We start from the raw sequence: 69,879 nt of genomic DNA on the forward strand, positions 1-69,879 counted from the left end.
CCAGTGGCAAGTTCACCATAAAGCAGGATCTTAGGGAGGTGGTGGTCCCTCATCCTGGAAACGTGCCCTGCCCAACGCAGCTGCGTTCTCAGCAACATGACCTCAATACTCAAAACTGCTGCCTGTTCTAGAACAGATGTATTGGTCACATAATCTGACCAGTGGATGTTTAGGATTGTACGGAGGCAGCGTTGATGGAAGCGTTCTAGGAGACGCAGGTGGTGGCGGTAGATGACTCATGATTCGGAACCATATAAAAGAGTAGACAGCACAATGGCTCTGTACTTTTTGTACTTTTCTTCAAGTGTTTATTATGCCATACTCTTTTATGGAGTTTTCCGAAAGCACTATATGCCTTTGCTAACTTGTTGTCTATCTCTCCGTCAATCTTACCATCCGAGGAGATGAGGCTGCCTAGGTAATTAAACTGTTGGACTGATTTGAGCTCTGATTCGCCAATGGTGATATGGGGATGATGGAAGACTTCCTGAGGTGCAGGTTGATAGAGAACTTCTGTCTTCTTTAAGCTGACTTCCAGCCCAAAGAGCTCAGCAGCGTCTGCAAAGCAGGATGTTAAACGCTGCAGAGCTGCTTCTGTGTGAGCGACAAGGGCAGCGTCATCAGCATAAAGCAGCTCCCGGACAAGATGGTTTAAGGTTTTAGTGTGGGCCTTCAGTCGCCTTAGGTTGAATAGGCTTCCATCAGTACGATATCGAATGTAGGTACCGTCCTGATCATCGAGGTCTGCCGTGGCCCTTGGGAGCATCATGCTGAAAAAGATTGTGAATAGGGTTGGTGCAAGAACGCAGCCTTGTTTCACATCACTGGTAATTAGAAAGGGCTCAGAAAGTGTGTTGCCATATCTGACTTGGCCACGCTGATCCTCATGAAGTGAATGATTATTTTAAGGAACTTGGGGGGACAACCTAAACGTTCCAAAATCTGCCATTTCTGCTCACAGTATCGAAAGCCTTGGTGAGATTAGCAAAGGTCACATAGAGACCTTTATTCTGTTCCCTACACTTGTCTTGCAGTTGTCTGAGAACGAATACCATGTCTGTGGTACTCCTGTTGGCTCTCAAACCACACTGGCTTTCAGGTAGAATTCCTTCTGCTATCGCGGGTATTTGTCTGTTCAAAAGTATTCTTGCCAGGATTTAGCCAGCAATGGAGAGGAGAGTAATACCACTGTAATTTGAACAGTCTGATTTAACTTCTTTCTTCTCATACAAAGTGATGATGACTGCATCACGAAGGTCTGATGGTAGTTCGCCTAGTTCCCAACAGCGCACCACAAACTCGTGAAATTTAGCATGGAGTGCAAGGCCCCCATGTTTCCAGATTTCGGGTGGAATTCCATCAACCCCAGTTGCCTTGCCAGTTTTCACTTGCTGTATGGCCTTAAGGGTTTCTCCTAAAGTGGGAGCAATATCCAATTCATTCTTCACCGGTTGTTGTGAGATGGACTGAATTGTTGAGTCTTGAACTACATGGCTAGTACTGAAGAGAATCTGAAAGTGTTCAGATCCCCCCTCCCCCCCCTCCCTTTCCCTTCCCTCCCCTTTCCCCTCCCTCCCCTTCCCCTCCTCCCCCCTCCCTCCGCCTCCCCCTCCCCCAAATTGGACTGGCAAACTTCTGTGCGCTCCAAAGCTCCTCTCTACTCCCCTCCTCCGGGGAGGCCGCCGAGAGCCTGCCCAGCATGGCCGACATGGCCAGGGGCCACATGCACCATTAGCTACTACAAAATTGAAAGTCAGCTTAAATGGCTTAAACAGCAGCCCACAACTTAAATCTTGAGGCAAATAAAACAGTTTCAGGACTACTGTGGGGGAAAGACCAAGGGTAGATTCAGAACAGAAATTTAAACTGAGTGATTAAGAAATCACGGATTTTCTGTGATTACTTCTCTTAATAAATATCCTGCCTGTCTGATTCTTATTGCCAAACTTCTTGAGTCACCACTTACATGCAAACACTAACTGCTAAATGCACTGACTTGTACTCTTTGATTTGCTCTCTTCTATTTGAGAACCTCCTGTGGTCTCTCCTGGAATTACAAATATGGCAATAAACTGCTTTGAAGGAATGGGCAAAGGGAAAACTTGCATGGTATTATCACTACCACACCTACCTCACTACCACTTCCATTTATGCATTTATTTATTTATTATGACACAGCAAAGAAGTAATATGAGTAGAAAAAACCATGATTTAGAAATATATAGAATTTATGGGAAGCTATTGTTGCCTTAAGGTTTTTGATTTTTCTAATTTTTATAAGTTTTAGAAGTAGTTATGCAGCAAATGTAGATTTTTAGAAGCAGTTGCATTCATTCCCTCACCCTTTAACACAGTAGCAACATAGATACCCAACCCTCTTACCCCCATTCCATGTTCCCCATATCAATTCCCCCTTAAATTCCATTTGGCATATTTAGTCTTCTTTCAAGGTAGGTTTTCTTCTGTTTAAGAACATCTGCTCCCTAGCGTGAACCGCAAGATACAACTGAGATCTGGGTGACTGTGTGTACTCTGTACCCTGAAGAAGACCAAGATGGTGAAGAAAAGGGTCCCAGGATGACCCCAGACCCAATTCCCAAGGGGTGGGTTGGGGGTGGACCGGGGTAAAGGCCGGGGGGGTGGATAAAATCAGGGATTGGACAGACAGTATTGCAAAATTGTAACACTGGATCGAGGAGCTGCACGCGTCTTGTAACCCCATTGCCTTAGAGGCATCATTAAACCTTCCCTCACCTTACCTCCAAAATTAAGTTGCCTCGGAGTTTTTTTCTCCCTAAGTTTTCTTTTAGGCATCAGTATCAAGGGAAAACCTGTAGGTATTTAACTTAGCAAAAAAAAATTTAAGCACTGCTGTTACAAGAGGTTCAGGTTTGAGACCATCTAAGGAACGTGAAGGTGCACAAGTTCATGGGACCTGTTGCGATGTATCTTGTGGGTACTGAAGGAACTGGCAGAGGAAGCCTCTAAGTCACTATCCCTCATATTTGAGAAGTTGTGGCAATTTGGTTCCCAGTATCTGGAAAAAGGGAAGCATAACTCCCATTTTTTAAAAGGGAAATAAGGAAGACCTGGGGAATTACAGGTCAATAAGTCTTACCTCAGTGTCCAGAAAGATTGTAGAGTAGATCCTCCTGGAAAGTATGCTAAGGCATATGAAAAATAAGGAGGCAATTGGCATCACTAAAGACAAATCGTGTCTGACAAATTTGGTGGCCTTCTATGACAGGGTTACAGCATTGGAACAAGAGGTTCTTAAAGGCCCCTTCTAACCTAAACCATTCTATGATTTTATTTGATTACAAGAAAGCAGGAAGGGATGATTAACCCATGAGCAAGATAGGGTTGCACATTTCTAACAGCAAGAATGAAATACATACTCTGTGGTTCATGAGAAGGAAGAATTTCTGGTGCTTAGGAAGTCAAATCAAGGAAGGCCACTGGAAGAGAACATTCAAATACCAACTTTACACCATCAAAAAAGCGTTTACAGTTGTAGCTCTTAAGGAAAAGATGCAGGAATAAATCTCTCCTGTCTGGTTTTGTTTCCTTCCAATTCCACCTCTCTGGCTTTGTGCTGAGCAAAAGGTATGTTGGCTTTATGACAGGTTTCATTCAACAGCTATTTAGGTTTTTACTGGGATTTTTTCTTCCTGCTTATTAAAATGTTCATGGTGAATCAGAATGAAGAGGAAGGCAACATGACAAATATCATACAATCTCAGCAGTGACAACAAATTTTGCAGACTCCTGGCACATAAATGAATTTCATCAAAAATGAAGGCAAAATGTATCTGCCTTCCTCCATAGAAGATATGGTGAATCACAGAACATCATAGAATCATAGACAGGTTTGTAAGGGACCTTAAAGATCATCTAGTTCCATCCCCCCTGCCATGGGCAGGGATGGTACTCACTAGACCAGGTTGCTTAAAGCCCCATCCAGCCTGGCCTGGCCTTGAACACTTCCAGGGATGGTGCATCCACAACTTCTCTGGGCAACCTGTTCTGGTGCCTTACCAATCTCACAGTAAAGAACTTCCTCCTAACATTTAATCCAAATCTCTCCTCTTTCTGTTTAGAACCATTCCCCTGTGTCCTGCCAGAGGCCTTTGCAAAAAAGTCCCTCTTCATCTTTTTGCAAACACCCTTTAGGTACTGGAAGGCCACAATGAGGTCTCCCCAAAGCCTTCTCTTCTCCAGGCTGAACAACCCAGCTCCTTCAGCTTGTCTTCAAAGGAGAGGTGTTCCAGCCCTCTGATCATCTCTGTGGCCCTTTGGACTCACTGCATAGGTCCATGTTCTTTTTATGTTGTGGGCCCCAGAGCTGGATGCAGTACTCTGCACCACACTGAATGGCAGGTCACACTTCTTTTTGGCTTTCTGGAATGCAAGTGTATGTTGCTGGCTAATGTCCAGTTTTTCATCTACAAGGACCCCCAAGCACTTCTCGGCAGGGCTGCTCTCCATGACTTCTTCTCACAGTCTGTGCTTATGTCTGGAATTGTCCCGAACCAGGTGCAGCACCTTGCACTTCGACTTATTGAACCTCACTGGGTTCTTCTGGGCCCAATTCTCAAGTTTGCCCAGGTTTCGTTGGATGGCATCCCTTCCTCCTCTTGTGTCAACTGCACCACTCAGCTTGGTGTCATCTGCAAACTTGCTGAGGGTGCACTTGATCCCATTGTCTGTGTCATTGACAAACATATTAGAGAGCATCAGTCCCAAAACAAGAGTCCTGAGGGACACCACTTGTTACTGGCCTCTACCTGAATAGGGAGCCATTGACCACAACTCCCAGGCTGCATCCACCCAGATAATTCGTTTTCCACTGAGTAGTCTACCCTTCAAATCCATCTCTCTCCAAATAAACAAAAGAGCTCAGTAAAAGGAACTTACTGAGAGTAATGAAAAGAGGAATTTGTTTCTATTCATTCAAGTCTCATCTCACCAGTAAATTTAAAAACCCTATTCTTTGAAAATAACAACTAAGTGGCTCACTCCCAGCTACCAGCAGAAGACAGTGGATGGTCCTCATATCAGGTCTGGTGTACCTGAATAAGGCTGAAATTATATCACCTACCCCTATGTTATGTCATTTAAGACAATTTCGCATTTCACTACAAAAATTTGTGCATCACAAAAAGTTTTATTAGCATATTTGCTTTATTGTTAACAAGTGGCAAATTAGCATTAGGTGCTGATTTACATTTATTAATTAAAACAGAACTGACATTTTAAAATTAACAAAATATACTGAATAAAATGCAAACAAACCCAGGAATTCTGGCAAAAAAACCCCCACTGGACGGTCGGAAACACAAATATTTAATGCACTGAGGGGTAAGGCAAACATAATAAATGCAATGCTGACAAAATTAATCACCTCAAACACGTGAATGAATACATTGTTTAAAAACATAGAACATCAATAAATAAACTTACGAAGATAAACATTAAGTGTCATATGAGGGATGAACACCAAGAATTAAAGCAATCATATAAAGTAGGTGTTGTAACAGTCATAGCATACTCAGTACTCTACAAATCCCACCCAAATCCATTCATGGCTCTGCCAGAAAGCCAAACAGAAACAAAGAACTATGGTAAACCATGCACTCCTATTTAGAACTTAGGTTCAATATTCAGCTATATTAAACTGAATATTTGATTTGCTGACTCAAAGTATTATGTTCAAATTGGGGAAATGTGATTTCCCTACTGATTATTTTTGTGAAGAAAAAGCACTAATTAAGAGGAAGTCTGAAGAAGCTGTTTTCTGGCAAAATGAAGTGGAATGGGCCTAAATAGGATCCTCCAGAAATGTGCATTCCGGAATGACATAACACCAAAAAAACAAACCCAAAACAAAACAAAAAACGAACTAACGTGCAAGAGTAACCTCTTATACTGTGAACACTGTAAAGAACATATCAACCAAGTAACTACTGAATACAGTTAACAGAGTCTTTTACCTAGCACTTCTTCCAACAACACAATTAGGTCACTCAAACCTTAGTCAGCAAGTTGGAAAACAACCCCAACCAAACCAACCAGCAGCAAAATGATCACAAGTTGGAATAAGCTGTACTTCAAAGGCAATAAAAACAATTTTCACCAGAGTCACTAAAACCAATTTTACCAAAGATAAAAATTCTACCCTCTCATACAACCCCTATAATTATTCATAGCTTAGTCAAACTGGACAGAATTAAAGTTGCAAAAAGTGCTCTTACAAATCACAAATTTGTCAGCCAAGATTAAAAAACACTCGTAACAGATTTGTTCTCTGCCCATATACAAAGCCTATGTGATGGAAACTAGCACTTTTTGTGAGCTTTGCAATACATAGAGAGTACCACTTAATTTTATATGTAGACTAATTACATAGCCTACATTAGTGTGCACTGACACATACCTTGTTTATTAGCATTTAAATACTGCAGTCGCTCCTCCTTCCACTGATTTGGTAAGCACGCATCACGAAACCGCTCTCTTTGCACACACTCTCAGCTGCGATGGTGAACTCGGAGCTAGTAGTCTCTTGCAGATGACAGAGAATCTCCATGACACAAAAACTGGGTCAGGTCTTAAAATTTGGAGTTACCATCCTGAAAACCTGCGGGATGCGTGTCTGCACTCGAGCAGCTGCTGCTCTGGCACTGCGAGAGAGGCTCCATGATGGAGTACCATGGAGAGCTTCCCCCGCCGCACTACCCTCCCATCCGGGGAACCCTCAGGTGGAGCTTTACCATTTGCTCTGGGGAGTTGAAGGACTCCTGGGGAGTTCAAGGGCTCCTTAAGTCTCTTCGGCGAATTTGAAAAATTCTGCCTAAATGTTCATTTCATAGTTACAACCTGAAATGGTAGTGAAGCACCTCCCCGTGCCCACTTCCCTGCATTGCTGTGTGGGACTGATGGTATAATCATCCATATAAACACATACTTTATTGCTGTATATTTAGGGATTCCAGTTCTGAAACTACCTAGGGTGTATCATGCATAAATATAAACCTGTGTAGGACACATCATATAGAGATTAAGTCTTATGCTGTTTTTACTACTGAAGCTAGTATTTTTTGTAACTCCATTGCACTTCTATCAGCATAGTTCCAATGATCCTGCACTCCTGGCACAGAGAGGTCCCTTGTATAAGAGATAATAACAAAAGTACAATGAGAATGCAAACTCCCTCAGGTTAACCTCAAAAACAGCCTTTTCTTCATTTCTTTAAATGGAATTTTACCTTTTTTTTTTTCCTTCAATGAATGGAAGAACCTTAGTAAGCACATTAGGAAGATATAATGGCAGACAGTAAAAGAAAAGTCTGTCATAGGGTCAGACAATGATATAGGAATCATTAAAACAATCACATCAGTAAATTTCACTACAAAATAGACAGTGCATAGTTCATGTTTTTTTCCTACCATGAAAACCAAGACATAAAGGTGTGGGGAAAACTAGGGCAAGAGGACTTGGACTTAGATCACTAATAAATTAAATTTGGGAACTCTTGACATGTGTAATACACTAAAGATTCAAAATTCGAAGTCCAACTCCCTAAACATTTCTTTTTCTTTAAATATAACAAATTTGTTTCCCACATTCACTTCTGCAGGGGCATTATGAAAACAAATCTGCTGTTTTCTACAAACATTTCACTGAGATGGAATTACAATAATCTGTGCTGATAACTTGTGTAATACAGGCTAGGGTCTGTAACATCAGTGACTTCAGAAATCTATGTCATTCAGTAACAAAACCACTTGATAAACAGGAAACATACTGGGCCTCTGATAGTCTCACTATACAGTAGCCAACCGCACAGTCAAATACAATTTCATTGTCTGCTTATATTTACTGTAGATTCAAACACACACAACACATTATCCAATGTTACTATCAACAGTCAATTATGCTTCATAGACCTTCTTTTTAAGGCCAAATTAAACTATCAGTTTTAAAAATCTTTTAACACAGGTTAATCTCCTGTGTAGTCCTTATGATAAATCATAGAAGTGTAAATGAAGTAAATGATGTGCTACTCCAGTAATTTACTAAATGCTGCACTGAAAGCAAAGAATTACACAAACAACTCAAAAGGCAAAAAATACACTAACTGTACGGGGATTGATTTGAAACTAGGAAACCTGCCACCTACAATTCAAAAGAGAAACAATTTGTTTTTTCTACAGTCATATTACTCCTGGAAAAGCTGATAGGCATTAGTGCCATACTAAACATTCACTTTGTAGAAAGTGGTAAAATGCATTTTCCAGTGGAATCAACTGAAAATTCACCAAGTCAGAGTAGATTCACTAAATGATCAAATCTATTCTGGACTGGTATCTTTGCTGATGGACTCTCAGCTTGCAATAGTTCAGTCTGCAGATGTCTATGGCCCAAGCCCAGGGTAACTTTTCCAAAGCAGGCTTATCTATGCAAAGGAATGCAGAATTCCAGTTCTTCCAAGTCCAGATACGAATATGTCATAATAGAGATCCCAGAATCTAAACTACTCAGAAAATAAATTGGCCTAGTCAGTTCTAACTATCATTACAAGTCATCCATCCTACCATGCTCAACAGCCATCTTACACCAATTATAATAACACTACACTGAATTAAGGATAATTTCTAAAAATAATTTTGTATAAAAAGTGTAAGACAATCATTGAACTAATTTTAAAATATCGATAGTTTGCGGCCTACAATGTGACTACATCAAGACTCTTAAATCTCTCATTCTCCAAGACTGGTATGTGCTTTGAAGACATTTTTCTTCAATAATGTTTTCTTCTAAATTGGCCCCATTGATAACAATCACAGTTTTTGAGAATGCAAACAATGACCATAATACTATCATGGAACACTAATTCTATTTTTCATAAGCTACAAAGAAATTACATGAATTGATGTTAATGGTGTTTGTGAGTTGAAAGTATTCATTTCTAACAAAAAGAGTGTATTTACTGCAGGAAAGGCACAGTTGAGTTGTTTCAGATTGTTCTTTTACGCATTATGAAGATGGTGCAAGTACTTCAAAGCAAAACTTCACAAAACAAATTACTACATTAAGATACAAGGTAAATGATTCGGCTTGTGAACCCAAGAACTTTCAAGGTCTGACCCTTCTTCCACAAGAATTAATGTGAAGTCTGTTACTAATTTCAAGAGGCTGCTGTTCCGAGCCCAAGAATACACAAAATTGCAGTAAAACCCATGTCAGGTATTGACACATAAAGCTATGAAGCACAGCTACTCCACTATGCACTCATATGTAAGCTGTGCTATTTTCACAGGAATAAGAATAAAAATAGTCACTATTTACATCAAGTTTTACTGCTATAATAACATACATTTTTATGGAACTATTTTTTTTTGGTATTGGATACATCAAGAAGGCTGTTTTCAAAATAACAGTTCAACATTTAGGAGGATAAACATAGACTTCATCTTTCCTTCAGGAAATGAGGGAAGAGAAGAAAAATGAGCAGGACCTTTGGAAACAAGACAAAGACACGAAGCACGACACTTTTAGATATGCCAGTCGTAGTGGAGCACAGGAGGAGGAAGACAAGTATTTCTGAACAAAAGGAACTTAATAAAATGAAGATATTTGCCCTTATAAATAGATAAAAATATTAACATGTTCTTCTTGAAAAACAGAACAGGAAAAGCCAAATCTTGCCTTTCTTCTTACATGCAAAGAAAATTCTCAGGTAGTCTTTTCACTTTGTTTCTTTAAAAAGTCCTAGGAAGTAACTGGAAAGTCCAATTAGGATATTACTGTTAGAGAGTTTGAAGATCCAGATTTTTTACACTATTAACTGGGAATTTATAAGGAGTCGCTCATGTTGTTTTCACTTAGAACACAGCATCTAAGTTACTGTCATCAATGAAGGAAATACCTCCACAGAGAAACCTCTGAAACCCAAGTTCTTCATGGCTAGTTCCCTATGGGTAAGTATTACCCTGCATATGTGATTTATAAAAATCCTTCGTCTAGTTGGCTTTACAAAAAAAAATAACATTGAACCACTTCTGCTACCTAGATTACTTAACACATTTTTACCTTAATTTTAAAGATTTTCAACAGAGAGTAAAGAGTATTTCCTTGAATGGCACAGTCTTAGTAGCTACTATTTTTATATACAGTATATATATTCATTTATAAATAACTGTGTAACCAGAAGATTGCACTCAGAAAATTACAAAATGATGTTTAGACATGTTTGCAGCATGAAGTCAAACTGGCTGGAGTGCTCTAGCTTTCCATGCAACAGTACATAGCAGATACTTCCAATTTCTCATTTTCTTTTTGCTTTTAAGGATAGGTTCACACAACCATTCTTCGAATTCCACACTCACAGCAAAACTTTGCCCACTCCACTGGATACCTTGTTCCACATTCATGGCAGAACTTTGATAAGTGTACAGGTGAAATTCTTTCGCTGCTTTTTGAACTTCCTCCATTGACTGAGGATGCACAGTCTCCACTGTCACACCCAATTTTACCGTCAGACCTGAAAATTCCCAGATAAGAACATTCTCTGTAAGTCAGTTCAGTATAACTTGATGTGAAATTATTCTAACCTCTGCAGTGAATTACAGTTACTGTTACTGTAATTTTCATGCATACACTTCCTATTTACAGTGGTATACCTTACAACTCTACCCCGGCTCCCCTATGGATCTCCAGATACCCACCTTCCCTATAAGAAAATGAAAAATGTCAAAGTTCTAGGAGCAGGATCAAATATTTGATTCACTAGTTAGATTAACTGGAGTGTTTTAAAACTTAAAATTTAGCTTGTCAAAAAAAAAAAAGGCTAAAACAGCAATACAATTTTCATCCTACCCTTTGAAAGGGCAGGCAACAGACAATTTATGTGCTTAGCATGAAGATTTCATTCAATTTCTACTGAGAGAATATGTGTCTATTTTTTCAACAGCTCCTAAGAGGTTTTTGACATTTCCAACACGGTCTCCTGTGCACATGTGAGACAGCTGATGACAAAGGTGTGCCGTCAGATGATAAATACGCAAAATATATTGAGTAACTTAAACATGCCAAATAATATTGACCATGAGTTATCTATTAGCTGCAGAGAACAATATTTTCCCCAACTTCTTTTGTAGTAAGTAATCTCCTTTACTGAAGGTTCTATTGATGACAAAATTCACAAAGTTAAAAGCTACCTTAAGTAAGTGTCTGAATTGCTAGTTTTTCTTTTGTTTGGTAAAGCACCCGTGCTCATGGTTCTTGCCACACTAGGAGGAGTTGATGTCCGGGCTTTTGCTGTGCCTCTAAAATAGAATAAATATCTGGTGATTTATATACACACACAGAAATCCATACAAGAATATGCATTTACAAATAATATACGTTAAAAAAAAAAGGTTAAACAATCTACACATTAATTAATTGTATGAAAAGTAACTAATTTCCTAACAAGAGCAGACAAGGGTTTTGGCATGAACTTGCGTGATTTGAACTGATACGACTTGAATCTTACAATGACAAGCTAAATGGAACAGCAAGTCCTTTCCTGTTCATGTGTTTCACTTGCTAACCCACCAAAATACAGGTAGACCCTGCACTAGGGGTTGTTTAGTACATTCTAATGTCTACCTTGACAAATTACAAATCAATTTTTAGAACTGGCAGGGCTTTCACAGAAACAGACTGCAAGTCTTAATAGTTTAAGATCTGCAGAAAGGATATCATATTCTCAAGACTTTGTGACCGATATGAAGTAAGTCACAAGACTTTTTTCTTCATAACCACAGACTTTATTTAGGATGCATGCTTCTGTAGATCCTCTTTCTTCAAAGCATAATTATATTGGGAATATAAATAGAAGGAGGAGAGAAAAAAAGTGTATCCAGCTGGGCATCAGGGCCTCATTTTTAACAGCCTGTCACAGTGTTCCTAAAGTTGGCTTCAACAGTATGACCACATAGTTGCAAAAGCTGTTTTTCTCAAGACTCATGAGTTTTATGAGAAGCCAGTATACAACAAATAGCACATCCCAAACATAGAGAACATCTCACAGCTTGCTTTGATGAGTAGAGAAACATCAGAATCCCCTGAAAAAATCTGAGTGGCACTAAGAAAAATAAATAGGAAGGGGTATTGTTTTAGCATTAGTGACCAAGGACAGAAGTTTTCATCATTGCTCAAAAGAATTACCATTCTCTGGAATTTCTTCTTCTTTAGCAAGTCTTCAGCTACTATGACATCTTGTGCATGACCCACCAAGTTTTTCTGTTCTCATTCTTGAACAACAATGCATAAATGAAATTTAGGTGGGATTGGCTCATGTACATTAAAAAAAATTAAAACAAGACTCCACTAAAAAAGCTTAGCCATCAAGAGCCCATTCAGCAACAAAAACCCAAAAGTGAATTTTTTTTTTCCCTTCCATTCAGATGAACCTAACTGTTCCTTTCAGAATTATAAACAACCTGGTCTTGGTTTGGTTTTCAAACCATATATAAGGAAATGCATTCAACTCCAGTAACTTCAAATGCAACACTGACACAGCTGAGGAACATGTAATAACTTCTGAATTACAGACATGTTGCATAAAACATTTCTTCCATCATTTCATGAGCATAGGCTAAAGACAGCTTTTCAGCTCCTTCCATCACTTAAACCAGTGGTGAAGTGATCAAATGATTAAGCACAAAGGTGGAAATCAGAACTAAATTTAAGATTAAATAAAGTGAAATAATACCTAACTAAAGTATTCAAGTTTAACAAGAATGGCTTTGACATGGAACAGGTAGAGTGGAATGATCAAAGATTCTCGCTCACTGGGCAGAACACTAACCTTCTCCTTTAGTTTTCCTGTCTGCCCTCTTATTTAACAAGGAGATCCTAAAGAAGGATTTACTTGAAAAAAATACTGTGGAGACTGAAAAGCACTATGTCAGTTATAACAGAATTAAAACTTACTAAAAGTTATATCAGTCTTTCAGAAGTTACTGAATTCCAGGATAAAAGTCTAAATGTAACCTAAATTACACTGCTACAAGTATGCACAACAGTACAGATGCGAAATACTCTATCTTTGTTATTTCCTCCATCTCATTTTACAATGAGGAGAGACCTTTGCTTACAATTGAGTAAAATTCATTAGAGCTCAATAGTGGAAAGAACATATCGGACTGTTACTTTACCTGCTAAGGAAGCTAGAAAAGCTTTTAAAGAAAAAAATCAGCTGTGCACACAGAAACAGTATGGATCATCATGGATCAGGGATGGTCAGACAATGACACAAAGAATAGAATTGTGTCTCAATTTCTGTTTAGACAGCTTGAAGCAGTTTAAAACAAAATTTCCAAAAATATTACTGACTCAGTTTTCTCTGGATTTTCATCTTGGGACTAACATAATCCTTTTTCAAAACTAACAGCAATAATTTCTTAAACTGAAGTCTTTTCAGGGTGTACTTTGAATCAATTGGCTTTGAACATCATGTTATAGATGTCCTAGATATCTGAAATAAATTGACATGAAAAACAGGCCACTATTCTTTCCTGTATTTTAACTATTCAGTTTTCTAAGATATGTACCATATACCCTCATCCCACTAGGTACTCTCAAAATTAATCTGATGCTTTAATACTAGGTGTACATTAAAGAAATTTCAGAGAAATTAGTCTTAAAAACATTATTTGTATTGCATCTAGTGCAGCATTGAGTGACTGAACAGGGGAGGGGTGGGAAGAAATCGAAATTCTGAAAAGCCACATTTAAAGTGTGCTGTTCAGCTGTTCAGCTCAAATCTAGACACATAATTAGCATCAGGTTTCATGTATATTTGGTGAAAAACCTTGAAATTGCATCGTTAAGTAGCAATCTGATCTCTAGAGAGAGGTTTTCCAATGAAGTCAGACATTCTTGATTATTTCAACTTTTGCCACAACAGCTTAGGTCTCTTCCGATCTGTCCCATCTCTGCTATCTACTTCTTCATTTCTTTTTTTCTGTTTGGTTGGATTTTTTGTTTTGATTTTGAAAAACTATATAAATCCCTACTCTAAGTTGTATCACATGAGGTATTAATACAGCCTGACAGCAGAGGAGGCTGTGTAGCACAACCACCTGGAACTCTTAAAATCTGGGCATACCATTAAAGGCATTTATTATCGACTGTCAATTTTAAAAGAAATGACTGAAGGTGACTTCTGTTCCTAAAGCAGCTCATGTTGTACATCTCATTGAATTACCACTGCTTGCAAAATAAAAATCTGAAAGAAATGTGTAAAGAAGCTTGTCTTCTCCTATGCATGCATTCACAATTTGGTTGAATGTTATCATAAAATACTGATATATAAAGCTTGCTTCCTAGACAGGGTGTTTTCAGATATTCTTGACAGCTGTCATTGTAACACCCACAACAACTCATGGTTCTGTGCAAAGTCATAAATAATTTTCTGATGATAAATGGCATGCATCCCAAAGTCCAGAAACCTCTGCCATCCACACTGCTATGTTGAGTTTAAGAATTGCTAGGAACTATCCACATTTGCTGAATGTTGTTGGCATATAACATACCGAATCATCTCCTGCAAGGAAGGCAGATTTAATTCACTAACTCAGTGGATATTTCAGTAAGAACAAGAGGGGTGTTATGAAGAACAGAGCAAGTGCCTATACTCTTAAAGAAAAAAAATCAAATCACCACTGTACGGATTGGGGATATTGCAAGCAATTGCAGTAACTTGTTAAGCCAAATTTTCAACATCTTAATAATGTATTACAAAATGAAAAAGGGGACCCCTGGTGGTCTAGTGGTTAGGATACGGTGCTCTTACTGCCGTGGCCCGGGTTCGATTCCCGCTCAGGGACACTCCCCCGGGCAGATGGAGTTCGTCAGCCCTGTAAGGCCATCCACCTAAGAGAAGGTCACTCTAAACAAACCTACATCCTGAGGACCTCACTGCCATTGTCCAAGTTCGCTTGGCCCCGGCAGATGAACCTTAGGATTAAAGGGTGGGCTCAGTTCAGCGCATGCTGTGTCTCACCTAAAAAATCCATTGCGCAGGCTCGAAAGGTAAAAGACCTTTCCAAAATCTTCACTCGCGAAGACTGGCCATACAATACAACAAAATGAAAAACTGACCCGATTTTTGGTGGTTCACAGGATTTTTAACTCTAACCAAATATGTAAAAGAACAAATAAAGACAGAAAATTCTGTTTGTCTAGAAAGAGGTTCCCCTCCTTTCACTGTTTTTTTGCTTCTTCATATAGAAACCTAACTTCAAATGTTTTGTCCCTGTCTCAAAGATATTACAGCATTAAGAGATTCAGACACATTTCTACTATTTAAAGCTTTCCATTCCATGTATGTGCCATATAATTCATTACTAATTTCTCTTTTGCAATAAGCTTTAAGGTATAGTTTATGAAAAACCAGCCTATTTGAATTTGGCATCTTGCAAATTGTATCAAAGGCTTAACTACAATATAGTATCTATTTCCTTTTTTAAAGATCAGAATAACTGGAATACCCTCCCTTCCAAACTCAGATCTTATAAAGATCTGATTCAAAAGATTCAAAAGTCTTTATATGAGATAACTTGGACTTAACAAAAGATTTTACCTTTCATTACAAAGTCTGCCTTCTGCATGTTTTTGGACCAGATGTAGGAGAGAGATAAACATTTGACCTTAAGGGAATAAAATTACTAAAACAGTACAGTTATCAGGCTTAAATGCTTACTTCAGCTTTACATCATGCAAATTAGTTTTATCTCAGATTTAGAAAGACAGACCTTTATCACTCTTAGTCCATAACCTATCAGTGACAGAAGAAATCAAATCTGAGGAAAATGTGCATCCTTCCTGTCCCACTATGAAGCTATTTACCTCTCACCGATACTAATTATATCATCTACTCCTCTCCCACAGCACTTATATTGAAGAAATACTGGGCAGCTCATGTCTGTCAAGGGCACACTTTGCTTAAAAGGAACATTTCTGCAAAACAGATAAACCACACTGATTTGTAATACTTACTCCTTTATTGGCAAGAACTCATTTGATCTTTTCTTGTTACTGTCTGGTTTTGTACCAGCATCATAAAACCTTTGCACATCTCTTCCAGTTCGCAGTGGTGAGCCTAACTTGTCCACCATACTACTAAAATATATAAAGGGGTACTCATAAGCAGATTGCTAAATTGCTATTCAAGTTATTGCAGAAAAAAATAAAGTACTCACAGTTAAATACCTATATTACCAAAGAAATCCCACTGACTTAAAAAAGAATGTACAAAACAGACTTTAACTATCCAGCAAACAAAAGGGTTGTTCTTGCATTAATGAAGAGAGGATTTCATAGACTTATGTCTGGATTAGGTATTCTCACAATCTGCAAAATGTACGCACATTTGGTCTCCTTTAAGAATAACTTTCATGTCATACATCGCATCTAGAAAAGGGGGCTCATAATTACAAATTGTAAGTTTAAGACATTAGAAAATAACAGATATGTAAGTACAAGCCTTCTTAACTTTAAATTAGCAAGAAGTAAATTTTTTTCCTTTTTCACTTCTTTTTTTGTTCTGTAAAGGTTGAACAGAGGCAAGCCTGAAAGAAACTCAACTTTGTTTTAATAACAAAAAACCCTATGCACAATAGATAGTACTATATGCACAGGCGATACTTCAATACTTTTTTTTACTAGTATGGATAACATTTTCAAAATGAATAAATCAAAAGTAAAATTTTAAAACCACTGGAAAAAAAAAGCAAGCAACCAACTAATAAAAACCTCCCATCCCTCATTCATATTATCACAAGGAAAATTGTAGCTTTTCAGAAATCATAACTTAGAAAAGTTATATCTTCAAATAAAGTTCTGCATTTTTATAATCTTAAATCATTAAGTAAAAGCTACAAAAATCCCATTATACCACCATTCCTACCTCAATAATGTAACCAAAGTTTCTTCTCAAAAAAAGCCTGGTAACTTAGCCTTAACTGGAAAATTATAACACTTAAAGAGTATTTTTATTTATTTTTCTGAGATTAAAGAACTGTAAGGAAACAAACCAAGCAAAACTGATGGACACGTATCAGAGGTTGAAGCTTAACTCTTCTGTTTCTCATCCCTAAAGGGAAGTCATAAGGAAAAACAAGCAAAACCAACAAAACACACTCTCACACCCCAAGAAATAATTTCTTAAAATTATTGTGCAGTTTTCTGATTCTTGTCATACAACCCTAATAAACTACAATGCCAGGAAAATTACAAAAGAGCTAACTGCTGTCAAGGAAGCACATTATTTTCAATATAGCTTCTAATACATACTAAAAAAAAAAACCAAACAAAACCCCACACAACAGCTGCTGTGTATCTGTGACACCCATATCATACCACTTTTCATCCTCCTCATATTAAAAGGTACAGAACCTATAGAGCTTCCAATATAATTTATTTTTTGGGAAGTTTCTGGTGTGAATCTTGCAATCCACAACACGGATCTTATGCTTCAAAGGAAATGTCTCCATAAGGAACAAAAATTCAACAGTGCTAAGTGATATTCATTCTAAAGTCAGCAAGGAACACCGGGATTTTAGTCTTGACAATTTAGCCCCAATACCGCAGGCTGCAAGATAACCTCCCCTAGAGTTTTCTCTTTTCATTCCTCTTCCCAAACAGATGTTCTAGTTCAAACTAATTAACTCAGGAAATGCTTAATCAATTCCTGTTTGACTCAATAAATACTCTTTACATCCCAAGGAACTGGGATACTCTTTACTTCCCAAGGAACTGAGAAACAATACTGAGGTCTTTGACACTGCAAGACTCATACTGCAACCTAACATGATTCTTAGTTATTTTTGAACCCTTAAAAAATTATCAGCGTAATCTGTGAACATCACGCACCTACAGAGTAGAATAACAAAGAAATAGCATAGAAGCAGTCATAATATTGTCAAAGTAAAGACCTACAGTATTTTTTCACACTTAGACAGCCCTTTCACGTTCTAATGAAAAAAACACAATCGTAAGAATCTTCTGAAAAGCAACTCAAGACAGCTTCTTACTTTTCTTCATTTCATTGAACAAAGTTCTGTAAGCTACAGTCTTAATGAAAGGAACAAGCTAATTTTAAAACATGTTTTTAAAGGCTACAAATGTGGTATGCAAAATACGTTCAGTGGAATTTAAAATTTACTGGTATTGGTTTAGTGTGCCATTCATATTGTATTTCAGCTGTAAGACAGTACTGGATGTACCACTGGCAGACATGATTCCCAGGAGGCATAACTTTGATCAGCTTAACATTAAATAATATGTTTTATCCCCAAAATAAAATATAAATAACAAAATAATTTCTATAGGTTAATTTGCCCTATTAAAAAATATCATCTAATTTCCAAGTCCCAGTTAAAAAAAGAAACCAAACAAAACTGCTCATAAATGAAACATGCACAGACAATTAATCTGTACAAGCAAAAGATCCCTGGCCGGCCACAAATAGTGGGGTCAAGCTCTGCTAGGCAAAACAGTTTGCATGTGGGTGCAGAGTTTGCTTGTTTGCTTAACCTTTAGGTTACAAAGAACCTAGCCAATTTTTTCTCCAGAAGATCTGATTACTTCTGCCAGCTTACTAGAACTGCCCTACCCCTCAAATGTAAAACAGTGCTAACCTCTACACTATTACAAAATGCGTATCAAACTTGGGTTCATAACATGATTCACTATCAAATGATAAGCCTAGTGACAATTTATGTAGAATTAATTTTCTTTATCTCAGTTCTTCAATATCAAAAAGATAAAAACCTATTTTCACCCAAGTGACTGTAGGTTTTCCTACAGTCACATGCTACTCTTGCACTCTTACTTGATTCTCTAGGACTCAGAGATGATGCCCTTATGCTGCACTTTCATTCACACCGGAATAACTGGCTGTGTTCTTACTCTGTCCAGGCAGAAAAAGAAAACACAGCAGAACTCAGCTGGCACATTCTGATCTACACATACAAAGTAAGCCTCACTGACACTAACCTAGCTTATACTCATGTTGCTGTGGTGTGCTCTCTCAGTAGTCCTTTACTCTGGGAGCAGAAGAGGAGAATTCAAATTAAAAAAACGAAACCATATGGTAAATACGACTTATAATAAGGCAGTTCATAAAATTTGGTTGCATTTCTGCTTGAACAAAATAAAAATTTATACTAGGATATTGTGTTTGAACTTTATATGAGATAAAGTTCAAGACTCTTTCCTTTACAGAACTAAACAGCTTGCACACAGCCCGTTTTAGCCTCGACCTTTAAAAGCACGGCACGAGCAGCTCCCTGTGGCTGTCATGGGTGTTTTGGGCAGCATTCCAAGAGCACCACCTGAAGGGCGAGAGGGGAACTGCAGCCCACACATGTCCCTGCCCTCTAGCTGTGGGATCATCCTGCCCCTTTGCCCATCCATCGCAGAGAACAGGGACCACAACTCTACAGAAAGCAGCAGTGTCTAAATAAATTTCCCCCTCCAACATACATATATGATACTGCACAATATAACTGTAATACCACTATTCAGCCTCTTTGCCAAATCCAGAATTAAAACAATCTAGGCAAAAATGGAAGGTTCCACATTTAAGTAATAGATTTAAAAAACCCCAAAATGTACAGTTCCCCTTAGTGCAAACTGCAGGAGCCTGTTTTTCACAACAAGACCTTGAATTTAACCTGGTCAAAAAAAACGTGTGTAGACTCTTAAATGTTTGTCAAGGAAAAAAAAGAGACAGTGACTGCTTAACATTCCATTTAAAGGACTGCCCTTAAGACAATCCATGTGTCACATTGCTCAGTAAATCGTTTCACTGACAACTCAGAAGGAAGAGCATGACATCTTACAGCACAAGCTCTGTCTGACTTAGGTACAACACAATCCCAGATCTCATGGTTAGTCATTTTATTGGTTAAATCATAAATGTAGTAAAAGAAATATATCTTGTTTCATCCTAATGAGGGTTACTTTTAAAAGCTCTTTTATTTTAAAAAATAATTCCAGCTGCAATTAGCTATAGCCCAAATTATAAGATGTTTTAATGTTTAAAATCTGTGTCACTACAGTATTAACTATGCTCACTCTCTGACATAGGATGTTGACTGCTAGTGTCTCAGTCCCAGGGCTGATAAAATTTTGTAGGTATTTCAACAAAACCCGATGTATTTCCCCCTCACACCCCAATACAAAGGACAAAGTTGAGATGATTAAGGCCAAAATTGTTATCAATGACCAATCTGAGGCACTTAACTCTTTCATGTTTTAACTGCTCCTATACCTCTTTGCTTCAACGTAAGTCCTGACAGATTTGTTCCCAGAAGTGAGCACAACATAGCACGAAAAACAAAGAATTGCTAGGTCTCAGGTATAACACTGAAGAAAGAGACACGTTTAACAGCCACCTGTAAGAAGACTGGTTAGTATAAGCAGCAAATATCATAAGGACTGGTTGGCAAACAGAGGAAGAGAACAAGTTTTTTAGAACAGAGAAGTGAGAAGTACTGCACGCAGAAACACATTCAGCATATCTGCACCCTTAAAAACTGGAAATTGTGTAAGCAATTGAGGTTATAAGCCAAGCTAACATTTACTGCCTCCCAGCAAAGATCATTATCTGAGAGCTGTGCCAACCAGAAGCCATCTACTTGTGCTTAGTAGAATGCACGAACAGAGAGAACTTGGGCAAACACCTCCCCAGCTGCTATTTGCCTTAGTCATGTCACAGTTCTTCCTCCAAGCAAGAGAAGAGAAAATGGAAGATACAGAAAACAAAGCCCAGTGAGCAATGGTGAAAAGCTGCCAGACTTGTTATGTCAAGATACAGAGATGCCATGAGTTGGTGGAGAATGCATGAGGCTGGTTGAGCAAAAACATGAGCTAAGCCACTTGCTTATCTTGCACTAGGCTCAAGCGAAGCTTAACAACTGAATGATGGCTGCGGTGAAGCAGAGGCCTCACAGCTCAATGTTGTCACATCATCTAGGAGCACAGCAACCGGTAACCAATTACTACCAATTAACTACAGTCACACCTCCATTTTTTCAAAAAGTATGAAATTGGTATTTGAGATCCTCCATTTTTGGGGATGAGAACACGACCTTACTTTGTGGAAAGTCAGGGAGCTTGCTCCTCTCTTCCCCCTCAAAGCAGTGATGCCTCTTTGGTAAGATTTGTGCCTCTGACTATGTCAGAGTATAGCTGGGAGCACTTGTACCTAGCACTATACACTTTATTTTGTAGATCTAGTGCATTTATCACCAGCAATCTAACAAGAATTAATAACCTGTTGCTTCAACAAACTACACTATTTGTGAATCTGTGATTCTGAAAGTTCTTATTGAATGTAACCAGACTTAAAGTACCTAACTGATTATAATCAGAACTGAATCCTCATGCTACAAGGCATTAGGAGGGAGGTATGACAGAGCTGTCATTCGTATTTGTGCGTAACTTGTAAAACCTAAAAGCAATAAACTAAAAATCACTAGTTTTGTGTAATTGCAGTCCATCCCCATGAGTTCTTTCAGAATGTCCTTTTTCTTCCTCACGAACTTAAGCCATTGTTTTCCCCCACCTTATAGCCTTCACCAATTAGATACTCATTTTTATAGGAACAAGTCTTTTTAATCACCAATGTTATAACTGCAAACACTTTGTTGTATGTTCTGTGTTCTCTCAGTGCTCCATGGTGTTCCTTAAACTTCTGTAGAACTGCACCACTTTTCTTCTATCCTTTCCATAGATTTCTCTTTGAGATAGTGTGAACTGTCTACCCCTCTAGCAAAATATCAGTAACAGCCTTGATCACACCACACACTGAACTCTTGTAGTCTACATCTATCACTCCTTGCTGTTGTAAGTGCACTGTTTCCATTGCTTTATTTCTGCTCATTCGTTGCCTCAAGACAGGAAAGGGAAGAAGGAAAGCATCGCTCCTTTTGTGTTAAGAGAGAAGATACTCTCACAACTGGTAGTCTGTGGCAGAAGCCTTTCTTTTATTTCCACGAATTGCAGGAAATTATGCCTAATGTTTTCTCTTTTTTTAAGTCACTTCACATTTACCAGGAAAAAACTTTATAGCTCCAACCACTTCTGCATATCCATAGATATTTTATATCTATTTTTATCACTTGACCTCCTTTGTTGTTACTTTAACTTGAGAAAATGCATCTTTGCCTTTTCCAATGTTCCTTAAACATTAACTGTATTTATAAATAAAGGAAAAATTCAAAACACTTCTGAAGCTCAGTGGAAAAAAAATAAAAAGCAAGTGAAGCAGACCACAGAGTATTCTAGAACTAGCACAACATAAACATGAAATAAAGCACAAATGACAACATTACAGGGAAACTTACCCTGCCTGTGGGTTCACCATTCCCAGTGAGTTTTTATGAGCTGGTGATAACGTCTGAATTTTACTTCCACTGGATCCAGATGAAGGCAGTGCTTTACTTGAAGAGGAACCTTGCAGTTGAAGCATGCATAAAGAAAATATAAGATTTTGCTGCTGAAACGATATAATTTTAATTGTAAAATTCAAAACAAGTTTTAGAAATATAAAGATATGAGTGAGTGTCAAGATACTAGGAAAACCAAACATTTTTCCAGAAATTTACAGAAAATATGCTATCGAGATCTGTTTTATTCTAATAAAAAATGTTGGATCTCAATTACTTTCTTCACAAAGAAAAAGAAAAGAAATGTCAAAGTATGTACAAACAGAGTATATTTGGTTTTGCAGATTCAATTCAGAAAAATAAAATAATTTGACCTGATATATAAACCAGAAGAGAATCCTCTGTGCTCAAGAGTCTTTTTAGATGGATGCCTAACAGTGCCCCTTCCAACTTTATTTTAAATGAGCTTTTACAAACCACTATTGCAAATAAACAATCAACTTTCACTGAATAATTTGAGAACTAACATTTAGAAAGGAAACGGAAAAATTCATAACATTCATTTCATACCTACAACAGTTTTGCTAATGCCACTCGGCTGTGGTAAGCGTGACGATGGTGATGGTGTTGATCCTACAGAAGGCATCTTCTTAACAGCAGCAGGTTTGTACTGTAACAAAATACAACCTAGAAATGTAAGCAATTAAATCAAACTATCTATAAAACACAACAGGTAGTTCAGGTACTGTGGGAGAACAGATGATTTCCTACTACGTAAACTGTTTCTGGTATGGGAACATGCAAATGGTTTCTGCTAGTCTGCTTTTTTATACATACAGATGATACTAGTAGAAGACATTCTCTAACTCAGTGTTTTTTTTTAGTTGTTCAACAGTACATCGTTCTGCATTTTTCGATTTTCTACAGATTTTATCATCTTCTTCAACAGTTGTCTCATGAGATTAAAATTATGATCTCATTACCAGTTAATTTAAAAAAGACTACTCAAGGGCAGAATCATTTTTGTCTTTAAAATCCAAATCTTATATTCGCCTGTGCAGTCTGGACCAGTCCCAGCACCAGTTCAGAATACAGTACAAGAATCACTAAGTAACTGCTTGTGTCTATTTAACTCTTCACAGTTTCCAGAAAAAAAGAGCATTACCACCAAATGAAACCACATATATACACTTTGAACCTTCACTTGTTTCCTTAATATACCTGAAGCCCTCTAAAGCCTCTAATTATGCAAAATATTGCTGTCAGTTGTCCTGTAGCCATGTACCTCTGTTTGACTCCTTAAGGAACGGTCTTGAATTGGATTCAGAAAACTAGCACAGCAGAAATTCAACTTCCTTCATAAAAACTGCATTTCTACTTCCTCCTGCTACCTTTACATGTCATTTTCATATTTCTGAGTTACATTTATGACTGTTTTTGGCTTTGCAACTACTGCCATCTGATTTATGGATCTCTGTAGCTCTTGTAAGAAAGCAAAAGCCTTGTCCAAGCTTAGTGTTGCATTTCAGTCTAGCGCAAATAACAAAACTACATAACAAAATAGTTAACTCCATTTAAAAGCAACACACTATTTAAAAAGCTTGGTTTGATGTTGAATGCAAGCTACAAGTTAAGAAAAATGTTGTAGCTCACCTGTGTTCGAGTAGGAAGCTTCCCTTTGGTATCAGCTGCCAATTTCCCCTTATTAGTAATACGTGCAGCTTGCTCCTTACAGAAATTGATGTGTCTGTCAGCTGCATTTTCATTAAATCTCCTCTGACAATATGGACACTGAATGTAATCTTAAAAACATAAAAACCTAACATTAGTAATGTGTTTTAAAGGTGAGAGTGTTTTACAGCCTTTTAAAGACCAGCCTTTCCCCCAGAGCAAATTATGGCTTCTTGCATCTGAAAATGAAATATGGATTGCTGGGGAAAAGAATATTGTCCCCATGTAACACAAAAGATGTTTCTCATTTGATGGATAAGAATCAGAATGGTTGAGGATCAGCAATAACCTAAACAAAACCAGAAACACTTTAAGAGGTGCTATTCTGCAGAGGAGATAGCCAAAAAGGTATAGGGACATGGCAGGGATATCAGCTGGAAGGAAGTGGAAAAGAGACTAAACAAATAAACAAACAAAAATAATAATAATTTAAAAAAATCACAAACACAGTTCAGTTTGTTCAAGATACGAAAATACAGTAAAGCCTTTCATACACAAATAGCAAAAGACAACAAAATCTGTTTCCTCTGGCAATTTTGAAAGACTGAGAAATACTAACTGCAATACTGGAAATTACCATTAAAAAAAAAATCATAAACTTAACAAACAAAAAGAATCAGAAGAAATTCAGCCAAAATTAGCAGCTATCTCTAGAGACATGCAAAGGAGACTAATTGGTGGCTGTATTACTTTTCAAGATTAATTTCAAACAGTATTACATGCAGGAAATAGTATTACCCTCATTGGGGAAAAACAAGAAAGGCTATGCAAATATTTAAAATATTAAAAGATATCAACTGTATGCTGGAAACACACAACTTAAAATACAGTGCCCTTGGAAAATAAAATGTTCAGACTGCAGTTTTAGACAGATATTTTAGTGTTTAGAGATAGTGATGCTGTATTCTCCAGATTACAGTATTCAAAACCATGTAAACAACAACTTCAGAAAAGCCTGACACCAGCAGAGCAGGTTAAATTAGGTCATTTTAGAAATGTATCGTAGAAAGTTAGGAGAGATTCAATAGTAACTGCCCCCAAAATTAGTTAGATATTATACAAATCTAAAATAAGATTTGGATTACATGTTGCTACTCCAAATGCAGTAGATCTGTCTTAAATTGTTATCCCTTTAAAAATTAATAAAAAATTTTGAGTAAGTCAAATGATGTAATGACCACCAAACCATGGACACAGGACACAGAAGGAACACAGAAGAGACATAATAGGAGTTTCATGGGGTAACAACAACAATTTTTTATTTATTTATTTTACATATACTAGGAGTGTTCTGACTGTAGCAAACATCAACTAAACCTTAAGAGACAAAAGCTCAGACAAAAAGAACTACAGTATCTAGTCAAACCAAGAAAGTAAAAAAAAATTTAAAAAAGAGATAAAAAAGTTAAAAAAACAAAATAGGAATAAAGCAGCTATGATAGCCCTAGATAGCAGGACATTTCTGGCTGGTGCAGAGCTCAGTTCCTACAGAAAACTTTCAAAGCCCAGAAAACCAAAATGTATCAGAATGCAGAGGATGAATGTATACTCTTAAGAATTAGAAACTGTATCCTCATCCTTCTGAAAAACAGTTAGACACCTGGCTATCTGCAAGTACTGTTCACACTGTCCAAAAGAACTTTTAGGATTCAACGTACACTTTATAAAATAAAAACTAATCAAAGTAAGAGGGCAGTACAAATATGCAGTCAAGTTCAAGATGATTTAAGGTCCTTCTTAACATCATGAGGCTATTCTGCACTTTTGCGGAAAAAGCGTAAGAGACCAAAGCAAGAAAATACTGTTTGTTTGTGAACTCAGAGTACTAAATTAAGCAGGAAATAGGAATACAAGGCTCTTTCCATTAAAAAGAAAAAGAATAGCTGCTTGTTAGAAACAGGTGTGCAAAAGATAGAGCTGAATAGGAGAGGATGGATACATGCCATGATACCATGCGCAACATTCCCTCTCTCCTCCATGTCTCCTTGCAAAAGAGGAAAAGGAGCAACAGTAGCTGCTCCTGCTCTGTTTGTAAGAAGAGAATCCACTATCATTTTATGCATCTTTTCATTCCTGGTTTCCTCCTCCTAAGTCTTACCCACTGCAGCAGGATGAAGCCAGGAGACTAAACGCAGTAAAACTTGGAAAACATAAAAAATGGAAGGAAGAGAAACAGAGACACATTATCTTCCCTTTACCTCCTATCAGTTCTCAAGCAGGCTGAATAGAGTTATGTCCTTCACTTCAAACTCATTTGCAGCCTCTGGAACCAAGGGAGCACCATTTTAGTAGCTTTTTCCAAGCCAGATCTAGTTCTGGGCTTTTATACCTGTAATTCAGAACCTATATAACTAGATGATTAATGATTCTTTCCATGATCAAGCCTCATGATTCTTATCCACAGCATTAGCTATGGGCCTTACTTTAAGATGTATACAGCTTTTCAAGATCCTGCATACAGAATGCTGAACAATGCAACTTAACCTCTTCTAGTGAATGCACAGTTACAATCCTCATACTAGACTAACACATTTCCTGTAGAGAAACAAGGTAAGGGAACACTTTACATACTCACTTGACCACAGACAGGCAGAAGCAAACACATGCCTTTTTCCATTTTTCTTAATATTTCTGAAAATAGCTGATTGAGCTGATCAAATGGTTTAGCTCTGAGGACAAGAGGAAGAAATATACTCTCCAACCTATTATCACATCCTAGAAGTTACATGAAAAGTATATTTCCTTCTCACTCACATCAGACTGCTTCAACACTTTACCCAGCCTCAGTTCTGAAGGCACCCAAGGACTGCCACTCCCTTGATAATACAAATTCCACACATCTCACATACCACAAACACGAGTACCCCCACGACATGAGGAAGGATCATATGCACATTAAGGCATACACTGCATACATGAAACTAAATGTGAAAGCAGCAAGAAATGGGAGAGACTACATTTGAAGAACAGTGTCAATGCGCATTCTTTACAATGTAAATACGTTGTGGGTGCCAGCTAATTAAAATGGTACTCTGCTATTTCTGAGCTGTTCCACTGTTGTGGACATAAACAAGGTATTGAAACAATTTGTCCAGCCTGTGGTTTATAAGATGGTAGCAAGCTAGAAGTTGGCCACAACCACCCTTCGACACGTTAAAAACAAAGTCATGGGCTTTGACTGCTACACAGGATGCAAGCCAGCCAGACCCATGGTCACAAACCAGCACATGCACAGAGACAATAAGGTAAGACATCTTCAAGAACTTGTGAATATTGTATTCCAACAAATTCCTTTCAAATTCAAATTTTTACAAATTAAGTTAAAAAAAAATCTCTAAGGAATTTGACTGTTTCACATACCAGGGTCATATGATGGTGGAGGTGGTGGAGGGAGTTTTCCACCATCTTTAAGATTAAGTCCTTTGGCTGCTCTTATAGTTGCTATAAATTCTTCATGCTTTCGTCGCCAGTTGGAAGGTTTTTTGGGTGGTTCTGGCTAAGAAGTAAAAAAGAAAGCTTTATATGTTTGAAGTTTTTACTTCAAGTTAAGTATGTGCCTTATTTCAGTAGACAACATTATAGTTCGATTTCTTCCAGATCCTAGTTGATCTAATTATCAAGAACTGCCAGCAGAAATAAGCCTTATAATGCATATATAGTTTGCCTAAAACATTTGTATTCAGAGTAAATTATAACATACCCGTGGCTTAAGAGGTTTTACTGTGGGAATGTCAGTTCCTTCTGCTCTCTGTCGGCTGGAATCGAATGTCTTCCTTTTCTTGGCAGAAGTTTTTTGGCAAATGGGTCCATGCTTTTTCTACAAGCAGTAGCAAAATAAAAGGAGAATACACAACTTAGTTTTGAAAACAGAAGTTATTAACACATTATTTCTCTCTCTCTTGATATAACAGTCAGCAAAAAAGGCCCAACTCCTGATAAAAAAGCTCTGACTGTTTTCACTCAAACATTTATGCCAGCTATTACCTTTAAAACAGAACTACAGGAAATCATGAATGCATATACATGGTCACAAAAACATGTAATGGGTCATGGGTAATGATGAAAAAAAGTAGGAGGCATCTATATTTGCTCCTTGTACATAAAAAACTGATGACAGGTAGGCAGCATTTGCCTTGAGTGGCAAGACAAATCAGAGGTGCCTGAAATTCATATTCACATTTAAGGACAGACCAATTTCTATTAAAAATGGAGAACAGAGACTTTTGAAGACAAAACACTTCATTTACTATCTGAGACTATAAGCCAAGATATAAAGCTGCAGAGACAAGGATTGATTCTGTAACCCTAGAGAAGATGCTTTTAGAAGCATGTATTCAGAAAGTGATGGGATCTTAAAATGAAATTAACCTCCCTTTAAGGAGCTTTCAAACTGAGACAACGGGAATCATTAATTATTTGGGGGAAAAAAACCCCAAACCCCCACCAAAACAAAGCACCTTGATCTACTTTATTCAGCTATAGTGACTACTGTTTAACTCTCATATCAACTGATCAAATCTAAAAGCCAACACTGCTCATACTGTTATGAACTTACCAGTGCTGCTGGAAAGAAAGTCCTTCCACAAATCTTACATGGCAGCAGATCTCCAGTTTGCACTGCAACCTCACCTTAAAAAAACAACATACTTATATAAGAAAATTTGGTTAAATTAATGATAAAACATGTTTTCAAAAATGCTAACCTCATATATACTTAGCAACAGTAACAGATGTTACTGTAAATATACATTCTTTGACCTGTGCAGAGACCAGGAAGATGAGAAAGGCAAAGAAGATGTAGAAGTCCTTAGGTGCTTTTGAAAGTTGTCAGGTCCAGTAACATGTCACCAGCAATTCTGATAATTTAAAATATGTAACTCCACACCCTTAAAAGGATACAGACATGTCAACATGCAAATGACAAATCCACTCTAATCCCAATGACAGTTCAAACGCACACCAAGAATAATTATATTTCATGCGATTTCTGTCTTTGGAAGAGAATCATCTGTTATAGTTTCAAACATAAGACACATCCTATCACTCATTTTTCTCTACTAAGCTAAACTATTCCACTTTCTCTTGTAAAGAAAACAGTCTTTGATGCCATTTTTACTATATATTTTATTCAGATTATTACTGATGGTTTACAAAAGCATTTCTGATGTTGCTATTCAAGTACTGGTAACAAAAATGTAAATGCCATACTTGACATACAGCAGGTCCACAGAACCAGACAAAAGATCAAAAAATCAAATCATCCAGGCCTATGCAAGCAAATATATTCGTATAACATGCATTATGCAATAGAGACATGGCAGAGATGAAAAACTCCAGAGTTTCCCAATAAAAGGCATGTATTATCCTGAACAGAGGAATACAGGGATATTTTTATATCTTGTATACATCAAGACAAAGGTGTTAAGTCTGGACTGAGACTTACTAGTTGCCCTCTCTATAGTCAACCTGACTATTACAACACAACTGCTCTATTTATACCACATTAAAATAAAAAACACTTCGACTTGACTTGTATTTTAGGCAAAGCAATGGCTTAAACTAACCAAGTTATCAACATAGCAATGTTCAATGATTTGATCAGCTTTTGTCCCCAGTTTCCCAGTGGAAAACTATTTTCCATCTAAACACATACACTTGTTGTTTAAGTGTACAACCAGTTGTAAAAAAATGAATAATTTAACAAAATACTTCACAGCAAACATACAAATTCTAGGAGCCATGGGTTCCACTGAAAATCCTTTTTTTTTCCCAAAAGATTAAAACTGAGATTTTCGTATCAATATGTAACTATTGTCTATTTCTGTCTTTTTCAATTACTTAAAGGAAATTCATTAGCAGTAACTACCTATAATGTATTAGTTGTATGCACACACTATAGAGCACAATGCATTTTAAGAATCATAATCATATGAAGTGTTGTGCAGTTTAAAACATTTATGCTCATATCTTTAACTAATATATATGCCTTTTCCATGTAGACATGAATAGGCCCGTCGTTGTCACAGCATAGCACTGACAGTAACCAAGTTTTAAAACTGAAAGTCCTAATCAAGCTTCCTTTTGTGCCATCTAAATGTCAGTGTTTAGATGTACACAAGTAGGGAGAAGTAAGAAAAATACAAAACATGCAGATAAATCTTGCTTTTCTTATATTCTTGCATTGAATTATACTTGAATGTTATCAAGATTTAGCAAGAACTGATATTTTAACTGTATTTTTTCAATCTCAATTTTAAATAACCATATCCAAAAATTTTTCCATAGGTCTGTTTTCTTAAATCCACAAACATACCATTAATGACAAATAATATCATGCACACTGTTTGTACATAGCTTAGAGGGCTGGAACTTGCCCTCACCATTGACATCAGCATCATCATCATGGTTAGGTTTCGCAAATGAAGATCTGGGGAGGGCTCTACCCACGTTTGTTACAAGCACGTTGGTGGCTAAAAAGGCCAATATGAGATAGACACGGCCGGTTGCAAAAGGCACAGCAGAAAGACTACTTAGGTGGAATATTCTGCAAGACACGATTCTTTCTGCGTTGTCTTTTCTCCTCGAGAACGATCCTGCATGCTTTCTCAAAGGCATCAGCAGCGTTAAAGATAGTGTGTCTCCAGGCCTCCTGGTTGGAGGCCAGAGTAGACCAGTTATGGTGATCAATATGGCCAAGGCTGAGATGTTGTTTCAGGGAGTCCTTATATCTTCTCTTCAGGGTTCCTCTCATGTGACAGCCAGTGGCAAGTTCACCATAGAGCAGGATCTTGGGGAGGTGGTGGTCCTTCATCCTGGAGACGTGCCCTGCCCAACGCAGCTGCGTTCTCAGTAACATGGCCTCAATACTTGTGACTGCTGCTTGTTCTGGAACAGATGTATTGGTCACATAATCTGACCAGTGGATGTTTAGGATTGTACGGAGGCAGCGCTGATGGAAGCGTTCTAGGAGACGCAGGTGGTGGCGGTAGATGACTCATGATTCGGAACCATATAAAAGAGTAGACAGCACTATGGCTCTGTAAACACTGATCTTTGTACTTTTCTTCAAGTGTTTATTTCGCCAAACTCTTTCATGAAGCTTTCCGAAAGCACTATATGCCTTTGCTAACCTGTTGTCTATCTCTCCGTCAATCTTACCATCCGAGGAGATGAGGCTGCCTAGGTAATTAAACTGCTGGACTGATTTGAGCTGTGATTGGCCAATGTTGATATGGGGATGATGGAAGATTTCCTGAGGTGCAGGTTGATAGAGAACTCCTGTCTTCTTTAAACTGACTTCCAGCCCAAAGAGTTCAGCCGGGGCCGTGCCACGGGACCACTACGCCCCTCACCATTGACCCCAAGGGTAAATAGCAATGGTTGTAAGCTTTTCTCAATTATTCCACCCAAAAATATAAGGTATGCACAGATTTGTTTGTTTGCTTCATGAATTCATTCTTCAGTGTTCGCAGCACTCTTAGTAATGATAACCTGCATCACTGCAAACTCACTTCTGCTAAAGAGTTCAACTTCCTTCTATGACATCATTCTAATACAACCCTCTGGTGGTTTGAAACTCCCAAGGATCCAATTTTTAAGTTCAAGCCCCCCTCCCACAGCCTGCCCCTGTGAGAGGGTTTAGTGATGGTATGGACTTGATATCTTTTTCACTTCATGTGGAGAGTTTTCAGACAAAACACAACCATTCGTTATTGGGGGAAGGGAAAAATATTTACAAAGGTTTATTTACTCACACCTATATATATATATATTTACATTGAATTAAATTCCTCTTTTCCTTCAATAAAAGTCCAAGAAGGAAAGAGAAAAGTCTTTCTGTCACTGCACAGGCCACAGTTCCTTCGTTTCAGTTTTTTGTGGCACTGGTTAGTGTCTTTCTTTTTCCTAAGGCAGCAGATGTAAGTATGGCAGTCAGGAGTTTGGTTCTTACTTTGTGGAAATTTCAACCCCGAGCCCGAGCCTTCGGAGGATCTCCCTGTAGATCTCCACTCCTCTTGGGTTAGAACATTGAAGGCAGCTTTCAGTTCAGTCTTACCAAAGCTCTTTTGCTCTGTCTCAGCTCGCTAGCACAATAGAAGCAACAGCAGCAGCAGCAGAGGGCACAGCCACCTCCTCCACACTCTGTCCTGGCTCAATTCTCTCAGGACGACTCCGGGCTTCTCGGCTCCTTTCTCTCTCTCTAGCTGCTGCTGCATTTTGGGACTCCCTAAAGGTTTGGAAGTCCACCCCTCCTCTTCAACAGGTCTCTGGGTTTTGGGAAAGTAATACAGTCTTACCACAAACCAGCTCTGTTGAGTTTTCCTCTGTTTCGTTGCCAGCTCTCCCTCCTGCAGGAACATCTCTGCGTCTTTCAGCCGGCTTCATGTTATCTTGTTACTACTGGCTATCTTTGTGGCTTTCAGCCATCACTGTTTCTGTTCAGGACTGCTCCGCTGCCGCTTTCAATGTTTTCTGCTGGTGCTGACAGTAAGGAAATTCTCCCACCTCTTGATTACGGGACCCGGTCCAGCTTTGACACTACTCCAGGTCTCTCGTAGCCTCAGCTGGGGCTGGGGGCTCTTGGCCCCCAGAGGGGGCTCACTGGCCCCCTGCCTCCTCGTGATTCAGATCATGGCTACCAACTAACTAAAAAAAAAAAACTCACCACCTTCTCTTCCATTGCTGTGGGTATGTAATTTCCGTAGGGCGCATATGAACCTTTGATTGGTCTAGTATTATCAGTGGGGCAAACCATTACTGCCCCAGAGAAAAGGTTTTTCAAACCACCACAAACCCTCAGCTTTGTAAGAACAAGTGAGAAAGGAATTTCATGGAAACACAAAGTGACACAGTTTGCATCTTTCAGAAATTAGCTGAAATAAATTAGAATAAGTGATCTTGAAATCAAGTATATAATCTAAGATGGAAGATTTGACTGAGACAAGAATTCTTTCAAATATCTGCCTTAGTAAAAGAAGAAAAGCTGTATTTCCCACCATTTTCTTCACTGTTCACTAAACTCTGGAATCCGAGCTTGTGTTTAAACTCACCATTAAAAGAAGTAGACTTGATAGCTGCTCACCTGATCGAGCAGTATTTACATAGGACATACCAATGCATAAGGAATGCCAATTAGCACTTAGTGCAGCTACAGTTACAGAGCTGTATTTCCTTACAGCATTCCTAGCCTCCTTTGTTGCTGGCAGGTAATCATATTTGCCCAGAGCTATTTCTACCCCCAGCACCTCCCATGCAACACAAATCACTGATTCAAAGCACAAAAGGAAGTTATTTTAAAAAAAAAGAATGTTCCTGAAGTTTTGTTGAAAACAGGAAGCCTAGTGTCCTTTATATTTGCACACTTATCCCTTCAACTTCTTAATCATTCCTCTGTGATTTTCCCCACCTTTAAAGTTAAAAAAAAAAAATCCCCAACAAACCAAAACCACAAAACCTTAACATTTTTCTCTAGGAGTCCATGAGCCTTCTCTTAGAAGGGTTAGCAATGTCATCAACATGAAATCTGAGAATTTAAAAATAAAACGTGGGAACAAAATTTAAAAATAAAACATGGGAATTTTGAAAGTTGCAAAAGAGTTAATTTTGGCTTTGTTTTGTTTGTTTTTTAAAAGGCATTCGTGCACGATATCTCTGAAGAAAAGTTAAAAGAAATGGTTGTTAAATTGAGATGTACTGGAGGGAGGAGATTAAAAAAAACAAGGCATACTAAAATCAAGAAACAGAAGAAGGATGTGCTTGACAAATTGATCTGAGAATAGAAATTGGTAGCAAGATAGTGTAATGGCAATTTTCTTCATTCTTTAAGCCTAGCAACAATGCAGGATTTTTTTAAAATCACTTTGGTTATACATCCACAGAACACCCAAATCCAGTTTTCTTTTTACCAATTTTAATACCACTAATCATCAGCAGTTTAGATGCTTCTATTAACTTGTTAACTTGGAAAAGGACTGACATAATTATTACTGTTCATCTAATCTAAACATATCTAGGGAAAAGATGAATACATTCAACATTGTTATGTGACAACTACAGGAGTATTTCAGTGGAGGTGATGCCAAAACTATGACATAATGCCTTACATCCTGTTCTCCTAACTGTTTGCCTGAGACCAGGTCTCAATACTGAGTTCAATGTAGTAAGAAGCTGGTATCTGAACTAAACAACTAGATTGGAAGTTTTATTAGCAATTATCTCATCACTTGTGTTTCTAAACTGTCTGTCAGAACTCCTCCTCCTCCAGCTAATTCCATTTTTTTTCTACCTACACATAAGTTATTGCACACATTCCTCCTGAATATGGCCACAGTTTAGTTGCCTATACTTTCTGATCTTGAAGTACATACTATACATACTGAAGTACATAGCTGTACTGTCAGTCTCCAGATGTACCACAGTGCTTTCAGTGTACAGATGAGCTTAGACTTCCTTGAAACCTGGATTTCCAGGGAACAACCTTTTTTCTTTATCTCATCTCATGTTCAAATACCACAACTGATTCATGGCAGAAGGTGCAAGCCGCCAGTTCTCAGATTTACCTCAGCATAATGCCTGGACCCATCTATCCATACATGACTTAACACTAGTTCTTGTTGTCATGTTTACAGATAAAACAGTTGTGCAAACAACTAGAGAGAGCAGAAGTCTTCAGTATTGCAGTTTTCTCTTTTGGAGAGCTTTATGTAGTCAAGAATGTGTGTGCACTTCGGTATAAAGTGCAGAATGCTTCAAACAAACAAGACTTAGTAACAGTATTTTGCCATGTTGTAAAATCCATCTGACTGCCTTAAAAACCTTTTATTTTTTCTGCCACAGTGACAGTACTAAACCTCTTGGGTCAGACAACTGTGACAATCAGAACCATAAAGTCTCACCAAATTCAAACTTGCAGAAACACTCCAGTACAATTCCCTGTCTTGAGACTGAGTATCTATTTGAAACCAGCACGTAATCTACAAGTGTTCAAAGTTATCACTTAAAGAGCACTTGCCAAATACTTCTGCAAAACTGTATTTATTGCTTTTAGCATAACTCCCCTCATCTTCAAAAGCAAGGTATTTTCTATTTAAGAGTTCCATATATTTAAGGTGTGATAAAAAATGCAGCGCATTCCCCACATTAGTTAGAATCAGTATTAACAAGCTACAGCATCTAGCTCTCTGGGGACTGTCAGTCTCTAAAATATGTCCACTAATCAGTAATGACCGGGTTATATTTTTTAATCAACACATTAACTATAGCCTGAAAAGACTAATGACAAGAGTCACCCAAAAATAATACCAATGCAGTGACATAGGTAGGGAACACTTCTTTAAACTGCCAAATACAATTTAGAGCATTCATTTTTAAAAAGTAGTTTTAAAGAGAATTAAATAAAATAATAATATAATGGAAATATGAATGCAAAAAAGTAGGAAAAAAGTATACCAAAGGTGTAAGTTTTTCAAGTTTTCGTTATTTTCCAAAAAGAATTCTGAAATGCAAATGAAAGCCAGACAAATACACCATACTGCTTAACAACAAGGCAGTATTTGCCATACTTTGGTAATGTCTGCTTGGTAACTGAGAACATGCCTGATTTACCCCACCAAGCACATCCCTTCTCACCTTGGCTATTCAGAAGTTTGCAGGAAGTGTCAGAGAAAGGATGAGGAAATCACAGTACTTTGAAACTTTTATGCAATTACACAAAATCACAACTGTATAACAAATAGCAAATCAAACTACTTTTATCTATCTACTCCTACTTTTGGAGGAAAGGCTCATGAATTCTCTTCTACTTCAGTATTGACAATCTTGTATAAACCTGTCACATCTCCTTCCAAAATACAACTAAAAAAGCAGCGTAACTTCCATTCCTTTGAGTTGAAAAGATTTTCATAGTACCTCTGCATGTTACTATATCAGTTCTTCTGCCTGACAATGCAAATACATTGTATTTGTCAAAATTACTGTTATTGCATTGAACATGAGGCTGATGATAGTGAGTTTGTTATTACTTCCTTGAAAATAACATATCAAGGAGAGACCCACTGCCTCAAAGTGACAACCTGGAGGAGGATTCTACAAAGAAGGTTTTCTAAGTGACTGAGAAATGAATTGCATGCAATCAAGAACGGCTGTAACAGCAGCACACACACAACTCCCATCATGCAGTACTGTCTGTCCTTCTTTCCTTCCTTTCTCATATGAAGCGTAACTTTTAGTGTGAAAACATGCCAGCTGTAAAACAACCAGCTCTCCTGGACTTCTCTCTATGGCCATATTTCATGGGATTCTTCCAAGCAGATCCCTAATGTCAAAGCCTGCTCTCCTGAACTCCAGGGCTGAGATCCTGCTATTTACCCAGTTCCCTCCAGGATCCTGAATTCAATCATCCCATGGTCACTGGAGGAAAGGCTGCCCCGACCTTCACATCTCACATGTCTGTATGTATGAAGTCCAGCAGGAGTGGCCTTCCCTGTCAGCTCCTTTATCACCTGGGTCAGGAATTTGCCATCAATGCACACCAGAAGCCTTGTAGACTGCTTTTGCCTTGCTGATTTGTCCCTCCAGCAGGTATCAGGTGGTGAAGTCTCTCAGGAGGACCAGGGCCTGTGAATACAAGGCTCCTTCCAATTACCTGAGGGAGACCTCATCTTCTTCCTCATCAGGTGGCTTGTAGCAGACACCCAAAACAGCTTTTCCCACATTGGTCTGCCTGCTAACCCTGATTCATATGCTCCTAGGTGACTCCACAGCAAAGCTCCATGCATTCTCACTGCTCTCCCACATAAAGGACAACTTACCCCTTTGCTGTCCAGCTGGTTCTTCCTGAAGAGCCTGTACTCATCCACCACAGCACTGCAGCCCTATGAGCTGTCCTATCATTTATGCATGATCCCAACAAGATCCTAGCCCTGAAACTGAGTGCAGACCTCAAATTCCTTCCATTTGTTCCCTTACTATGAGTGTTAATGTATGGGCATTCTAGAGTGGCACTCGGTTACGACAATCATCCAGAAAAAATCTGAGACCTTCCCCCATAATACACATGGAACAAATCCAAAGGCATGCAAGCAGCACTATTTGATAAATCTGAATTCCAGATACATCATCTAGTCTTCTATCAACAAGCCTGAGATCAACTAGAGGCACTCAAAAGCATGTGACCTGCTCCAGTCAACTGCTTTATATACTCCTGGAACCAGGTTTCACCCAAATGCAACAACTGCTTTTGAAGACAACCACATCATGTCTGTGTGCAGGTAAAACATATTTACCTTCCCACTATATTCACCCAATTGAATTCAATTAATAGGTCACTCTGGTTTCTGCAATTTATGTTAAAACTGCAAGAATTCTAAAAAACTACAGAAAAGGGCATAAAACCTCTTAGTTCTAAGATGCTGAAGAAACCAAACTGAAACATTCAAATTCCTGTGTACACATATTACTTCTTCCCCTTTAAAGGTGAAACATATTCTTGTAGTGCTCTTCCCCTACCGTATCAGCCTACACTCAGCTTTCAGAATTGCTCCTTAGGTAAAATATTTAATTTCAGTTTTTCTCCAAGATGTAAACATTAATCAAAAAATAGAAACGTAATTGTTTTTAAAAAAGTAAACACACTGACCACAGTTATACCATGTTAAATGTGAAAATCAGATCACTTAACAGAGCTGCAAGTATGCTTAGTGAAACACAGCTGTTCAATGCAAAGTCACATTTATCATTTTGTTTTAATGACTACCAGAGACAAACAATTTCTTAAAAAAATATACATTAATATTAGTTTTTCATTTCAATCTTTAATAGTCTCCTTCTTGCTGATTTAAGAACAGTGTACAATAAAATTAATTCTTTCATCTGTTGGACAGATTGAAAAAAAAAAAAGCTGAAGTTTGAAGTCAATGGAGCTAAAGAAAATGGCTGCCAAAGTAAGAAAGCTGCTACAGGCATCCAGTGAGGCAAGACAATGATGAACTCTAAAGGGAAAAGAAGACTCAAATTAATATTATTTTGTGTTTTAAAACCCAATAATTTTGGAAAAAAAAAAGACTGGGCAATAGCTTGTTCAGAAATTCTGTCAAAGCAAGCATAAGCACTTGCTCTCAAGAGTCACATTACTAACGTAAAAGCCCAAAGGAGAATGCTTGCGCTGCTCAGACATTATTCGTGCCAGGAAGGGTCCAGGACAATTCCAGTGCAGACCCCAGTTCCCAGCAGGAGATGCCATACAGAGAGCCTTGAGCTTTATTCTTACCAGACCTCGGGGACACACCTCACTGCTCAGAGTCTACATGCTTAACCACAGGAGTCCCTGCTCAGCATCTGCAAGGGAAAGCATTTAAGAGTGCAGGCTATTTCCTGAGCAAGCAGACACCCATCCCCTTCCAACCACAACCAGCCTTCCCCGGCTGCCAGAGCACAGGCTGAAGGAGAACGCTGGGGCTGGGTAAGTGCTGCCATTACCCACCACAGAGCTGAACTTTTGCCCTCCGACACAGCTGCCCCTCTGCCCCTTACTCCTTAGGCTGGGATAGGCTGTGAACAAGCGTGGGAAGCGGCATTTAGTTGGCTCAAGCAGCTGTTGTCGGCATCCTCCAGAAAAAACAACAGACTGGAGAGAAGCCGATCAAACACCACCATCGGTCTGCTCCGGCTTAAATGAAGTCAGGAATTCAGTGCTTGGATCCCCTCCTCCATCTCCCTCAAGCGAAACAGAGCAACAGACATGCCAATGTGACAGCTTTTTTTCTTGCCATCCAACACTAAAAGCAACAAGAACATTTTAATCCATCAAAAATGGCCCTGAGATTCAGCACATGGTGAACTACTCACAAACTGATTTTTAAGCTCACCTTAGAGATCACTACATTTTCAGACAGAGACAGTCTATTGCTCTAGGTATTTTCACCAGTAAATTAAATGAAAATTGAAAAACAGCCAAACAGCACACAGGCTGCAAAGTAGCAAATGCCGAGCTAGTAACTTTAGACTTAACATCAGATTGGTCACCCATAATGACAAGCATGTACTGATTCCTTTCACAAAACTTTAATACTGAAAGTCAAATCTGTAGCTTTAAATTTGTAATATAACAATACTGATAAAAATAACATAATAGAGGAACTGCCTTAAAGAAGCAACAAAAGTAAATTTTAGAAGAAACTTTTACGTTACATAGAAACTTATTTTGCCATTTCACTGAACATTTAAAATTGAACATAGTGAAAAAACGCAACTGCAACCCTGGAAATATTATCTACCTTTTTAAATGTCATTAATGCAGCTCCACATGCCAGCTACTACACATCAACTCTCCACCTTTTGGAAAGAATCATTATAAACTGGGTAGAGTCCTTTCTTATTAATAGCATGCTTATATAAACCAAAATAAAACAGATCTTGCATCTGTAATGGTGAGCTTCAGCAAAGCACCAACTTCTGAAGATGGAAAGTCCAGGACAAGCATCCTGAGGGGGAAGACCTGAGGGGGTCTTCCACAGTCATAAAAACACATTAGGAGAGTGCTGCCTACAGACAAAGTCCTGTCCTTCACCATAACCACATCCCTCCTACACACAACTGCCAAGGACCTCCTGCACAAGTCAGCTCTGGGAAATGATTTTCCTGAGCACTAATATAATGATGCAGCAGGCTGAGCCAGATTTCAGAAGCTGCCCATAATTCTTTGTCAGATGGGTATGACTATGCAACTACACATCCAAATACAAATTTAATCTAAAATGGCAACCAGTAATGTTCTTCTGAGTTGTCAATGGAGCAATGACTGGACAAAAGCATAACACCCAATGAAATAATTTATTGTTATTGGCTTTGCCTACATTTTTCCCTTCTTAGGGCGACCTTTAATGTAAGCCTAAGCTAATATGCATCAAGAGAGACAGTCTAAACTGAAAAGCTGTAAAAAAATAGCAAACCCACTTGCTTCAAATATTTTGAAATGAGAAAGGGAGTATTTTATTTCATTGAAAAAAATTTTGTTAAAAAAAATAAAAACACAGCACAAAGTGACCCACAAAAATGCAGAAAACTGTTCTTCAGTTTCAAGAACTTTTGCATTCAAGGACACTGGATAGCAGTGGGAGATATGAGTGCTCACAAGGTAAGGACAACTAAAGTTTTAGAAATTACTTATTTCCTCTGCTATTCTCAAATTAATCTTGAGTGTTCAAAAGGATCATTTCACATGAAATTTCACATTTCGCATGGAAAAAATGCTTTGACAAGCTCTAGCTTTTCAAAGTACTTTCACGAAAAGGTTCAGTATAAACGCGAGATTTCACCTATGATTTAGCAGTTCTTCCTCCCACCGCTCACAGTGCCTTCTGATATACAAACAAGATGTAAACCATTTCCAGCAAAGTCAGAAACTGGACAAATTCTACTGAAAAAGAAATCACAAGTTTTTTTCAGGCTTTTCCTGTTATCTGTAGATCTACTTTCCTTCTACCCTGTGTTATGAAGGTGCTAGAGCTTATACAACACAGTTAGCATAGCTGGCCTTGGTAAATTAGCTCAAAGCTAAATCAATTGATGGATGGGCTGCACACGATGTACAGTCTCAAATGCAGTCAAACACACAGCTTACTCAAAATTAAAGCAAGTTTTCCCCTTTTGTACAGATAACATACGATTGTCATGAGAGTCGGAGTGTCTGATAAGGCATTATTTATGAACGCTGGACACCACCCTTCAGATTTCAAAGGCATTAGCAAAGAATGTAGAGTAAATCAAATAAAAGAAAAAATCTTGGGATTTTAATGCCAAATTTTGTCCATATTTATAATCTTGATGAAGTCACTAAGCACAAGAAAAGAGTAAAATCTACTAAAGACACAGATCTACTAAGATCACAAGTATTCTGTGAAAATTAGTTCAGTTCTCCAACCATGCTAGAGGGGATAAAGAACAAAGGGTAGTTTGTGCTTACACCTATTTAAGCACTCAGTTACCTCTAGAGAAGTAGAGCATGGAAGACTTAATGACTGTTTTGTGACAGTCTCTCAGAGCAGGTCTCTCTTTTTTCTTAAGTAGTATGGTAAAAGATGCTTGCAAAACACAGTAATGACAGGCCTACGAAAATGCTCAGATTGCAACCTGTAACTTCATGAATTCCAAGCTGATATCTATGGACAGATATTCCAGAAAGCAAGGATATTTCCATTAATTCAAGCAGCACAGGACGAAGTTGCAAATACCCTGTCAGCAAACATATACCTAGTTTTCTTCACCGCACTCAACACTCGCCTAGCACGATAAGCGGATCCCAACACCCACCTCAGCCATCTGTTCGCAAAAAGAAGGGCTGCTGGCGAAGATGCGCGCAGGATGTACCGCACCCCCCCAAGAGGCACCCGCCGAGCGGCTCCGAGCGCGGCCGCCGCAGGGAGGGGCCGGCGGGGCTCGGTGCGGAGCCGAGACAAAGCGGGGAGCCCCGTCCTGCCGCCGTCCCCGCCCCGCGGGCTCCGCGCCGGGACCGAGCCCCTCGCCTTTGTCCGCCGCCCCCTCCCGCGGCACTGCCCCACCTCAGCCCCGCCGCCCCAGCATTGCCGGCCGGGGGGCTCTGTGAACGGGGAAGGCGGTGCCCAGGCCCGGCTCCCGCCGCCGCCACCACCGCCCGAGCACGCCCCGCCACAGCACAGGGGCGCGGCCCAGCCCGTCTCGCCCCGGGCGCCTGCCGCTGCCCCGGCCCGGCCACTGCCCCTCACCTTCCAGCCCCTCCATGGCGCGCCCCGACCGCTGGCTCTGGCTCGGGCTGCGGCTCCGGCTCCGCTCCGACCGCCGCTGCTGTGGCAACGCCGCCTCCCGGCCCTGCAACAACCGCCGCTCTCATTGGCCGGGCGGCCCCGCACAGCCACAGCCCCGGGGCGGCCTCTCCCCGCCCCGACCTCCCGCTCTGCCTCTGCTCCCGACCGCACCCCACCGGCGCGAGAACCCGTCACCCCCTCGCAGCCGCCCGGCGAAGGGAATCCCAAGCCCCGCTGCGCCCCGCCGGGCCCAGGTGGTGTCACTCGCCCTCAGGCTGCGCCCCTGGTCCGGTGTTCCCAAGGGAGCAGGGCACCGGATCTGGGCATCTCCCTGTAAAACACAGGCTTATCCTGGCTCTGGTGCGATCTGACGTGTCCTGTAGCCCATATGTCGAGGTTATGCTGTGATCGGGATCTTCTTCCAAGAGCAGCGCTTGTACGTGAATCACAGAATGGTTCGGGTGGAAGGGACCGCTGGAGATCATCCAGTCCAAGCCCCCAGCAAGGCAGGGTCACCTAGAGCAGGTTACACAGAAAGGTGTCCAGGTGGGTTTTGAATGTCTCCACAGAGGGAGGCTCCACGACGTCCCCGGACACTAAAGTGAAGCATAGAAAGAGCAATGACCGTGCGGTCGACACAAAGCATCTGAGCTGTCAGTCTCTGCGTGGACACGGACGGCAGCTGGGATGGTTCCAAGGACTCTCCACCCTCAGCACCCAGGACCAGAACAGACGGGTGCTGAGGTGTGGCGGTAATGGGTGTCCCTTTGCTTTTGAGAAAACCAGAACGATCACAGGAAAAATACACAGAAAAGTGGTTTTCAGGTTCACTTCCTGAAAATAATTGCAGACAGGGGATTCCTCCACTCCAACTTCTTCCTCTTATTTTCTTAACTGAAAGAGATGCTCCTAATATAAAATTAGTGTCTTGAGGGGGAATCTCAGGATAACATTTGAGTAATAGACGTTTTTGGAAAATAGTGCTACTAAACTGCTGTTAGCTAAAGAATATGAATAATGCTTTATACATATTGAAATTCTTCTGTTCGTTTTACAAAACCTCTCCACATTTTTAGCAACAAAAGTATTTCAAGATTTTTTTCTTCAAGACGTTATTTTGTAACTAATTTTTAAGATCTTTCATTTCTCTTTCCTGTGGCAATATTCCATGAGCAAATCATAAAGTTTTTCTATAAAAAGTATAATAAATGTCATAGAAATTACTACTGTCTTTACAGGCACATGCAAATCATTTCTCTTCTTATGCTAGACAAGTTGGTTGATACAGATTTACTTGTCCACAGAGCCACAGTTACTGTCCCAATCATAGTACATCTGCAAATGCAACTCAAGGAAAGCAAACCAAATACATAAAAACTACATTAAATTGGAGATTTTGAACATGTTGTCTTCTCTGCATTCCCTCAGCATGGAACAAATAGATCCAGATGTTGCATGCCAAACAGTCAGCGTGTAAATCATGATTAATATATGCTTAAACCATCATTTGAGACCAAAAGCTTGAATATATGTGGTAATTCTAGCTGCAATTTTTCTAGTTAGTTTAGAACCATAGAAAAATACATTTCAGAGTTGCTTTTGATTTATAGAGTTTATGCTTATAAAATTACAGGCCAGAAGCAACGAGTTTGCTACCAAGTTGCAAGAGTTCTAAACTTTGCAAATGATCCATTAAATCTTTGACACAGAACTTGTATAAGCCCATAGCTAGCAAGCATTTGCTGTTTAACTAACCATTAGGATAGTGTATCAGAAGTGCACTTCCTTTCATGGTATTTCCATACCAGAGGCGTAGGTGTTCTCAGTTTAGTGAAAGGTTTCATATTAGACGTGCATTTAGTTTGGTTTGGTTTGTTGTTTCTCTTTGAAATTTGAGGTTACTTTTGTTAAAATCGGGGCCACGTGGTAACTTCAGCTCACCCACCTTTAAGCGTCTACAGTGAGGTGTTCACTTCTGATCTACCTGTCAGGTTTCCTAGTAGAGTCTATAGAGATTTGTCTCTGAAGTTGATTTGGTCTATGGGATTGAGGGTGCAATCTGCTTGGCCAAATGTAACATCTATTTCAGGATGAGAGACGAGTAAATAGTCAACACCTGCATCAGAGTAGGATTCTACTGCAAAGCTAAAAGGTTCTTCTGGCTCTTGTGGATTGTGTCTGAACATTTATTGTGCAACTATGACTATGGAGAGCGTATCTTAAAGGACTCCTGATGCTGAAAAGTTCTGTCTTTTAATTGTGTTGTCCAATTGCAGAACAAGGGACTCGTCCTTCATGATCATAGCCACTGTGCTACATGAATGCCTTCATAAATTTACTTTCATACTGAAAAAAACCCAAGCCTGTGTTTTTCTTCTGTAGACCTACTATGCCAAAGGCAAGTATGTTCTGCCATGACATTCCTATAACATTTAGGAATTTCCAAACCATATGCTAAAATTATTAAATGCTAGTTTACACTGTGTATGCTTGTTTAAACCTTTATTTCTGGTTTAAAATTTTTATTGTTTACCTTGATGCATTCATAGGGAATTAGCATGTATTCTGTTTTCAGTATTCGGCTTACGTTAGCCTAAACAAAGTAGAGCTCTTTTGAACTGTCCTCAAAAACTATGCTTTCTATTTCCATAGTCATCATGGTACTCTTTATTGCACCTATTCCATGTTAGTTCATATTGCATATGTGATCACAAACTGTCTCTGAGAGGTGATCTTACTGCATCACTTAAGAGTTCTTTGCTTCTGCTGGGAATATTTCTATTAATACATCTTAGGTTACATTTGCTATGCTATGGTAAGCTTATAGGCACCTGTATATATTTAGCTCCTTTTCTTTATCAGTTGTTTTGCAGAGGCAGCAATGATGACAGAAATTTTAGCCTCTAAAAAGTAATGCAGTCCAAACTGCTTCTGTTCAGAGGCTTCAGCATCTCTGAGGAGCAGCAAGAAAATGAGTCCCTAAATACAGAAGTCACATCTTCCTCACTCACACTTGTTTTAAAGAATTGAAATACAAAAACTAGCATAGACATGACTACCCATGACCAAACCCCAGAAGGAATTCCAAAGAAAAGAGGTAAAAGCTAATCTGTGGTATGCTCAAACATTAAGCAGCAGTATAGATAATACTATAGATAATACTATATAGATATACTATAATTATGCCTAATATTGACGCCGTTTCCAAAAAGAATCAGGTCTTTTTCTGCTGGCCAGTAAAAATACAGTTTTTCAGTTCTTGTTGGTAAAAAAGAGGAGTTTGCCCACAGAGTTAAGTTGGGAGTGTTAAATTATGAGTTTTTGATAAATTAGGAAAACCTATTTTCCTGTGGTTTGTGGGCATAGATAAAAGTTACAGATTAGTCTGGATCTTTGGCTGCATAAGTTAGCATTTTCAAAAGGGCCTAGAAATGTGGAATTGTGGTCTAAGATTTGCAAGGATACTTCATTTGGGGCAGAAGTGTCATAAAAGGACTAAGTCCTGTGAAATTATCAGAATTTCATTAACATTTCAAATGCTCTCTTTCACTATTTGAATCCCTGTCACGATGACTAAAATCTTTATAAAAATCAAAACTTTTCCACTATCTTTCATTTTAACAATGAAAACTGAATAAAGAAGGATTTTCCAAAGCGGTATTTTAATTAATACATTTTGCACTATAACTAACTTCTGGGAATTCAGATATGCTTGCACAGGGGGACTTTAAAATTTAAATATTCCTAATAAGCTTTTTCTTACAGTTAATGCTAATTGAGGACTACAGACAAGAATGATTACTCTCCTACTAAAATAATTCCTCAATTGAATTACTACAAGAATACCTTTTGTTCTTTTGTGGGTTATAGTCACAATTTATATTCAGGATTGGAGTATTGTGATTTTGCTATCAATCTTTTTACCAGGTCCTTTTTTTTCAGAACAGTTTTATAGTTTTGTTTGCTGTGGTACTCCCAAATTAGACACAACAAGACCAGAAACCACAATAAAAATTGGTAAGCAGTGCTGGAGTGAACAGTTTTTGGTCTCTCCAAACATGAATTGCTCAACTGGTAAAGCTGAGTCTAAACTGGAAGTATTGGAGCAAATGAGTTACAATAATACACAAAAGACAAAGAAAATAATAGTTTGAATTCTAGGATGCCATGCTGTTAGGTATAATTTCTCAAGCCAAGAAGCCAGTAACAGAAGGAGGCCAGGGACTGTGACTTTATCACTGGATGTAGTATCCCTGCTGTTCTCTTATTTCTGTATATTGGCTTTTGCAACCTGTATAACAGTCTCCATATGTTGGGATGCTAGTTTTTTACAGTTCTACTAGCAGGTTAGTTCTTAAAAAACGAGTGGGAAATTCAGAGTACAGAATATGTAAACCAAACAAGTTGACTTCTAGTAAATCCCCTGCACTGTTTGTGTTTAATTTCCAACATGCTTCCACTCTTCAGCTTGTTGGTTTAGGACACAACCTAACACATGGCACAAGCCAAAAGTGAGAGATTACTGCAGAACAAAGCAATGCTGCAAAGCTGATTTTGCAAAGCCATTTTATATGAGAGAGTTGCACAAAGCACATTATGTGTTTCTCTTCCCTAAATGCTCACTTAGAAGATGGACTTTGCTGGATAGGCTTGTAAAAACTGGGTGCATCTCTGTATTGTACAAACAAGTTGACCGCCCAGCTGGTGAAGTATTCTACTCTTCTGGAACTCTCTAAATGCCTTGCAGGGCAAATAAAATTAAAATTTTACATATGTACCATGATCCTCTCAATGGGACGAGGTTGTTTCACACTTTTAGGATTTTTTTTTAAATTAGGGAAATTAAAATGGCACTATAAATTAATCTATGTTTATATTGTAATTTGATAGTGTATTTCTCCACTGTTCAGAGGAAAACATCACAGTAAATCATAATAAGACTCTAATTTCTGTCTGAACTCAGATTTTGTTTCAGAATCAAATATTCTCAAGGAATAGAAAGAAAAGTTTCCTTTTTTATTTACCACCTAACATACTCAGCTTCCTGCCATTTCCTTTCTCAGAATGTGATCTTGCGATCCTTCTGTTCTTTGACAAAAATCTGGACAGATTATGCAGTGCATAGCATCCCTTATTGTGTTGTGAGATATGACTAAATTTGCACGTTTGCAGTTCTCTTTGGGAATACATAGCCATGGAAATGCTGGTAAAAGTCCTTCTTAAAACAAATAATTTTTACCTAATAGTTTTGCAAAGAAAGAAAACATTAAAGTTTCATCTAGTTTTAGTTGAACATTGTTTTGCCTAATCCAAGTGTTATTAAGTTGGATGTACTTTCCTTAAGTTGAACAAAGAGCCCAACCAGGCCTGTTCTAGTTGTAGCTGATCTCCCAGTGATTGTCTCTTAGTATTTTTCCTTCCAAAGCCATAACCTCACTCCATATGTGTCTTTGCCCTTTCTCCCTCTATCTCTTACTGGTAACAGTTGTGCATGGCCATGGAGAGAATTTCCATAATGATTTGTGATTTTTTTTCCAAATGCCAGATATCTGCATGCCCCTTGTTTTCCAGTATTAAGGTATATCAGTGATTACATCTACTTAGAGTGTGGGATAAAAATTGACTCTTCAGCCTCTCTAACACCAGAGTATTGCAATAAATAGCTTTTTAGGTATACTGAAAGTTATCAACAAACGGAAAGTTACCATGGCAAATGTGGTGGCTCTCAGTTTGAGCTCCTCTGAGATGGCTTTCTCTGTATAAGTTGGCTTTTCTATGTAGTTAGATGTTTGGATAAAAAATTCATTTAATCATATGATACAACTCCACTAATCCTTCTAGCTTCATGTGAGTACTTATGGAAGAGTCTTCACACATTTGGCACATAGTAGATTGTAAAACATTATTCATGGTGATGAATAGTTGCTCATGAGTGACTTTAATAATTACTGTAAGTTTTAATATAAAGAACTAACAAAATGTTGCATTTTATTTTTTAATTTGTGTTTGCCATCTGGTGAGAAGTTTTCTTTTCCACATCTTTATAAAAACTCACCAAATATACACAGGCTCCAACAAGAAACACAGAAATAGTAGTCAATGCTTTCACTTTGAGGAATGGGCCCATCACACTGATGGCATCATACTGGACTATATCAACAACTGGACTGTGACATAGTTCCATTTTTAATCATAGAAATCAGAAATAGAGGAGACACATGCTATCTCTGCATAATTTTCACAATATATTCTTAAATACTTCATGCCATTTGATCAAACTGTAGAATTTAGAGGTGCAAAAATCTTTGATTATTTGATTCACTGGATAGTATTTGATTAGACATAGCTTCTCTTTGGTTCTCTTCTTTGGTTTACTGTGAAATTTCATATTGGTTTAAAGGATTTACATATATTGGTCTCATAACTGAAGCTGAGTGAAGGTTTCTGTTTTTATCCAACACACTTTGAACTCAGAGCCTGAATTAAGCTGATATTTGCTCAAAGATACTGAGTGTAAAAAAAACCAATTTGGATGTAGAAGCTGTTACTTATGAAAATAATGGCCATCAACTACAGAAAGCTTTTGATCTCAAGCTGTTACTGACACTAGCAGAGTAAGACAAAGAAAGCGGAAAAGAAATCACACAAAAAACCATAAGCAGAATGAAGAGTTGAAATTGTCCCGTGACTCTTACTCATAATCATTTTCCTCTTGCTTGAAGAAAGCTAAATACTTGCAAAATATAAACTTTAGTATGGGACTTTGGTTTTCATTTAATATTGGATGTGAAGGAGGTTTTGAGAAGACAGTATTCCACACCGTTCATAACACTTTATGATGGGGGGTTTTGTGTGTTTCTTTTGTTTTCCTTATGCCATTTTCATATTATTCCTGAGGAATTTGTTAATTTTAAATGGGATTCAATTTTATTTTTTTAACAGATAATATATAAAACATTATTAAGATAAAATGGGCAGGGCAAAATTCTTCAAATAAATATTTTTTATTTTGTATGTCCGTACATCAATATCTCTTATGTGCTTCTTCTTAATCTTTAACTCATGAACATGTTTTAAGTGTTCAGTAGATTTTTATGTCCATTTGGGAAGGTCATTTACATCATAAATGTATCAAGTGCTAAGTATTGTCAAAATGCAAAGGATTTAGTCAGAGGTCAAACATAGGCAGTAACGAGAGAGAAAAAGAAGTGTTCTGCTAGCAGGCACTTCTGGTTTTCCCCCTCCTTATTGATTCTTTTCTTTGATTTTTCTTTAAATACTATAGGAGAACTGATTCTTTGAAAAGTCTAGTTAGAACTGAAAGGAGAAACAAGGAAATCAAACTGAGCTTCAACCCCAGTTTTGCATTTTCAAATATGCTTTTTGTGTGCATCTAACTGCCACTATGCCAGCACAAACCTTTTACAGCTCTAGCATACTGACTGGTTTGACTTCCTGAAAAATTTCCAATACAGTGTCCTCTTACTTGCTTCTCTGTCTACCTTCCTCTGGTTCTAGGGACCACTTTGTTCAATTTCCACTGGTGTGAAATTCTTCCTTTTTGTGAACCTAATTCATTAGCAATAGAACAGAAAGAGCTGACTTAGCAATGCCTTGCAACCTGCAGTTCAGGTAGAAACCCCACTGAATTCTATTACTTCTCTGAATACCTTAAAGTCAGTCTCTTGTGTTATTTTCTTGGCTTGATTTGCTCTCAATATTTCAGATTGTGCTATTTCCTGTGTCCTCTGTCCAGGTTTTCAAATATGTTTCCAGAACTTTGATCTCAAGAATTCCTCCTGCAACCTCAGGTTCCTTGCTTTCCTCTGGTTATTATTCCCCTCACTGATTTCTGTGTTATAAGCAGAAACAAATGAGGCCAGCTCCTCATTTGCATTTCTGATCTGGCTTGGATGACTATGTCTATACATCTTATGTATACATTTTATGCACCATAAACAAAATTTGGGAGAGCACAATCAGTAGAGATTTGACTGCTTGTACCCACCTTTTCCTGAAACCCAACTTATCCTAAAGTTCCATACAAATGTGACTTGATGTTTTGAAAGGAGATTCTTGGGCATCTCAAAGTACCCCAGGTTCTCTCATCCCCCCAGTGTCCAACATAAAATCACCATATGCAGTTGGGATAGATGGAGGCTGTTCAGCCACGCCTTGGGGAGCTAGAGCTATTTGCACTTCAGATAAATACGTGACTAAGGGGGTTTTAAAGTGCCTGCAGTGCAAGCAGACAAATGCAGAGTTTTGCTTAGGGCATGGTGTCTGAGTCACTGTAAAGCAAGGCCCATTTGTGTCTTACAAGTCAGCACTCTGTATACCTGCTGAATGCAGCCTTTAGTCCATATTAAAGATAGGCATTACCTCCCTAATGACCAGTCCTACAAGATCAAGTTACCTCAAGTCTTGGTGCCTTTGCCCTTATGGCAAAGAGAGTGGTGTCCTGGACTGCACTGACAAAGCATTGCCAGCAGGTGAAGGGAGGAAATCCTGCTGTTCCACTCAGTGTTGGTACTCAGTAGTGGTGAGTATTACACTACACCTGGAGTACTGGGTCCCATTCTGGATTCCCCAGTACAATAGAGATATGGACATACTGGGCCTTCCGGTGGAGGGCCATCAAGATGCTGAAGGAATTGGAATATCTGTCTAATAAAGAAAGGCTGAGAGAGCTGAAATGGTTCAGCCTGGAGAAGAGAAGGGTCAGAGGCATCTCATCAATGTGTATAAATACCTTAAGGGAGGGGGCAGAGGATACCAAGCCAGGCTAATTTCAGTGGTGCCCAGTGGTGACAGAAGAAGGGGCAGTGGGCGCACACCAACACACAGGAGGTTCCCTCTGAACATCAGGAAACAGTTTTACACTGTGAAGGTGACTGAGGACTGGCACAGGTTGCCCATGGAAGTTATGGAGTCTCTATTCTTTGAGATATTCAAAACTGACCTGGACATGGTCCTGGGCAGCCTGTTACATGTGGCCCTGCTTGAGCAGGGGGTTTGGAGCAGACGACTTCCAGAGGTTCCTTCCCTCCTCAACCATGTGGTGATTCTATAATTCATTCCAAACATAAAAGTTCAGAACAGTTCCTGACAGAGACTGAACATCCCTTTGCACTATTATTTCCATGTCAGGACCACAGTGTATTATGAATGAGTAGATATCTCTCAGGTCATTCAGTTTTCCTACATTCAGACCCCAAACTTTTTGGACCTTGAACCTTGGATTCAGATTTCCATTTTAGGTCTTCCAAGTTCTTCTGTGCTTCCCTCTAAGTCCTCCATAGAAATCTCAAATGTAATTTCCATCAGCTGATGTGTTTAATCATCCAATTTCTTAATCAGTCATCTTTTGTGTATGTTATCCTATAGTTGTTTCTGTGCCAGTTCAGTTAATATGCTTGATGCATAAACATCTGGTTATTGCTAACAAAATTACTATTATTTTTGCAGAAAACAAAATCAAAAATTAGAAGCAAATGCTGCCACTGATGTTCTTAGAGGCAATTGTTTTTTTCTTGCCTATGGTTTACAATTACTGTGTAGCTATTTTTGTGTATAACAGATTTCTTAGTTTCAGCAGAAGAGATGAAGTCCCTGTTTCATATCTATGGAGATATGAATCAGCATGCAGTATTCTACTTGATACAGTAATTTACAGGATCTCTGCATTGTTCAATTGCACAGTGAATTCAGAAATCTTTACTTGCTATCAGAATAGCATATGAACACCCTATAAGGCAAACTCTCCCCTTTTTTGTTTGCTGGAGAGAAATGATTTCTTTCCCAGTCCCATCACAACTCCTTTTGTTTACAGCTTTAAAAGTCCTGCCATTCCCAGTTTGAGGAAACACCATTGTAACAGAAAACACTGTTTAGTTATGAAACATTCCCTTTACTCCTATGGATCATTAAACCACTACAAAAATAGCAGAGAGGCTGAATTTGGATGCTGCAGTGCTGCTGTGGTATAGATGATTTGTTGTCCTTATCCTTCTGTTAGTAATGCTTTGTAGAGTGATATTGACAGACACAAGGCTTTCTACAGGTGTAGGAAACCATGCAATATGATTTTAGGACTTGGCAAGGAAACTATATTAGCTTCATTTTCAGAAAGACTAGATTATTTTTTCAGAAATAAAGGTTCTTCCTTTTCCAGTAATCATCTTTAGCTACAGTTGTTTTAAATGAACAGTAGAAAGCCTTTTGTGAGTGAAAGGACATTCTTAAAGGCAGGAAAAATTTCCTCCTGGTTCAGCTGCATGCTAAATAATAAAGACTGAAAAGTACTATAAAACCAAAACTAGGTGACTTGATGTGGGTGTGCATTGGCATTGAATATCACAACAACAAAACAAGCCTTTCACTTTGCAAGATGTGAAATGTTTTTCCCTTAATAATAAGTGGAAAAGTGGTATTTGGTCTTAATAGCCTTGACCTGAGTTCTTGACTTTGTGACTAAAGAAGGTTACACCCACATAATTGGTGTAGAAAAAAATGTGACCCCTTGTTATTAGTAGATACTAAAGCTCACTTTTATCCTTTCATGGGTTCAGTATGTGCTTCCAAAGCCATCAGCCTGAGATCTGACCTCACATTCTTACAGTTTCTTACATTACTCTGTGAGTCTATGCAAACCTCTCCTTCATTTGAAAGAGGATTTTGCTTTAAGGAGTTGTGTAGAAATGACCCTGTTCTTTATTCAAGTTGAATTCCTGAAGTTGTAAAGGTTCAGCTCAGTTAGAAAGCTTGTAAGTAGGAGTGGAGAGTGAAACACAGTGATGTGGTCAAATACCATTTCAAATATTGTAGTGCTATTTACCTAACAACCCTGCTGAAAGTCTAGGCAGGTCCGGATAGAGTACTCCTTTTCCTTTTTATACAGGCTATTGTAATATTATATTAAACAGGAAAGGCATTCACGCCCAGAGCTTTTTAGTAATGCATGAAGTAATAACTTATAGCTTTTTCATTGGTGAGTCCTTCCAAATTCATTAGCCTTGGTCAGGAACTGAGAACAAATCTCTCTCTGCAGTAGCCTCTTCCAAATGAGACTTTATCAAAGTGGTAACAGTAAAACCTGTGCTGCCAGAGTGAGTCCTTTGGCATTTGAGCTTCTGCCTAGAGAGGACATTCCACCTGAATGGCAGTGCTACCTTTCCTTTCTACTTAGGTCCCCAGAAGTGTAAGTTTTCATTGTTTTGGGTCCATAGCACTGGCTTACAGGAGGAGTTTTGTAAGTGTTCTTTCCTTAGTGCAATACAATCAAGAAAAATGCTGGCAAACCTTAACAAGGAATGTTTTTTCATAAAAAAGAGGAAGACGAGACTGTCATTATCTGTGATTGCCTTAACAGGTATCTATCTGCTATGTGACTTCATAGCTTGCTATTTGCTATACTGCATCCATCTTCCTTGTGACTGACTATATAAAAGATGACTACAAATGGCTTTCTGAAACTCTTAAGGGAAAGGATCTCACTCCATAACTCAGACTTGCAGGACTTAAAACATGAAATGGGACAAGGTGAAGTGTAAAAGATAAAAAGATCCTCTACAATTATTCACAAAACCAAAATTCTGACTTCTCTGTACAATTCTTGGAAGATGCTTCAGTTTTGGATGTCTGACTTGCTGTCGGAAAGGTCCAGTCCTAGATGGAACAGAAAGGTAACACATTCTGTGACCAGCAGGACTGGTCAGGGATCAAAACTCAGCATTTCTAGAACTGGAGTTGCTAATGACACACTTCAAAAAGAAGAACCAGGCTGGGAAAGTCAGAGGAAGTGTATTCATAGAAGCGGCAAATAAGACCCATCATTGCAAAGAAATCTAACTGTCCTGCCCTTTTCTTAAAAATACTGCTGTAAACCAGAAACTGAATCGGAAGTGTGGTGTTCATCAGGCTTTTGGAATCTCTGTGCACACTGTCTGTCTGTCAGTCTGCTGTGTTCTCTGGCCTTATAAATGTTTTAATTTCTAATAGTCCTCTCTTATATCTTCAAAAACATTGAAACCATAAAGAATTCCTCCAAGAAAGGCAGTGAGCTCTGAAATATCTTTGCTGGATTCTGCTAAGGATAATTTTTTAGGACACAGACATTTTACTTTAGAAGGAACTCCAGTCCAGTGTTGGACAGCCCCCCTCCCTACTGATGGACCTGAAGTAGCAATTTTGCAGCAAACACCCTACGAATAAATACATTTATGCATGGATTTAAATTATGCTAAAATATGAATCTGATTTACAGCATGGGCTTGATACAGAAATTACAGGGCACAGTCAATTCCTGCCCTCAAAGCCAATAAACAACTGTAATATTAAATTCAGTACTATTACTCTAGATTTACATCATGGGAGGTGAATTTGCCCCAGCAGTCTCAAATCTACTCAGGAACAATGGATTCTAAAGACATGCAGTCAAGGGAAAATGCTCACTTGTAATTTTCTTTTTTCAGATGGCCACTTAATTTCAGTGTCTGACTTCATCGATTTCTCTAGTCATAGCTATAGATTTATGGTATACTTTTCTGTCACATATATACCTAGTTCTATGCATATAAGGTAAATCTTTCTGTTAAACATAGTTGTTTAAGTTATATATTTTTTCCTATTAGTTTTAAATGCATTTTCTTAGTGTAGGATAGGTCTTTATAAAAGTCTTGTCAAAGTATTTGTTTGGAATACTGTAAAAGCAACTGCCAGGTCAAGAAAGGACTAACTCCAATGGTTTTGTTGACATTTTTTTCTTCCTCTGCATGTAAATTGTATTCTTCCAGTTGTATGTTCCTCTTGATAAAGGGTATTTGGGGATTTTTTATGAACTAGCAACATTATACATGAAACAGGCGGGTTGCGTTATAAAGGCAAAGACCCTAGGATGGGGAAGCAGTAACTGACAGCTTCAAAAGCAGCTGTTTGTCACTAAACTCTCTCAAAATTTGCCTGGAATATTAATGCCAGAAGGAAATCTGCTCCTGAATGCCAATACTTTGTTGAATAGTTATAGTTTAAGGAGGTTTTACCATTCTTGTTGATGGAGGGAAAATGTTGGTTATATCTAAATTTCAGATCAGTTGTGGGGTTTGTGATCTCTCATGTGAGAGCTGAAGAGTTACTAAGAGTTGGACTATGTTCATGAGGAGGATGCAACTATTGCAATTCTCTGCCCTCTGAGGATGCCTAGACTGACTCTGGGTTATGGGCACAGAACTGGGATCTGCGGAAGTCATGTGCCTGTACATAAGCATGTAAAGAAGAGCACTAAGTGGTGTTTAAGACCTGCTTGTCAAGGATGTAAATCTCTGCCTTTGGGCTTCGGGGTGCCTTTCTCTTCTTTGGCTTGACTGCTCTTATTAAGTACGTAAATTCCTTTGAGTAGTTTCCTTTGAAGATGAGATTATCAATCCTCCCTGTTTCCTTAAAGAAAATAATCAGCATAGTTTTGGAGCAATTGTGAGGTAATCTAGTGGCTAGGACATTCATCTGGGAGAAGGTAAGTAAGGCCTTTAATTTCTTTTTACACAGTAGTGAAATGCTTTAAAAGGAAGGCTTGAGACTCTCAGCACCAGAATTCTTTCTTGCCTAGAAGGTAGACGATGGAGATTCAAAGCCTCAGACAATGGATGGGAATTATTCTAAACCTCTGATGTCATGTATCAAAGCTTTATTCTTCAAACTGTAGTGGAAACAGGCACTATTGCTACATCCTTTGATAAAGTGGTGTCCTAGGAAGAATGACTGTTAGATTAAAACACAGTGTACTTCCATGATCATCTGCCCCTTGCTTTGCTTCATGTATGCTTGAGGTATTTTCTTAAAAGAGCAAAATGACCCAAAGTTTCACAGAATCACAGAATATGCAAAGTTAGAAGGGACCCACAAGGTTCATCAAGTCCAACTCAGCCCTGCACAGGACCATCCCCAAAAGTCACACCAGGTGCCTGAGAGTATTGTCCAAATGCTTCTTGAACTCTGTCAGGCCTGGTGCTGTGCCTCCTAGTTTTTACGGCTTCAACAGAAAAGAGGAAGAGATCTTACCTTCAACCACAAAAGGAAACAAAATCTGGACCTTGAGCTACGTTTAGGTCCCTTATTTAAGGTTTTGAGTTTTGACTTTAAAAGATCACTGGTAAAAGTGGTGAATAGCTGTCTAAAAGAGTAGGAACTCAATGTTCTAGAAGAAGGGAGGGTTTAGGAGGCAGTTCTGAGTTTCATACTCAGTGGCTGCCATACTCAGAGCCACTAAATGAGCTTAGTCAAAAACAATCCCTGGGGGAGAATGTTTCCCTCTGATGTTTATTTCAGCTCTCTGGTAAGGATGAGTGAGCATATTGGTTTATGGCTAAAAGATGATAATGGAAAGAAAGGGCTAACCTTTTCCATGTGTGAAGCTTTAAGGTTATATGGTGCACCTTCACTTCATGTGCAGCACATTTGTACTTCCTTGTCATACAGCCTGGCAGATTGGTTCATGGAAATCACAAATTTCAAAGCCCATGCTGTCACACTGCACCACAAAAGATTTTAAGATAAAATCACTCCCTTGTCCTGTGATGTATTTGCAAAACGCTTGGTGTATTATCTTTGCTGGAATATAAATGCTAACGTGCCATTACAAAAACATTTGAACAAAGACAAAAATAATCTCATCCTGCCTGGACTATTTAGGTATTATAATGCTCAAGAAAAATGTGTTCTGCTTTTCCTATTGCTGGAACTGAAAAAATAATAAGTGAATTGGCATGTGATTGTAGTTACTGAGTCACGTGATTTCTCTGCTTGGGAAATTGTACAGTTATATCATTATAGAGATATGTAATATGCAATATATACTTATCTATATAGATCTATATGATTATATCTGTATAAATGAACTTAGTATATCTCCATATGGCTATATCTAATCCACATGATTAGATGTATAGATATAAATAAAGATATATAGGTATAGATAGAAATACATATATTTTAATCAATATTTTATCGATGATCTTCATGGTTCAAGAAAAAAGTAGTAAGAAAGGGAGCCTTTCACTTGTCTGAACTCAATCACTTCTTCCCAGGGCAGAAACCTATTACTCCTGGCTGAGTAGGGGGATAGACTGATATTCTTAGTCAGGATGCCTCCGTATTATGAAAAAAAGCCTCAGCATGATCTTTCTGAAACCCTTCCTAAGTGCTCTCTATTCTGTAGACAAAAACGGAGAATAACAAAACCTGAATTTTCACCTTAAAGCTGTTACCTACAGAGTGCCCATGCTTCTCTGAAACTTCATGTTTCCTATATAAAAATGTTCGAAAGCCTTTTCGTTTTACTCAAATAGGACAAATGAGCTAATATTTAATATATTAAAAGCAGATGTCTCAGGCTCAAACAAGCAATGTGCTAAGTCTTCAGAAAGTGGCAAAACAAACTAGATAGAGACATGTCAGTATATGGTTACAGAAACAGTAAAAAAGGAAATCAGTTTAATAATGTGTACGAAACATATATCGATAAAAAAGTAATAGATTACATGTAAGTGTATTGAATTCTATTAAATAACATGTTCAGTTCCAGACATTACCACTGGTATAATTGATTATGCAAGTTCTTCTGTTATATTCACTTTGCAGCACTACTCAAATGTTCAAATAGAAAAGAACATGGTATAAAGGGAAATACATTTCAAGTTGACATATATCTTCTGCCTCCTTCTACCATGTGAGTGCAAAGAAATATGATAACATGAAATACAGTATGAATACATCATCTTGTCCCTTTAAAATAAAATGACTGGCACAACCCAATCAACACACAGCTTTTTCACATATGAAAAATGTTTTCAAGTTTCCATGTAAGAACAATTTTCAAAATCATATCAAGTACCACTGAAGGTGCTCTAGGATGACCCCGCTTGAGCAGAGGGGTTGGACCAGATGACCCACTTTATTACATTATTAGCCCATAATGTAAAAGGTGCAATTACAATACTTTGCTCGCATAATTTTCAAACATTTTTCTCAACACCTTAATCATCCCAGATCCATTGTGGCTGTTTGGACCTCTGTTCCCATAGGTTGAATTTCAAATCCTTCTATTTAAAAATACACGCCAGTGCCACCAGGAGGTGTCCGTGTGCTATTTATCGGTTATGGTCCGGGGTACTTGTCTTTTCTAATTTTTTGGGGGAGGAGGGCTCCATAACACCACCACAGTGGTAGCAGTTTCTATAGGATCATTATTATTATATATCGTTGGTGTTTGCACTTCCAAACAAATGAGGACATTGTGTTTGTGTCCAGAGGGAGTTCTTAATTCTTTCCATGGATGAGAGGATTATAGAAGAAAAAAACCTGTTAAGTCATCCATTTTCATCCCTTCCAGCATGCCCTGTTCTCTGAAATATACTTCATAATGTATTGAATGAAGATATCAGTCTGTTGCTAGGGAAATGATAACTATAATCAGATGTTACACAGTCTACATTTTGACTGCATTGCAGGATCAAAGATGAGGCTGTGGAAACAAAGATTTTTACTGAAACACATAAGTTGTGTCCTATTTGTGTATAACTTCCAGGAAGAGAGCAGTGTGTACTTTAAAAAGTTAAATATCACACAATGTTTTTATGTTGCATATTTCCATTTGGTCTGTGATGTTTAATTGGAAAATATATAGCATAGTTGCAACGCAAATATACACATAAAATATGTACAGATCCACAGGACATTACAAATGACTACAAGACATCTTATTAGACTTCAGCCTAAAGCAGAGCCATTTTTATTACCACATGGATGTTCAAAGGATACTTTAGAGTGAATAATAAATTTTAATTTGAACATCATATAGGAAGATATTAGTTGATAAAAATATGATCAGCCTTCCTGCTGATAGAAGCTATGGTTCAGACAATACTCCACAGGGTCTCTTGAAAATCCTGTTCCAACGAAATTAAAACATAGTGTGTTGCAACAGTCACAAGCACTGCCTGCAGATGCAGTGAGGGAGGGCAATGTGCAGCACTGACACTTTTTTCATGGCTGTACAGTCAGATTGACCATTTCTACTTTTTGTTGCATGTTCTATCCAATGTGTTTTGATGAAGTGCAAGCCATCTTTGTTCAAAAGAAATCACTAGCCTGAAAGAGATTTCCAAATACAATGGTGTGCTGAATGAGTTTGGCAAAACTTCTTAAAATGTTAAAAGCTTTTTAAGTTTTCCAGATCTAATTTTGTAGTCACACTTCAGTCAGGATATGGTTTTCAGGCTGCAAACCTAACCCCCCCATCTCTTACCCCTCCCTCCCCAAAATTACATGTAGTGTTGACAGTGCATTAACTGATTAACCACTGATACAATATGTTTATTATTTAACAAATACAAACCACTTATATGTCTTTGCTATTGGAGGAAGGTGGTGTGGATTTTTCACATGTATCTTTGTCTCAGACATTTTGGGAGCACTCAAGATCATCTGCCTCAGTCAAACCTTTATAAGGCTATCATCTATCACGCTAGCACATGGACCAGCACCAGAGAATGCCTTAATAGCAAACAGGATTGAAAGTGATGGCTAATTTGCTAAAACCTTCAGAACTCATAAGCAAGTCATCACTTGCATTAGTCCTTTTATAAATGCTTGGTTTCAGGGTACTGAAGTATGTGTTGCCTGAAAATACAATAAGATCATTTGTACACAGATGTCATGTGTTGACAAGTCTGTCCTGCCCTCCATTCTAAAACATCAGCAGCTCCAAGCCATAATGTAAGAATCAATGTAGAAAGACAGAGTGTGAAGTCCTGCTGCTTTCAGAAGACAGGAATGATTTTTGTAAGCATGAATGCACTATATTTTTGTTTACCTTTACTCTCTGCTTTTAAGATTTCTTTGTATTAACACTCCCTAGTTAACTCATTATATAACTCATTATTAGATAGTGAGTTAACAGCAATAGGAACCAACCTAGTACCCAGTTATCTTATTTGTCCAGATCACTGTTTGACCATTATTTTCTCTTAGACAGATATTGGCAGTATGTTACATGAAATACTGGAAATGTACCAAAAATCCATATTGATTACTTCTGTCCCTACTCTCTGGCAGGAAAAAATAAGTTCAGCCTCAGCCTGCAGAGACAGAATGTTCCTGCTACTATCTTGATTTCTATAATTTTATTAGCTGTTAATTATTTATGGGTTCTATTGTATTGGATCTGGCTGAGATGGAGTTAATTTTCAAAGAAATCTCTCGTTCTCTTTCATTAGAACCCAATGATGCTATGATTGATCTCAAGGGTTAAGTGCCACAGATTTATGGATGCTTCTGTTGAAAAACTGAAGTTGGTTCTGAAATCAAAATATCACCTAAAGTTGAACAATTTTCCTCCTTTTTAGCTATTAGCAACACATCCTGACTGTTCATCATATGATGGAGAAAGCTATTTTCTGTACTGGGCCCCACCTGCCTTACTATTAAGAAAAGATATCTTCCTTATATTGCTGTCCTATCTTCTTGAATTCACACTTCCTTCTTGGCTATTTTGCTTCTGTCACAGTGAGAATTTTGGAACAGACCCCCCTTTGTGCATTGGTCAAAAAGATTAAGTGAAACAACCTTTCCACTACAAGACTTAAGTCACTCAAATATACAGAAATACAGTACTCCACATCCATATACTTCTAGGGTATTGTTTTACATGAGGGGAGAATAGAACAGAAAATAAACCAGTCAGAAAGAGAGGCAAAGCAAAACAAATAAACAAGTCAGGACAAAAACACAGCAGTTCAACACTGCTGAGGTAAGGCAAACTGCCAAAGCTGAGGTTACTGTACTGTGCTCAGTCTCAACAGCAGCTCTCAGTGTTTCCTTTGCAGAAAATTTACTGGTATTTCTGAAACATAAAACACAAACATTAAGCACACCTGAAATTCTTCAGTTTAGCTGAGAAAGGCATTAATACTGTAGAAGGTCCAGCTTAACCACTTTGGTAGTTGCTCCTTCTGAGCACCAGATAATTATCCATTTGTAGTCATACCAGGATACACTTTTTACCACTTCAAAATTGTGGGGAAAAAAACATGGCAAGGGAAATTACACAGCCAAGTAGCAATCAGTATACTGACTTTTTTCATATTTATTTATATATTAATTTTTGTATGGAAGGTCATGGTGAACTTTTGGCTTAAAATTATGGTTTGATGAAGTAACAGTATGTGCGTGCTTGCTGCTGTCTTTTAACATGTGGTTTTTGAAGCACACGGCCAACATTAATGGAAATAAGCAGAAGAAATGCCAATATCTCTGTCCAATTCTAGTTCTAAAATGTGTGTGTTTCAAGTGGACAGGTAACCTAAACCCTGCAAGTGGAATGCTTGCAGACATATTCATAGACTTTACTATGAACAAAAGAACAAGAGTATAGAGACTTTTTAAGTGATGGTCCTGTGGGGTGAAGGAAGCACCAAAAACATCCATCTAAAGAGACAGTAAAACAAAAAAACCCCAAACGCACCACCATCCCACCAAAGCCAAACCTTTAAGGAGTATTATATTATGCTGATATTCCACACCTAACATTGTTGAATTTATACAGATTTTTGGGAAGATCTTTCTAAGATAATCATGGATTAAAAAAACATTTAAGTACTTACTCATCATGAAAACAATACAATATGAAGACGACACTGGAACAGAAGCCAGAGTGTCAGACTCACTGAAAAAGATAACTGGCAAAAGGAAAAATAACCCAGTCAAAGTCCAGTTCTGCCACCAGTGCCCCTGTTATATTACAGAGAATTATACAGAAGCAAAGGTGTGAGTATACTTCAACTACTTCTTCTGTAATTGATTTGGTAATAATTATACTCAAGATACAGTGCTGTGACTTGGCACAGACTAACCATATGTTTACATTAAGTGAGGCCTGTTTATAGATGCTACAGAAATACCCCAAATTAAGAAAGCAAGCAGAGTTCAAGTGATAAAGCACTCATACACTTGGGGGAAGAGGAACATAAACAGCCATTTACTCTACTAAAATTAGCAGTGCTATTTTCCATCACAAAGAGATGTGTTTCAAAAACCAGCAGAGGCCTCCATGATTTCTTTAAAAACAATAGAAAATGGGATGAGAAATAGAAGAAACAGGTACAAAATAGAGAGGAAAGGCTGAAATTAATTTTATTTAAAACACAAAAGAATTAAGAGGGAAAGAGTACTGAAATAAACCACTGAAGGAAAATAAGGAAAACCATCACTTTAATGTACTGTAAATACTTATTTCACTATTGCCTTTTTCCACAATATTTTATTGATGATGCTTCATGGATCATCAATAAAGTAACACTACAGAAAAACTCTGGAATCTTATTTTCTGCTGGAGTTTGTGCTAGATTGACAGTAAGTAGTCCATGACAAAGGGGCAACCAGTTCAGCCTGAAGACATGATGCAAGAGCAAAAGGGGAGAAACAACTAAAAAAAAAGATCAATAATAACGTGTTAAGTTTGAAAGGAACACCAAGTGAAACAAATGAATAAATAATTATTTTAAGGGTAACAGTGTTTTCAAAGCAAATGGACTACTTCTGTTACCAACAAGATAGGGCATTTGACAGCTAGTAAGAAGCAAGGCATTCAGCTTCCAAACACTAAAAGGTGAGAATTAATATTACACTAATGAGCCACAAGCGCACTGCTGGCTTGTTTTTTATTAACACTAATAAATGATCTCATAATACTGATCAGAAGTGTTTTTTTTTTTTCTCCACATATCTCACAAAAGATTTTCAGGTGACAAGTACTATGATACATATGGTAGAAACAAACAGCTGTGGCCACAAAGATGTTTCGTCAACTGATGATTAATATATTCAGGAAGCAATCACACTATTCATTAGTAAAAGTTTACAAACATTAAAAAGTGCATAACATTTGAAACCAACAACACAAAAATATATATAATATATATACTATATATAAAGAAAGTGACATCACCTCCTGTTAATAAAAGAAAACAAATCTTCTGACCTTGTGATTGGTGCTTGTGTGATTGCCATGGTTTACTATCAGTCACTCTCTTCACTCACCTTAGTCACACAGAGGTGTGGCTGCCCCCTTTTGCAGCATTCAGCCTCATGTATGGCCTTGTTCATTGGGGCAGGATGGGGGGAAGAAAAGCAATAAGCAATAGCTACTGCAGAACAGGTTATTAAATTGTAGATATTTTAAGTTATGTCCTGGATGGACAAACTATCCTGGTATTTTGATGAAGGTCCAGTTTGGACTTTCATTTTGGAATAGCTGAAATGGGAAAAAAATCTAGTCTTTTGGGTGCTAGATGCCAAGTCTCTCACTTCCCTTCCCAATTCCAAGCTGAAAGCCTGTGGTAGTGGATTCTAGCACTTGGCTGTGCTGGTGCATCAGTAACAGGTGACTGGCTGGGCAAACTCAACAGCCTGATCCACTGAGGCAAAGACAAGGAATAGTAAAAATTGTCCCCTGGCTGGATCCAGCCCATGTTTCAAAGTTGGACTATCCTGCATTTTAAAACTCATTTCAGAATACGTAACTGGCAATAACATATGCCAGTTATTTTCTCATGTGTAAACAAGGCCCATCTTAAACAATGTGAACCAAAAAAACCTCTAGCACCATGGAATTTGTTTGAATTTTAACCCATACAATGTTATAAATGTATTCTTAAAACTACCATAACAATAAAATGCTTGGACTAACATTTTAAAAAAATATCTCAGAAAAGATTAAGAAATTGGAAGTAAAATTAGAAAAATGGGGAAGAATAACATAAAAGATTTAATTTGAGTCTCTGATATGCAACTAACTACAGGTGAGTGGCAAAACTGTACCAAGGACACAACACGCGCTCAAGTATTCACATTAACAAATCGTTTTGAAGGCTCATCTAGTAACAAATCAGAGTGTTGCTGAGTCATTTAGGTTTAGGCATAATCAATTTAGCAGTTGACGTTTAGATCTATCATGTGCACATCACCACCTTATGCAAAAAAAGAGCCCTTTCAAAACATGTGGTAGAAAAATTCACAGTAACAGAAATATTCTTCATAAGCAGTTGAGAAGGGGCAGTGTGGAGCATCTAAGTTGTACAATACAAAAACCATTGTAAATAACAGAGCTGTAAAACAGATGCAAAGTTCTAAAAACAGTGCTTTCTTTACAGTTCTTATAATGGGCAAACACTTTGGCCAGAGAATTTTAAACTGAGGATCACACAAGCCTTTGCTTAAGATACAGAATTAGATCCTCTGACGTTTCAAAGGCCATTTGCTACAAGATTTACCTGTTCTACTTTCTAAAAGTGCTCCCATCGAGTCATTATGAAGGGATCTGATGACACTATCCCAAAAACTCAATACGTGTTCAACCATTGCTAATGACAGAGGTAGAGATTCTGTCTTCTGTCACAGCTTGTACCCCCCTTTTTAGCATTGTCTTGAGTGGGTTCCAGCAGTGAAGACACATGCACTTTCTTTTCTAACAGCTTTCTCATGGAAACAAATTTGTTCCTGCACACTCTTGTAGTCTGAAAACATCCAGCAGCTGCTCCACTTGGTCAAAGTCGGATGTCAGCTTTCTTGCTTTGCTGCCTCCCCTTGGGCCTCCCCGGTCTGCTCACTTGGATTTCGTTGTGCATCTCCTTCTCCTTCTATAACACAGAAGAAAAGGATGAGTAATCCACCCTAAAATAAAGAGGTCTTGCTTCCAGAACCCTGATTACTCATCCATCAGTTTCCAAAAGCAAAGTAAAAAGAAATTGAATCTGAAACATGAAACCCTTTACTACTAAGATAGCCATACTTTGTTTTTGAAGGTGTCTCTTGAGAAGCAAATTCCTAGTTACAATTGCCAGTATTATTTTTAGTAAAGACCTAAAGTAGTTAGAAATTAAAGAATTTAACAAAAACGGTAGAGTATTTCTGAAAATTTATTTACTATCATACTATGACAGTATAAGAGAAAAAAAACTCATTGCACCAAGTCTGAACAGAGTTTGCTATAAAAACATGCAACTTCAATAAAAGCAATAGCTTGTTAAAGCTCTATTTGTTCTGTGTGTCTGTTTTCAGCACCACGTCCCAGCATTCAATCCAGCTGTCTCACTGCAAACCTCAGAACAATGTGAGGAACAGAATACATCCTGCGTACAAGGAATAATACATTGTTTCTTGTATCTTGTAAGGATTCTGAGCAATTTGTACTGAACTGGCTCGACAGAGTAGTTATGAGAAGAAAATTCCATGGCTAGGTTGTAAAGATGTCTAAACAGAGGTAGTAGTGCCTCTTATTGTTAATCTATAGATCTCTAGAAAAAAAGTAGGGTTATCAATGCAGATATTTATTGTTTCCTCATTTCAGATCACACTGTACATCTGCAGTTTTATTTCTGTTTATAGAAATAAGCAACAAACATGTTCTCTTTTCTGTTTAGAAGAAGGGGCACATTGCTAATGGAAAAAAGTTCTTTGCATTGTAAAGAACATTGTCAATAGCTTAGACATGAGAGCAGTGTTTTGTGCATGAACGAGTATTTTAGGCAGGAAAATGCCTCAGAAGGTACCGTGAATTATCAAATTCAACCTGATGAAAAGTTGTATGGGAAGTTGATTAACCTATGAAACAGTGAGGTTTATTCTGTTCATTATGGATTGAGTAATGAATGAACATTTGTTTTGCAAGGCACTTTCTCAGAAAATGATTTCTCAGTTTCATCTCTCAAATTAGAAAGGATTCCATCAGGATGGATCTACGTGCAATTGTTTACTTTTGGATAGAAATCCCTTTTGCCCAAGTTGTCCAATCACTTTCTACAAAGCCTCCTACATTTGTTCTGATACTGCAAAAGTCCAGATGAGTGGAATCGTGGAGTTTTGTTCCTTTTTTGCCTGCTCTGTCCTCCATTTATTCTGACTACTAGGAAGTCTTTAATATCCCTTATGCTAGCTGGGCAAGCCACACTTTCCTGGAAGAATTCTTCTTGAAAAAAAACCAAACCAAAACCAAAACTAAAACCAACCAATCAACCAACTAAACAAAAACTTTGCAAGGTATTTGTGTTTAAAAGAAAAATCATCCTGGACACAAAGGCTAAACATTTCACTATCTACATGTTAAACATAGAGCACAAAGATTCAGAGAAGGAGCACTAAGGTTCTGATGTACCACTTCTTAAAAGATTCTTCTCAACTCACTGAAAAAACTCATTAGTTTAAATCCATTTAATCTATAATACACTGTCTTGGTACTACATACCTCTTCATTCCGCTGGTAGAGCTCTTCCACTAAAGGCTATAACACATGTTTACAGAAATAAATTTGCTTCTAAGTTTGGAGAATCCCAAAATTGCCAAAGCACACTCTTAAACTATTCTTCCCTTAAAATATGATGGTTCTAAGGTCTTTAGAGTAAGATTGCAATTCTTACACAGCATTTTGAAACCAGCAGGACATATTAAAAAAAGAAAGAAAACCAAGTAATACAATATTCCAAGTCACCATACAGTTGTGTGAGGTGGTAAGCTGGCAACAGTTACCAGTCCCGCTAATGTGCAGCTTTTAACTGATTTTTCTTCCTGTAATGCAACTGTCTCTACAGTGTTCATCATTGTTTCCCATGCTTACACCTAAAACATTTCTACCATGAATTAAAATCACTTTTAATTACAGTTTTCTACAATCAGTCCTTCATTGCAGTTCTGTATGACTTCAACACACTATTATCCCCGTTTTTTGTAGATGGTTGGACCACTACAACTTTTACAAGAAAGTGTCCTTTCCACTACTGTTCTGTAGCACCTAGAAAACGAGCAGTTTGTTTTAGAGATTAGATCCGCAGAGACTGGTCCTTGCTCTTCACTGTAGTGTCTCCTTACTGCTTCATTTAGCTATAATCGCTGGTAAGATGATCTAAATACCAGGGTTTTTGGATTGCACTGGTTATCTTGAGAGTGTTGAGCAGGCTGCTGATTTTTTTACTAAAATCTTTCTTTTGCCTTCTTTCTTATAATTTCTGTTGCAGTACTTACCAGATGCACCTAGTGTTGCTTTTACTAAATTTAGATAAAATATGTTGACACAGAGTACTTGGAACCTGTATTTTGAGGTTGGTAAATATGTCCATTTCATAGATAATAGCAGGTTGTTAGCTTGTTATGGACAAAGAAAACTAGGACAGCTGTTTTGAAGGGAGAGTATTATACAGTAATTATACTTATTATACATAAGTATTACAAGTAAATTCCTTATTATCTGTCGTCAGCTCATTGATGAGGGGATTAACTAACACTCACTTCAGGTATCAATTATTGCATGACAAATACGTGGTTTTGAACAAGGCCTCACTGCCTAGTGCCATTCAAAGCCGTTCTGGTATTTTACAGGAATATGTATCTGCAGGATTTTCAAAGTGAATGTACTAAACATGCTTGGGTAATTTAATTTACATATGTTTTACAACCACCTTCTTTTCCTTTAACATCTGCATTATCCTACTCTGCCATTACTCCATGCAGTTGAAAGGAAATGTACTTGCAGTTTTGCAAGAAAATGTGTGTAGCTGTGATAAGAAAAAAAGAAAAAGAAAAGGAAAGAATCAAATCTGGATGTCTATATTTATATAATTAGGTAGTACTTAGCATAAATTGTTTGACATGCACCTTGAAAGAAATAAGATATAACCCCCAAACACGTGCTTTCCTCTTAATCCTGTCAGGTGTGATACATATATGCATCCCACAAGCACTAATATATTCTGAACTAGGATTTGGCATGCAAAATATTTGTTAGCCTCTCTTGGTTTGGAAAGACATGATGGGGTAAAACATTAATACTCACATGAATGCTAGGTTAGACAATATCTTTTTCAATATTTTTGGTTTGGAGGCTTTTACTTGGCACCTAGGTGTACTAATAATACAAAATTTAAATACATTTTCATTATATCTAATTGCAACTGCATAACCTCCTGAAGAAGTATGTAGGAATTTCTGTGTTTCTACTACCTAAGGTAATTTTATGAGCAACTTTGTACATTTTTTTGCAATGATTAAGTTACCCAGGCTGCAAAAGGGATCTCCAAGAACTAAACAGACTCCCAATTTATGTATTAAAATTAGGCTAACAGTTATTTAAACCATTCTTATCACTACAGAGCAAACTGCAGGTAGCAAGTGCATATCAACATATGTTACAGGCACAAAGTCACATCCTTTTTACAGCTTACAAGAGAACACAGTTCTGGCTTATAACCACTTTGCAGCTTAACTTAAAATTAGGGATTGTTTATATCTTCTAAATAGACAAGATCAAAGACAATTTTGATAACTGTAAGTTTGAGACTGGAGGAAATTAAAGCAAGAAGGAAGGTTGGTATTATGCATTTCAAATGGCACCTACTTTCTATTTTTCCAACATTGTACACCTATCCCCACATTAAAATAAATAGACACACCGACCCACATACTAATAAAGCTTTTCTTTTTAAATCAAAAAAACTAAAGACCCTGCCCAGCTAGAATTGCACGCCCTGCCCAGCTAGAATTGCATGCATCTAGAATCTATAGGTCCCAAACTGGCAACTGCAGAAGGAATGACGTAGGATGTACACTAGTCCAAAAGCCAAAAAAGAATCCCTCACTTAAAACAGCACTACAACCACCTGAATATCACGCTGCCTACATCTGACTGTCCTGTGAAGAGTCTGCCTCTCAGAACTCTTGCTGTCTTTGAGAGAAGAATGTGCACAAACAGGGCAGCTGCTTATCAACAGTTTCTTCTTTGCTGCATTCATTTTCTTCTGCTGTTACTAAAATAAGCAAAACACCTCTTCCTTAAGATCTGAAAAGGGCTTTTTAATATCCATAAGATACATTCATTAACCCCCACCCGTGTAACATGAAAATCATTATACAGTCATATTACTTTTTTAATATAAGGTCTACTTTCCCCCCTTTTTCTCCACTAAAGGTGCACAACCCTTTTAAAATTTTGGTAATATCAAAGGCAAAGTAAGATTTAGGATTGCATAGCTACTTATCACCTTAGAAGAAGGACAAACTATTAGCAGAGAGGAGAAAGAGACAATTTACTCAGAAAAAAAGACCCAGGTAAAACAAACAACAATGCATTGCTATTGCTCTGTCCTTTGGCAGCTCAAAAAAATTAATTTCACAACAACTTTTCAAACAGACACATGGCTTCTCCTATAGGCTTCAAACCAGATACCTTCCATTAAAGGATATTATAAAGACTTGGGTTTTAATGAAGAGTTCCCTATTTTCTTCTCTATACTTCCCATAAAATTTATTCTGACATGGACCCTGACACTAGGTACTCACTGAAGAATGACTTTTCTTTTTTCAGTGACATGTTTTACTTGCAAATAACCATTTATGAAATCTGGGATTCTTATTGTAGGCAACCCCTGCTGATTAGAAAAAAAAAATTTTTGCTGCTAAGGGTCAAGGGAATAATGCATGCACATAAACCATGCACTTCAGTTTTAAATAAATGTAATGAAATGTCATAATGTACTCACCTGCTTTGTTTATATCAAGCTCTGATAACTTTAAGGCTAGTTCACTAGAGTTCCCACCTGGAGAGGACACAAGTATGTCATGTAACGCATTTCTTCTACCTGTTCTTCCTGAAGCAATAAAGTCTGCATATGTAGATTCCACATCAGTCATTGCTAACAAATATCCACATAGCAGTACCTAGATGGGAGGAAAAAAGAAAAAGAAAAACACCACCACTTAGACCACCAGAAAAACAGATGACTTTATGGAATGGGAATATAACTAGAATGTTCTCATCGTGGAGTAGAATTGCTAAGCAGTAAAAGAAGATGCCTCAGTCTCAAATTTTGGAGAAATCAGAGAAGAAG

The 69,879-nt window shown here is 38.1% G+C and overlaps 2 protein-coding genes across 3 annotated transcripts in view; both read right to left on the reverse strand.

The window, feature by feature from the left end:
- Window positions 1–8,976: 8,976 nt before the first annotated feature.
- On the reverse strand, window positions 8,977–42,041 carry ZC2HC1A (zinc finger C2HC-type containing 1A). Of its 2 annotated transcripts, XM_027690381.1 has the most exons (10): window positions 41,918–42,041; window positions 28,735–28,808; window positions 27,880–27,996; window positions 27,540–27,675; window positions 24,102–24,250; window positions 23,019–23,118; window positions 22,407–22,515; window positions 16,051–16,170; window positions 11,220–11,327; window positions 8,977–10,543 (listed from the first exon to the last, which is right to left on the reverse strand). In XM_027690381.1, the coding sequence occupies exons 1-10, from the start codon at window positions 41,931–41,933 to the stop codon at window positions 10,357–10,359; spliced, it is 1,116 nt and encodes a 371-aa protein (XP_027546182.1). In that variant the 5' UTR covers window positions 41,934–42,041; the 3' UTR covers window positions 8,977–10,356. The 2 variants fall into 2 exon arrangements, with proteins under 2 accessions (XP_027546182.1, XP_027546104.1); XM_027690303.1 differs by lacking the exon at window positions 16,051–16,170 and having other exon boundaries at window positions 41,918–42,040.
- A 20,074-nt stretch (window positions 42,042–62,115) lies between these two features.
- Window positions 62,116–69,879, reverse strand: part of PKIA (cAMP-dependent protein kinase inhibitor alpha) — a 44,417-nt gene continuing 36,653 nt past the window's right edge. The window contains exons 2-3 of the mRNA XM_027690499.1: window positions 69,532–69,709; window positions 62,116–64,644 (exon numbers count right to left, since the gene is read on the reverse strand). Coding sequence (XP_027546300.1) covers window positions 64,565–64,644; window positions 69,532–69,682 — 231 coding nt within the window. The 5' untranslated portion in view covers window positions 69,683–69,709 and the 3' untranslated portion in view covers window positions 62,116–64,564. The remainder of the gene's footprint in view (window positions 64,645–69,531; window positions 69,710–69,879) is intronic.

Source organism: Neopelma chrysocephalum, unplaced genomic scaffold, assembly GCF_003984885.1.
Source record: "Neopelma chrysocephalum unplaced genomic scaffold, ASM398488v2 Primary Assembly neopelma1_22, whole genome shotgun sequence".
Lineage (NCBI taxonomy): Eukaryota > Metazoa > Chordata > Aves > Passeriformes > Pipridae > Neopelma > Neopelma chrysocephalum.

Coding starts and splice junctions, on each gene's coding strand:
- ZC2HC1A (XM_027690381.1), bottom strand. Junction 22,516..23,018: donor CATTAGCAAAACTGTTGTAG/GTATGAAATGAA, acceptor TTCAACTGCAAG/GTTCCTCTTCAAGTAAAGCA. Junction 11,328..16,050: donor GAGTTCTTGCCAATAAAGGA/GTAAGTATTACA, acceptor ATTCTATTTTAG/AGGCACAGCAAAAGCCCGGA.